At 52.3% G+C, this 70,729-nt stretch overlaps 2 protein-coding genes across 2 annotated transcripts; both read right to left on the bottom strand.

Moving 5' to 3' along the window:
* Positions 1-21,879: 21,879 nt before the first annotated feature.
* On the bottom strand, positions 21,880-29,194 carry TMEM238L (transmembrane protein 238 like). Its single transcript, XM_080826813.1, has 2 exons — positions 28,679-29,194; positions 21,880-22,801 (listed from the first exon to the last, which is right to left on the bottom strand). The coding sequence occupies exon 1, from the start codon at positions 29,036-29,038 to the stop codon at positions 28,799-28,801; it is 240 nt and encodes a 79-aa protein (XP_080682939.1). The 5' UTR covers positions 29,039-29,194; the 3' UTR covers positions 21,880-22,801; positions 28,679-28,798.
* A 19,474-nt stretch (positions 29,195-48,668) lies between these two features.
* Positions 48,669-49,253, bottom strand: PIRT (phosphoinositide interacting regulator of transient receptor potential channels; the record flags this gene model as incomplete). The annotated part of the gene is made up of 1 exon (XM_080826560.1): positions 48,669-49,253. Exon 1 carries the CDS (start codon positions 49,080-49,082, stop codon positions 48,669-48,671), a length of 414 nt encoding a protein of 137 aa, XP_080682686.1. The 5' UTR covers positions 49,083-49,253.
* Between the last annotated feature and the right edge of the window lie 21,476 nt (positions 49,254-70,729).

Genomic DNA, 70,729 nt, shown 5'->3' with positions numbered 1-70,729 from the left:
GAGCTTCACTCATTAAAGACAGCTTTAATGCCTCTCCCACGGACAGAGTGATGCAGACGGTGCCTAAAGAACAGAGATGCCTGCGTCAACACTGAGTAAAGAGAGGAAAGCGATGCAGACACAAACAACATAACGAACAGTGTCTAGTGTTGTTTCCCATCTCGAGGCATCTGTGTTCCATTGACACAGAGGGATGAGAGTCTCTTTGGCAACCCTCCTGTTGATTCCCTCCTGGGACTTAAGACCACCATCGATTCAAGCATCACAAGACATGTTCTGCTAGAACACGAATGTTGGGATCATGAAGACCTGGGATCAGATCGAGGCCTGGTCACTCACTGGCTGTGGGTATGAGACCCTGGGTAGGGTCTGGAGCTTGCTCCCTTGTAACAGACAGTGACCTTGAGTGTCATGAAATGAGTTCCTAGTTCAGTATCTGGAACATGGAACATGGAAAGTGCTTATTGCATAACCCCATGGTGTCCTGGGCACGTGCAATCCCACTCAGGCATGACGAGCAGCCTTTGCTCCCGAACAGCCCCCGAGAGCCTGAAACCCAGGAGAGGAGACCAGCTTTGAGCCCCTGGCCAGCGTTTTATGCTGGTTACTGAGATAGATCATTTTCTTCTGATCATTGTACAGATGAGGAAGCTGAGGCACAGAGAAGTTGGTAGCTTGCCCACGGTCCCTCAGCTAGAAGGTGGAAGAAGCTGAGTTAGAGCCCTGCACTTAGTTGCCTAGTCCTGCTGCCTTCCCAGTCTTCCAGCTTCCATGCCCCGCCCCCGCCCCCACCAGCTCAGCAGAGGGACCGTGGCCTGGTGACCCCATCTCCAAGGCTCTTGCTGTCACTCTTCTCAGCGAGGGTACCAAGCCCTGTGTTTCTGACCTGAGGCCCGCGGGGAGCACTGGCTGGATGCTGAGGGGAAGGGGATGGCTTTCCACCTGTAACCCTTCTTCAGAGCACCCGCTGGGGCCCCCACCAGTTGACAGAAAGAGTCCCCAGAGGGCCTGACACTTTCCAGCATCCCGGAACTGTCCCCGAGGAGCCCTGACGGTGACTTCGTGGTCTTGAGAAATGTACTTAACCTCTCCATGCCTCAGCTGGCGTCTGGGAAGAGATTCAATTGCGTGGTAATGAGGCTGAGTCCTGCAAGGCCTGCCTCGTAATCACCAGCTGGAAAATGCAACCATGTAAGAAGCAGGCGGGCCACCCGGCCACGACCTCATTAACCTAATCCTGTTAGACTCCTCCGCTTCCCTTGGCTCTGCAGCCGTGCTGCCGGGAAGGGCACCTTCCGGAGCAGAGGGCTCTTGGCCCAGGAATGCTACATCTGGGCGAGCTGCGCCGTGTCACACATGGGGCCTGGCTGTCGTGGGGGTGATGCAGAAGTCCTCAGGGCTGTGTCTAGAGAGGGGTGGGGAGACAGCTGTGTGCCGGCCACATGGTGCCGTGTCCCCCTCTGTGGGAGCTCGGCCTCCAGCCCCAACCTCCGCAGCACGCCTGGCTGGGCCCCTCCAGGGCTCTGGAGTGAGGCACTGTACCTGCAGGACATCATTTAATCCTCTAATAGCAGCCCTATACTTTCCACGTTTTACAGGCTAGGGGGACTGAGGCTCAGAGTAGCCAGGCAGCTTTCCTAGAGGCACACAGCAGCAGACCTGCCTTTGATCCAGCTTGGGCCACCCCCAAATTCCACACTTTTGGAATAGTTATGGAGACGTCGGGGTACATCTAGAATAGATTCCTGCAATGTGTCTGTGCTTATGGGTTAGAACTTGTAGCATGTGTCAGGGGATTGCTGGAGATTTGAAGCCCTCATTTATCAGAGACAGAAGGATCTTCCCAGCGCTGAGTGCTTAGTGGGTATCTGGGAAGAGCTATTGGTGTCCTGGGGACCTGGCTCTGTGGGACAGTTCGAACAGAGCTGTCTCAATCACATTGCCTCTTCCTGTGTGTCAGAGTGTCTATCCCCCAGAATGGCCACAGTACTCTTTCCAGTTCCACAGATGCTTCTAGAAATCTTGTCACTCCCCCTAGGGAGGAGGCAGAGTCCATTTTTGCTCCTCTTGAAACCCTGTCAAGGACTAGACCGTGGGGGACAGATGCAATGTGGCCTCCAACACCGGTTCTAAAAGGCAACAGAGCTGCCACCTGGCTCTTTCTCCGTTGGGCTGCCATGGTGTGAGGAAGCCTGGGCCACGGGGACAGGCCTCACGTCGGTGTCCTGCTGGACAGCTCCCATGCAGGTCCCACGCTCTGCCTCTAGGCCGCCCCAGCAGACACGCAACTGGGCCCATACAAGCCCATCTCTGCTGAGCCCTGCCCAGTTTTGCAGACTGGTGAGCAAAACCGACCAGGGGACAGCGTTTAAGTCACTACCTTTTTAGCGGCTATGGGGCCACGGTAACTGGCGCCTTCTGGGTTCACTGCTTTCCAGGACAGCCTGTCCTGGAACCATCGAGGTCCACCAGGCCTGGGCCTAGCTCTGGGCCGCGTCAGCCCCGGGGGTCCACTTGTATGAATGGCCTTTTCCCCGGGGTGAGGGGCGGTGGTGGTCCTCTTCTCTTTCCCCCACAAAGGCCCAGTATGGGCTAGCTGCCTCCCCGCCCCCAGATCCTAAGTTCTTGGAATATTTTTCTTCACATCGAATAAAACTTGCATGTTTCTCTATCTGCCCATTTGCTCTAATTCTATTATCTGGGTCCCTGCAGAGCTCATCTCGTTTCAGTTGGTGTTTGGATGGTGACGACAGCACCCCCTCCCCCTCGTTCCATTGGTCTTCCTGAACCTCATAGTTCCTACGGCCTTTCCTCCTAGAGAGGAAAGTTCCTAGACTCTTCATTCACTCTCCTGGCTGTCTTTATCTTTCAGGAGGTCTCGGTGGCAGTCTGACTCCACACACTGGCCACCTTGCCCCAGGTAGGGTCTGGCCTGTGGCGGACGTGCGCTGGGCAGGGTCCGCGGTGCTATGTCCCCAGCTCTCTTGAAAGGTCAGTTTAATCCGGGGTGAACCAGGCCTCTGACCAGGCCTCTGGGCAGGAAATCCTTGCTGCCCAGGAGACACAGACCCACTGCTGGGCCCGCAAAGGCCAGGCCTGCGTTTGCCTACAGGCTATGACTCTGCCTCCATTCAAAACATTGTCTTCACTGCCGGAGGCCCCGTCCCCCTGAAGCGGTTACTCCCCACCCCTTGTTCCCCCGGCCACCCACAGTCTGCTTTCTGTCTCCGTGGATTTGCCTTTTCTGAATACTTCGTATCAATGCAGTGTGCAATACGGGACCCTTTGTGCCTGGCTTCCGTCACTTGCACACGTGTTCCAAGGTTCATCCACGTTGTAGCATCTCACTCTACCCCTGGTCCAGTCCCACATGCTGGGCCCAGTCAGTGGGCGGTCCTGCTTGTCTCCCTTCTGCCCTGGGTGATCTTAGAACTGTTCAGATCGTGGACACTGTGGGCCAGCAAACATGGGACACTGTCGGGAGGACCAGGTCCAAATCCATCCTTCTATACATGGTGAGAAAGATGTGTGGGGAGTGATTTTTCTCTTCTCAGATTCTCTCTTGCTTCTTCTTCCTCTTCACTCTGGACTCATCTCTTCACTGTTTCTTGAATTCCTTGGTCCTGTAGCCACCACAAGACCTTTGCATATACTCCTCTTATCTTCTCCCAGATACCTACACACTGCTGCTCTTGTGCCCCTTCCTACCTTTACTCAGACATCACCTTCTTTCTCACTTATCTTAAATTCCCACACTTCATCCTGTCCTTTTCTGACTTTACTCCTAAGCCTTAACTGCTAGGTGATATGCATGTGTATTGTTTTCTTTTCTTTTTTTTTTCTTCCTGTCTGTCCATCCAACAAGAATGGAACCTTCTGGAAGGTGGGGATCTTGTGTGTTTGGTTCACTGCTATATATCCAGAGCCTGGCCCACAGCAAGTGCTTCTTAAAGAACAGTTGAATGAGTGAATGAATGCTCTGTGTCACACACAGAGGACCTGAAGCCTTGTGTGTGGGGGGTGGGTGCTGTCTCCTGGCTGTGGTGTAGAGTAGAGACTGGACCGAAACGTACAGCTGCCCCTGCTAACCCTGGTATCGCTGGCTTCCATGCAGGGGTGGCCTGACAGGTAGACAGACGTCCTACTTCAACCCAATCTTTGCCCGGTACAGAACATGTCGCATGACATACCCAAATGTAACCTAAAGTTCAGGCCATCAAGTCGCTCTGGGTTTCTGTGTGGGCAACTGGTTGGTGTGGACCCGCTGACCCGAGACCTCTCTGGATATTGGGGTCCTCGGATCAGAGAAAGCAGGCAATGGGCCAGGGTCTGGGAGATTTTCCTGAGTTCCAGTAGCTGACATGAGTGATGAATAGCATTCAGTAGGCACAAAGGTGTCCTATAATCCTGGAGTTCTAGGAACCTAGTAATCCCCTGTTTTGGTCTGGATATGAATGACTTAGAAAAGAGCACCAGTCCTGACCAAGCAAAGCATACTGTACCCTTTACATATCATCAGGCTGTCCCATGTGTGTGTCTGGATGTGTCTGAGTGTGTTGAGGAGACGGGCATCAGAAGGGCAGAGCTGGATTCTGCCTCTGTGACACTCCAGTCCCTGGTGTGTACAGTGTTTTAGTGACTCGAGCCGCAGCATGGCCTGCGTGGTCCTCCTTCATCTCCTGTGGGGCATATGCTGTGAGAGGGGGCCGTACCGAACTTGCAGCGGGGAGGTCTCGGTGCGGGCTTCGACGTGTAATCCTCTTTGACCTCGAGCAGGTTACTTTGTCTTCCCGGTTCCTCATTCCCCTTCTCAATAAGCTGGGAATCGCTGCACCTCCCTGCCCACCTGCTGCCCATGGTTTGAGGTTATTTATGAGAAAAGAGTTCTGTACGTTCTGAAAGGAAGGCCACACGAATGCAAGGAACTATTGCCAGCATTATCTGTGTCAGCCCTTTGTCGTCAAAAAAGGAGGCCAGAGGCGGGTGTGTAATTACAGCAAGGTCATAGTGAAAGAAAAGCTTCAGGGGCGTGTAGTTTTTGTTCAATTCTATGCATTACGCTTTGCAAAAGTAGCCAAATCCCGTTAAGGCCTGTGCTTGTAATTCCAGAAGCTGCCACTGGGTGACGCCTGATCCGTGGCCTGGGCGGCGAGGTCTCCTTGGAGAACCTGTCTCGCCCCCTTTAACTAAAATACAGTTATTTACTGACCTAAGGACGTATCTATCAAGACAAGAGTTTCAGTGCCCCTCTTACACGGTGCTTGCCCGATCAGGTGGTGGTTTTCATTCTGCCCAGAGACCAGGTCTTAGCCTCCTCCTCTCCGGACACTTCTGGCGACAGTAACCCAAAGCCTCCCTCTGGGGCCTGAAGTGGGCCCCGCCCACTCCCATCTCACAGCGACACTGGAGAGCTTTGCCGGCGGGCAGTGAGCCAGGCAGAGGCCTGCTTGGCTGGGGCGCAGACTTAATTAGCTCTTGAGCCGTTCTTCTGTCAATCCGGCCTTCTCTGCGCCCCCCCCAGCCTTGCATTTAAGGGTGGGGAGAATCGGATTTTCTTCCCCCCAGGGGGCCATTCTTTGCAAGTCAGTTTAGCTTTCTTTCCTCTCTGTGATCTGGAGTTGTAAGGCGGGTAATTGTAGGAGCTGACTGACATATTTTTTTCTTCCTGCAATTAAGGACTAGAGACGTTGGGATGGAAGCTAAATCATTCATTCCCGCCGGCTTTGAAACTGAGCCCTGGGTACGAATTACTTTGCATGAAATCACCCCGTACTTTCATGCAGCCGACCCAGCAACACTCATCAGGTTGCTGGTTGTTGGAAACACACAGTTGTGGCTATTACGGCTCCGTGCATATAAACCTACAAAATACTTGGAACACCACACAAGAGACAATTCACGGTAATTGCTCCTGGGGAGGGGTCTAATGTTTGAGCTGGTCCATGTTCTTTTTTTTTTTTTAAAGATTTTATTTATTTATTTGACAGACAGAAATCACAAGTAGGCAGAGAGGCAGGCAGAGAGAGAGGAGGAAGCAGGCTTCCCGCTGAGCAGAGAGCCGGATACGGGGCTCGATCCCAGGACCTGGGATCATGACCTGAGCCGAAGGCAGAGGCTTAACCCACTGAGCCACCCAGGCGCCCCATGAGCTGGTCCATGTTCTTATGTAAAATCTTCTGGGGCAGGGGATTCTTCAGCTGATTCAGGACCCAAAGAACCAAAGCAGAGGGAGAGGATGTCCCAAGCCCATCTCGCTAACAGTCCGAGTCCCGGTGGTCCTTTCCTTGGGCTTATGGAGCTCGGGGGCACAGAGAGTGGGTTTTCAAGGTGAGGTGCTCAGATAGAGCCCGGGGAACGAGGTCACTTGGAAAATCGCCCAATGCTGTCAAAGCCACGTCTCCGCTGGCCCCAGCGGGAGGATTAGCTTGAGTGGTGACCGAGTGTAGGCTGGGGAAGGCGACTGGTCCCTGTGGAGGCTGGGAGCCTCTGCCGCTTCTGGTCTCTAGAACCAAGTGCTTCTGTGGTCTTCTGTCTCTCTCCCGATGCTGGCCTCCTCCAACTGCATTACCTCCCCTTTGGTGGGCGCCTTCCCCAGGATCGTGACCCAGCTCCCTGCCAATCCCCTCTTACAATACCTTCCTCTCTTCCCGTCTTCCTAGAACCTCCTTTTAAATTGCCGGGAAACCCTTCCTTTCCCCAGAGGCAAGACTTTCCTTCTCTCTCCTTCTGGGTCTTGCGCTGTAGACCATGGTGACCCGTTAGACCTGATCCTCAGTCAACCAAAGACCGCATTTTCCTCCTTCTAAGGCAGGCCGGTGGGGACCTCCCCACCCTCTCAGCAGACAAAGATAGGTAGCAAAAGCAAAAAACAGTTGAAGTTGCACTGATAGCTCTCTGCCTTTAAATAAAAGCACATTTGAATAAAACAGAAGTGTTTTTGTTTTGTTTGAAAGGTAGGCTCCACGCCCAAGAAGGAGCCTAACGCAGGGCTTGAACTCACGACCCTGAGATCAAGACCTGAGCTGAGATCAGAAGTGGGATGCTTACCCAACTGAGCCCCCCAGGCGCCCCTAAATAGAACAGAGGTTTTAAATGAAGATACACCAGCTCTGCCTTCTATTCCAACCCCAGCGAGCAGCTTTCTGGAACAAGTGAGCAGGGTCATTAGGGTTTTACACACACTGTTCCCTCTGCCTGGAGCACACCCCTCTTCACTGTCCCTTCCGTTCTCTGACGTCTGTGTTCTTACAGGGCTCCCCCTCTTCATCCTACAAAAGCATAGTTCTCTGGCCAAGTAATTCGTTAGCCCGTGTCTGACTAGCTGTTGCAGTAACGGCCACCACCTTATCCACACCTCCCCGCCCAGCTCAGGCATGTGACATGCTGTGACCGGTGGGAGGGTGACAGATGAGATATGAGCCGAGACTCAAAGGAAAATCCTTGCACTTTGGTGTTTGGCCTCAGTTGCTGTTCTTGGAATCCAGCAACTCTGTATAACAAGCTTGGGCTAGCCTGCCCGATGATGAGAGACTCAGGCCCCCGTTGTCTCTCCTCGTTGTGTTTGTTTTAAGCCACTCACCTTGGGGTTTTGTTACACAGCTGAGGCTAACTGATGGCATCAACAGAAGGGAAAACAGCCGGGGCGCCTGGGTGGCTCAGTCGGTTAAGGGTCTGCCTTCGGCTCAGGTCATGATCGCAAGGTCCTGGGATCGAGCCCTGCATTGGGCTCCTTGCTCTGCGGGAAGCCTGCTTCCCCCCTCTGTCTGCCTGCTGCTCCCCCTGCTTAGGTTCTCTCTCTCTCTCTGTTTCTGTCAAGTAAATAAACAAAATCTTTTAAAAAGAAAGAAAGACAGCTGGTTCACTAAAGAGATGCGAAATTGGGATTTATGCAGTCAGTGGGAAAAAGAGTGCTAGCATCAAAGTGTAAGTCTGGTTAATATCCAACAGGACAATAAAAAGTAACCTTTGGAGTTATCTTCTGTCAAAGGCTCAGAGGATGATAATGTTTAGGAAATGAAAGAGAAAGTTTCCCTTCCAACAGTGTCAGGGAGTTAGGTTTCCAAAGGGCTGGATTGCCCAATACAAAATGCAACGACCATTTAAAGAAAAAACTGCAAAATCACCAAGGTTGTCAAGTTTACGTTAGGTTTCCCATGGTCAAAAGCATCAACTTTCTCAGGCCATTGTCATAATTCCAAAGGTCATGGCGTATCTTCAGATAGCAGCACGGCAAACATCAAGGATAAATGGATTTTTTTTAGGGAGTTAAAGTTTCTGGGAAATAACCAAGGTTTTATGATGTAGGGGCCCAGGGCCAGGCACGGTGATCCCGTCATTTTTACTTTAGCACCATGATTTTTCCTAGCTGTGGTATAAACTTAATCATGCTAGAATTGAAGAGCACCAGGATCCGTTTTTATTTCTGTCCTTATTTACTAGACAGAAAAAAAAAAAATCTCTCTTTTCAGTCTTATACCTGTTGACTCTTAATTTTATGCCTAAGCTCTAATGACGAATTTGTCCAACAGATACATTTCCCAAGAGGGTCACATGACCCTTCAGAGGGTTTTATAGAAAACCCTCCAGCATGGCATTAAATGGTCACGCAGTCATCTTTTTGTCTTAATTCCAAGTCATGAGTAATTTTTCCCAGCAGCTCTCTCCCTGACTCACTGACGCCACAGCTCCTGCACCCACTTATCACAGCCCGATGTCCCTGGGGGTGGGGACATGTGTCGTTCACCTTGGGGTTCCCCAAGTGGAGCTCGTGCCTTGCATAATCATTTGTGGAGTGCATGGATCATCCAATTGTTTCCTCGTAGAACCAAGGACAGTGGCTCCTGTACTTGGCAGCACAACGTTTCCAGAGCTGCTTTGCTAACGAGCAGCTTTCCAGATGATTCCTGTAGAGCGATGTGCTGGCGCTGCCTGAGCCGGGCTGGGGGGAGCCAACTGTGTACCACCTCTCAACTCTCGTTCAGGGACATCACAGTGGTGTTTGGTATGGGGCTTGGTGGGTCCGTTGATACCACGGAAACCAGCAAATGCCACAAATGGGGGTTTTGTTTTGGTTTATGAGAGCTGGTTTGCCCCCATGCCACAGTCTTATCATTTCTGGTCCAACGACTAATGTTGGAAAGTTGTTGACCTAGAGTGGGGTCAGCAAAGGACAGCCTGTGGGCCAAGTCCAACCTGCTTCCTGGCTTTGTATCACCCATAGGCTAGGAGTGGTTTGTACATTATTAAAGGATTATAGAAGAAGGAGGAGGAGGAGAAGGAGGAGGGAAAGGAGTCAGAGAAATGGCAGAGATCTTGTGTGGCCTACAAAACCTAAAATGTTCGATATCCGGCCTTTTATGGAAAAAGTTTGTAGACCCCTGACCTAGGGATGCTTCTTAACCCAGACTGCACATTGAAATATTATGGTGAGTGCTGTGAATTATGCAAGACTGATGATTCACAGATCTGATCCCTGAAGCAAAGAATACATTGTATGTTAATGAATTTTTAAAAATCACCTTAGAGAGCTTCTAATACATTCTAATGCTTGAACCCCATAACGCCTGAGGAGGGGGCTGGGGCATCTGTATATTTTTACAGCTCCCTGGGGGACTCACACTTTTCTCTCTGGGGGTGCCAGGTATCCTGGCTCCCACCCTCCCTCACTATTTCCCCAATTTGCTTTTATTCCCATGTCCCACGTGGTTCCGGCCACCCTGAGGGTTCCATCCCAGAGTGAGGGTCCCTGTAGGGTTGCCTTGGATATGAAAGGCATGTTTCACCTGGAAACAAGTGAAAAGATGGGCATGGTCTCAAGGTGAGCAAACTGTAGACGAGGGGTACAAGGGGTGTTGATAGCTGCTGAGCCCTCACCCCCTGCTTCAGAGCACGGAACATGGACCAAAGCAAGACACTGGTCCCTTCCTACTACTGATTTTAAGTTTAGTTCCATGATGATCAGAGAACATACATTGTATGGTTTCAGTTCATTTGAATTCGTTAAGATTTGTTTTATAACCCAGCATATGGTCTGTCTTCATGAGTGTTCCACATGCACTTGAAAAGAACGTTTATTCTGCCATTGTTGGGTGGGGCACTCTATCAATGTTAATTAGATTCCGTTGGTTTATGGTTCTTCTGTTCTATCAGTTCTGAGCTGACAGAAAGTTTCAACTTTATGGTTGAGACCTTGCCGAATTTCTCTCTCCTCGTTCTTTTAATTACTGAGAGAGGAGGTGAAGTCTCCTAACAAATTCTGAATGTATTCTATTTCTCCTTTCCATTCTGTAAGTTTTTGCTTTATATTTTTGGAAGCTCTGTTATTGGGTACATATATATTTATGATTGTTCTGCCTTCTGATGAATTGACCCTTTAATAATTATGTAATGTCTCTCTTCATCCCTGGTAAAACTCTTTGCTCTGAAGTCTGCTTGTTCTAATTTAATATAACTTTATAATGTATATAGCCACTGCAACTTTTGGAAGGGCATGTTTGCATGTGGTATCTTTTACCATCCATTTACTTTTAACATACCAGTATCATATTCAAAGTTATTCAAAGTGAGTTTCTTGTGGATAACATATAATTGGGTAATTAAAGACAAATCTATTGGTACAATACCTTTTTGTTTATATATTGGGCTTAGGTCTACCATTTGATTATTTGTTTTCCCTATCCCTTTTAAAAATTTGTTCCCTGGTTTCCACTTTCCTGACTTCTTCAAATGCCACTTCAATTTTTCTTTTGTGTTTTTGACTATATCTTTTTTTTTTTAAAGTAGTATTTCAAATGGTTGCTCTAGGGATTACAATGGAGATACTGTGTTTCCCTGCTCTCAGCGTATATAGAACCAGTATTGCGCTGCTTCTCATAGAATGCGGAGACCTTCTCACAATGTAGGTGCCTCTGCCCTTCCCCTTCTGTCATAGTTATCGTACATCTTACACATTAAACTTGCCATCGGGAACTTAGCGTAATTTTGGAATTAATTTTGGTTACTTAGCTCTGCCCATTTGTTGTCACACCGCTCTGAGACCTGACCAAATATAAGGCTATAAACGACATATGGAATGCAGTGAACATGTTTTTTAAATACAGGAAAAACATTTCTAGGACAGATTTTTATAGATATACACAAAGTGGGTGTTGGCAGGAGAGCGCTACCATTCTGCAGCTGGTTTTGAACACTTACAGGCAGAAATGGGGGAAGCTTGGCGAGGCAGGGAAGATGTTGCTTCAGCTGAAATGTAGGTCACAAGAGTGCCGAAATTAGATATCCAGGCAAGATGGGGAGATGAAACAGGATGGGCTGGGGAGGAAAGGTTGTTCAAGAGCCACAGACCTCTTAATTTTTCTGTTGGAGCAGAAAGACTTAGATGCTTGGGGTTGACTCCCAGCTCAGCCACTCAGAAGCCATTTGGCCCTGTGTGAGTTACCTCTCCTCTTCCAGCTGTCATTTCTCTATAAGGCAGCTGTTAGGTGATGGGAGTTTATGTGCATAAGGGAACCCACCAGTGGCACGTATGAGGTACTTCATAAATGGTGGTGGTTCTTCCTGCCACTCACTGTCTGCGCTCTCACAGACATGCAAAAGCAGCCCGATTTATTCTAAAAAAAAGATTGACCCGAGGTTCACCCTCAGAAGCCCTCAGAAACTTTCCCTTACTGGTGGTTCCCGGTCCTGGCTGCACATTAGAGTCACCGGGTTCCTTAAAATATGTCCAGGCCCCTCCCTCTGAGGTTCTGATTCCATTGATCCAAGAGTGAGAGATGATAGATGAGATAAGAAGATAGGTGGGTAGATGGACAGGTGAATGGATAGATACGTAAGACATCAGTAAGACAGCTAGATGGATGGATGGATGGGTGGATGGATGGATGGATTGGATAGATAGGTAGATGGAGAGGTAGATGATCAATAGATAGATGTAGATGGGTAAGATAGGTGGATAGGTGGATGGAAGGATAGATATTTAGACAGAATGAGTGGATCATTGAGAATTATTCAAGTAAGAACTTTTTGGCTAGGGGAGGTGCAAAGGTATAAACGTCGGTGTCTAGTAACTAAGACATCCCTCTCCCCAGGTCTCCTTGAGTGTGGTCTGTACTCTCCTAGCTGTGCTGGAGAAGCTTCCCCACACATCTTTTTACGGAGGTAATTTTCAAACATACATAAAATAGAGGCAATTGTAGAATGAAGCTCCATCACTCAGCTCCAACAACTGCCAGCATTTCATCAGTCTTGTTTCATGTATCTTGTCCCCCTCCAGCCCCTTTTTTGTGCTGGATCATTTTTAAACAAATCCTAAATATCATGTTGTAAATGATATTTACATTTACATTGTATTTCATGTAAATATCATTTACATGGTAAATGTGGTAAATTTCCCAGACCCTTCTCAAATCACCCAAGCGGGATGTGGGTAGGTGTCTGAGCCATTTGACCTTTTTGCACGGAGGATGAGGAGAGTGCCAAGAGCATAGACAGACCCAGGTGCTCAGCTGCATGATGGAGGACCCAAGGAGAAGGACTCGGGACAAAGCGAGGGGCATCATACATGCCTAGATATGCAGGAAGGCATCACATTCAGTTGGCAACATCTGCTATGGAGTCTGGAATTGGGAGTAAAATAGGGAGGTAATCCCTTAATCCCTATGCTAAATTTTGAAATATGTCTCTCCCTGTCCAACTCCTCCCTCCCACCTGCCTTCAGGGATCTGCTTTCTGTTACCATAGCATAGCCTCCACTTCTTGAGTTTTATATAGAGAGAATGATACAATGTGTACTCTTTTACACCTGAGTTCTCTCACTCAGCAGTATTATTCAGAGATGTATCCTCATTGTTGCCTGTATCAATAATTCATTCTCTTTTATTGCTGAGTATGTATGGACACACAGCAATTTGTGTATCTACTCACCTGTTGAAGTGTTGATGGATATTTGAGTTGTTTCCAATTTTTGGCCATTGTAAATAAAGATGCTACAAACATCTGTGTGCCAGTCTTTGTCTGGATGTATACTTTGTTTTCTCTTGGGTAAACAGCTAGGGCTGGAACGGCTCAATCATCCAGTCACCGGGTAGGTGTTTGTTCAAGGTAAGAAGGTGCTGAGCTCTTGTCCAGAGTGACTGTACCATTTTATTTTACATTCCCATCAACAATGCAGGAGAATACCAGCTAGTTCACATCCTTGCCAACACTTGGCAAGGTCAGTCTTTTGCATTTTAGTTACCCTAAGACATGTGTGAGGATATTTCGTTGTGGGTTTAGTTTACCTATTAATGGGTAAATGATGTTGAGCATCTTTTCACATGCTTTTCTGTCTTCCTCTTTGCTGAAGTGTCTTTTGCCCATTTTGTATTGTTTGCTTGCTTCTTGTTAAGTTTGGAGAGTATTTTATATATTTTAATTTTTAAAGATTTTATTTATTTATTTGAGAGAGAGAGAGAAAGTATGAAACGGGGGAGGAGTAGGAGAAGGACAAACAGACTCCATGCTAAGGACGGAGCCCGACGGAGGGCTCGATCTCACAATGCCAAGATCATGATCTGAGCCGAAATCAAGAGTCGGATGCTTACCAACTGGGCCACCCATACACTCCTGAGAGTATTTTATATATTTTAGATACAGGTCCTTTATGTGATATGTAATTTGGGAAGTTTTCTCATTCTCTTAACAGTGTCCTTTGTAGAACACACGTTTTTAATTTTTAAGAAGTCTAATTCCTCAATTTTTTTCTTTGGATATTTCTGACAACTTGCAACTTTTTGTCTCCCCCAAGTAAGTTCACAAAGATTTTTCTCCCCCCCCCCTTTTTTAAGAAGTCTTCTTGTTTTTGGTATCCCATTTAGTTCCGTGATCCATTTTGAGTTATTTTTTGTATAAAGTGCTAGATATGGATCATTTTTTGCAGGTGGCTATCTGGTTATTCCAATATGATTTGTTGAAATGACGAGCCTTTCCTGACTGAACTGTCTTTGTGCCTTTGTAAAAAAAAAAAAAAGATAAATAAATAAAATAAAAAATTTTGGGTCCTATTTTTGGACTCTATACTGTTATGTCGATCAAATTATCTTATTTGATGCCAACAGCATATGACCTTGATTATTCTAGCTTTGTGACAAGTCATGAAATCAGGTAATGCTAATAAGTCCTTTCCATTTCCATGTGAATACTAAAATGAATTTGTCAATTGAAAGAATAGTGTGTTGGGATTTTTTCTAGGATCATTTAACTCTATAGGTCAATTTGGGGAAAACTGACATCTTAAGAATAATAAATCTTTGACCCGTGGAGAAGGTGTATCTTTCCATTTACTTAGGCTTTCTCTAACTTCTCTCAGCAGTGTTTTGTACTTTTCAATGTGAAGAAATGTTCTCTCTCTGAAGGTTTTTAATTACTTACTCAATGTCTTTAATAGATAGAAGGCTATTGATTTTTTTGATGAGTATACATTTATAGTTTGTGTCTTTCAGGGAATTTGTCCGTTTGATTCTGTCTGTCCAACTTACTGGCATAGAATTGTTTATATTATTCATTTAATATTTTTAAAATATCTATAAAATCTGAGCATGTCACACTTCTCACTTATGATATCGATAATTTTGTCTCTTTTTTTTCCTGATCTGTTTGCTAAGAGGTTTATAAATTTTATTTATCAAATAAGCAGATTTGCTTTCATTGCTTTCTTCTCTCTCTCTCCTTTTTTTAATTAACTATACTATTTCATTGATTCCTACTCGGATCTTTACGTTTTCTACCGTTCTGCTTGATTTGCATTTATTTTGCTGGGTTTTTAAAGATGGAAGTTTAGGTTGTTAATTTGAGAACTCCTTTTCTAATATAAGAATTTAAAACTATACTTTCCTTCTAAGCACTTCTTTAGCTGAATCTCACACGTTTGGATATGCTATGTATAATTTTTTTAAAATATTTTTTAAAGATTTTATTTATTTGTCAGAGAGAGCGAGAGAGAGAATGAGCGCGCAGAGCACAGGCAGACAGAGTGGCAGGCAGAGGCTGAGGGAGAAGCAGGCTCCCTGCTGAGCAAGGAGCCCGATGTGGGACTCAATCCCAGGATGCCGGGATCATGACCTGAGCCGAAGGCAGCTGTTTAACCAACTGAGCCACCCAGGCATCCCTGCTATGTATAATTTTTATCCAATTCAAAAGTATTCAAGATACTTTCTCATTTCTCCTTTGAATGATGAACTACTTGAAAGTGTAATAATTACTTCCCAAATATTTGGGAGATTTTTCTAGCTATCCTTCTGTAATTAGTTTCTAACTGAATTCTATTGTGGTGAGAGAATATGCTTTGTATGATTTGAATGATTTAAAATGTATTGATCCTTGTTTTATGGCCCAGAATGTGGTTTGTCTTGGTAGATGTTCTGGGTTCCCTTGAGAAGAACGTATATCCTGTTGCTATTGGGTGAAATGTCCCATAAATGCCAATTAGGTCAAGTTGGTTGATAGCATTGTTCAGTAAGAGGATAAACCTGTAAACATGTAAAATACTAGCACCTGGTGAACAATTTTTTTTTTAAGATTTTATTTATTTGACAGAGATCACAAGTAGGCAGAGAGGCAGGCAGGGGGTGGGGGAAGCAGGCTCCCTGCTGAGCAGAGATCCTGATGCAGAACTTGATCCCAGGACCCTTAACCCACTGAGCCACCCAGGCGCCCCTAATGCTAGTTACTATCGAATGCGTTATCTCACTTGACAGGGATAAGATCTCGCTTTACAGATGAAGTTCCAGCCCCTATGAGAGGCTTGGTGATACCGTCATTTGGCGGTGAGTCGCAGGTCTGACAGCTAATCCAAAGCTCTTCCTACCTCAACTGAGTCTGAAAGACGGATAGAGGACCACCACCAAGGGGAGAGGGACCGCAGGTGAGTGTGTGTGTCTGTGTATTTGCATAATGAGGGGAAACCCTGCATTACACTTTGCGCGAGGGCCAAATCAGTTGTAAGCTTTCTACTTTGTGGGGATTCCCCCCAGAACGTGGTGTTTCCTATTATGCTAAGTCCCGGACTACACTCCAGATAAAAGCCCCCATTGGTGGGGTAGCATGTGTGGATGTCTCTTGAGTGACTCTTACTAGGCATCCAAGATTCAGGGAATTGGAAGTGTGTTTATGGTGGAGGGAGGGCAGGGCTCTGGGTTTATGATCTGGTTCCTTTGCTCCCTCCCTCCTTTCCACCCCCTCCCATCTGCTGTAGTACAGCACATTCAGAAACCCTTCATGTGTTAAGCTATTTATAATACAGAGTAGGGTCTATTTATGGATATGGTAAATAACGAGTGTAAAACCTCAGGCCACTGCGCTAGCTTGTTGGGTTCAGGCTTGAAGCACTTAGCGGCAGGTTCCAAGCAATCCTCTGCTTCGATGACCCTTTCTTGCTTTCACACTCGGATTCCATCCCAGCCCTCCTTTGAGGTCTCTTTGCAAGACGCCTTGGTTTATGGGAAAGCAGGGCATTTTGGGGTGTGTGTTCGGTGTACCAAGCCTATCAAACCCATTTGAAAAGCTGATCCATCAAAAGTATGGACTTTCACCGAGTCAAGGAGGCCAAGAAAAATTTAGGAATGAAGCATGGTGGCAATACTAGTATTATAGGTTTAAGGTAGAACCACGTTGATTAGCAAGTGTGTAAATAACCAAGATTCTTTCCAGTTTGAATTACTTGTGGCCCAGGGCGTGGAGGGGGCTGTGATTTATAGGCGTCCGTCCATTGTGGTGGCTGGATAGTTGGCCCCTGCCAGTTGGCTTAGACCAACTATAAATGATAGGGGATGATAAATGGATTTCACCCCGGGAGCCAGTTTCCATGGCCCCTGCAGTCCGAGTCTCGGCCGTGACATGCCCAGTGGCACAGTTGCTGACCCCGATTGATGCCTTCCATTGGGGCATGGAGGGACCAGGTTTGGCATCACTTTTGGAGTCAGCCTCCCAGCACTGCGCACAGGGCGAGAGAAAGGACAGGGCTGAGTGAGCAAAGCTACACCCAAGCCTTCCCAGCATGGGATCAAGAGCCACCCCTCTCTTGTCATAGGTTTGTACCTTTCCAAAGCCTCTGATGTATGTCACTCAGCATGCGTCTCAAACAGCCTTCTGGAGTGCATACTCCTGGCCCTAATAGTCCCATTCTCTAGGAGGGGCTCAGGAAGTTTCCCTGAGCCATGCTTGAGAGAGTCCCCATGTCCCTGGCATCCCCCTCTATCACCCGGAGAGGAGGGAGAATGGGGACGGCAGCAGGAGTAGTGGGTCAGGAGTCAGAAAACGTAGGTCCCCGTGAAGGCTGTTTTAGTGACGGGTTGTGTGGCCTTGGGTGAGTCGGTTTCATGTGCTGGAAACTGGGCTTTCTCACATGGAAACGTGGGGCTGGGACAAGAGAGGTGCTTCCTGATCGCGAGCACGGTTGCTAGGCATGCCTGGACCCGCCTGGCTACCTGCCCATTGAACTTGGCACAGATCCACATGCAGTAGGGCTGAGGAGCCTCCGGGGAGGGAATTGCTTCTCATCTGTGCCACGCGACCCTCTCGGGGTCCATACCATCGTGCAGTAAACCTACAGGTAAAATGAAACCAATTTTATTTGAAGACTCAGGGACATTTTAAACGTGGTGACTGAGCACAAACGTATTGTGAAGCAAAAGACAACTTTGTACAAATTTTAAAGAGCAAGAGAAGTTTTTAAGAAATTCCTTGTTTAGGGCAGCCCCGCCGCCCCGCTGCCCCGCCGCCACTCCCCAGGTCTGGCATCTGGCTCCTTCTCTCCCCTGCCACGTGATGCCTGGGTTGACAAGTGTCTCAGGCAACGAGCCACGCCCACCCAGTGTAGCACTAGCAAACCTTTGACATCCAGGGAGAAGGGGGTCCATCCCTCAATCTGCCTCCAGCCCCACTGTCCCATGGATCTGTCTCTGAGCAGGGCTCCGTACACGGAAATGAGAGAAACCCCTTCTCTAGCACCTTGAACTGCCCTGTGGCCCAAACAGCTTGGCTTTGATCTTGCTGTGACCGAGGGTAATAGCGGCCTGCCCACCCCCACTCTGCCAGGGACCACTATTGCCCTGGTGTCCTGTTCATTGGTGAAGAGTCAGGACCAACTCCAGTATTTGCAGGAGGTGGAGGTCTGGTGTGGGAGGGCCAGTCATGCTGGGAAAGTCGGGGTGCAGGATGGGGCAGATGAGCAGATGCCCTGCTCACAGACCTCACCTGGTTTTGTACTGGCCTTGTTTGTGAGTCCAGGAGATGCCCTTTGGGGACCCCCAGAAAGAGGGGGGAATGTGCAGTTTGTGGAAGGGGCAAAGTGGGCTGAGTATGGGGGGAGACTGGCAGGAGAGTCTAAGCCACTTTACTCTTCTCGTTCTACCTTTTGTCTACACGGGCACTTGAGGTCTGCAAACTCTGGTTTCATTTGTCCCTCCCCAGGTCCCTAGGGGCTCCTGGCAGTTGTAATGGATTGTTTTAAATGTTTCAAAACTCTAATGGAAATCATAATACATCTGTTTTCTGCTTTTTGCATGCCCAGTTGTAGATGTGTTTGATTAATAAATCATGGGGAAATGAATTAATTATTCCTTAATGATCAGTCTCCTTGGCAGACAGCAGATTTCAAGACAAGGGAGATGGGGGGTGGTGGATAATAATAAAGAAGGGTCTTGATGTTGAGTAGGTTGAGAAGGAATAGATCAGAGGCTCCTTAGGGTGCTTTCCAAGCCCACAGACCTTCCGGGAAAAGGCTGCCCGGTGTAGAGCTGCCGGAGACTGGGGGTTCCAGTGGTGTAGAGGGAGTGATGGAGGACGGGGGTGGGGGAGACAGTCCCTGCCCATTCAGGGAGTCAGTAGGTCGAGAGCAAGATTTGGTATGTGTGTGAGTCGCCTGAGGGAGACCCTGATCTTTCTTCCGGGGCTGCTATGTCCAAGGCAGAGATTCAAAAACACCGGAAAAAACCCAGCGTCCAGAGGCTTCTCAGAATACAGCCGTTCAGCCCAGCGGGACTCCAACTGCAGTTTGCATCAGAGTCCCAGGGAGGACTTTTTGCAACGCAGACAAAATGGGCCCAATCCCCAGGGTTCCTGGTTCAGAAGGTCTGGGGTGAGACCGAATGTCAAACCGGGTCCCAGGTGCTGCTGCTGCCGCTGGTCCCAGGACCCCACTTTGAGAAATGCTCTCCCCCCACTTGCTCTCTTCTCCATGGCTCTTCTTCTCTGTCACCTTTCCCCACCCCAGCCTTTCTCCCACTGTCTCACTCCCTCCAGGCCTCTCCCCTCCTCCCCTGGCCTCTCCTCCTGCCTCCTCCCTCCTTTGTTCCTACACCAGCTACCCCCAGCCTCCCCCACCCGACTTTCTTCCTGAGCCATGGGGAACTTGAGTCTCTTGAAAATGAAAATGGGTACGAGGCCAGAGGAACAGCCAGTCCATCGCCCTGGCTGGTAAGGGACACTAGTCGCAGGTGATTGGGGACAGGATGGGCTGGCCAGGACACCAAGTTCCCCACAGCTGATAGAGCTGCCTGGGGCTGGCACAGCCCGGGGCCAGGACACTGTGTGATGGGGCAAGGTCTGCTCTCCAGTACCCGGGGAGACGGAGGAGATGGGGACACCTGGGGACAACTGGAGGGCGGCCTCCAGGCTCCCCGTTCAGCATCAGGGATCCTCCCAGTGACAGTTCTCAGACTTGAGCACAGGTGCATCAGAATGCCCCCGGGAGGGCTTGGTGAACGTGGTTGCCCTCACTCTGTAGGTCTGGAATAGGAACCCCTGGCTTGAGGCAGGTGAACCGGGATGAGCTGGTCCCCCAGCCAGGGCCGGACACTTTGCTCTTCTAACAATTTCCCAGGCGATGCGGACACTGCTAGTCCCAGGGCTGCACTTGGAGAATGGCTGTGTCATTGTTCCCAGGTGGCCATGGCGATGTGGGCCTGGCGTCCCAGACCACGAGAGGCGCTGAGCAGGGACCAGAGCTCAGATGCCAGTGGGCTCTCGTTGGGGAGGTAGACGTGCACTTGGGAGCTGGGGTCCCGGGTCTGCGATGGATGGGGGCCAGGAGGGCGGGCCAGAAAGGCGGGGTCGGGATGAGAGGACATCAGGCCGAGGCTGTGTGTGCTGGGCACGTGACCCTGGGTACACCCTCCAGAGGGCCTCTGCCCTTGGCCTTGGGCTGGAATGGAAGCTGGTGAAAAGGAAAAGGGCTGCCTAGTGGCTGGGGCTAACGTGGGAGCAGTCGGCTTGGAGAAGGAGGAGAAACGAAGAAGCAAAGACACGGAGACGCTTGTCACCTGGATGCTTGTATTTGCGGAGCAGACTGAGGCCCAAGGTGCATCGAAGCTGTTAAGCCTGTGGGATCTGTACTCACACAACCCAAGTCTACACCAGATGCTTCCAAGTGATAAGACATGGTCCCCAACATCACACACGGCCTCCCCTCTTCCCCGGCCCTCTCCCAACCTTGCCTCATCTGTCTTATGACTGGTTTTTCTCAAGAACAAGCAGAGGTTACAGCAGAACAAGCCAGCACACGTATAATCAGCATCTGTTACCAGGCTGAGGCTGTTTGTCTAAGGTTCTCGAATTGTCAGGAGTCCAACATGGACAGCTCTGCGTCTTGATTTCTACCAAGGAGAAGTGATGTTCTCAAAGGTATCTGCCCATTCGGGAGGATGTGGGGTTCTCCGAAGGCCAGTGCCGCATCTCCTCTGATCCTTGTGACTAGGATGTCATTATCATCACGGCCTCACAGGTGAGGATGACCTAGAAGGTCGCTCAGCCCATCGGGGACTGAGCCAACTGAGTCCAAGTCATGGAAAAAGCCCAGCTGCCTTCCCAGGGGACAGACAGGAGGAGGGGCCACGGAGACGGTTCCGGAGAGCCCTGCAGGAGAACTTTTGGGAAGATGAGCCCGGCTCCAGGTGGCCCCCGCCCACTGAAACTCGGCTCCTCCTGCTTCCTCCTCCCTCTCTGCCCAGCCTTGCCTTGCGGGATGGGCACTCAGAGCTCAGGGCTCTGGCATCTGAGGACACGTGGAGCAGGATGGAGGCCTGGGAGGTCGGGATCACATTCCTGGGCACGCAGCACAGTCACGTCAAGGCCCGGGGCGCAATGGCTCGTGACTCACGCTCACACGAGTGTGTCTCACCTCCTCCGGCCACTGCCCAGCTGGCTTGCCTGCTTGCTTGCTTGCCCTGCCCAGGGCTCAGCAGGGCTCTGGGGAAGCCGGTCAGAGGTTTATGGAGGGGAAAGAGGGCTTGACTGGCAGCCCAGACCCCTGGGCGCCAGGGCTCCTGTCCCACATCGGTAACATGGGGCCCTTCTTTCTATACTAACGTTCACGCCTCAAGGAAGAGGAAGCCTTCCTCACGGCGTGGGAGCCGCCAAGAAGTGTCCGGTTGGGAAAAGTCAATAGTATTACACGTGTGGGTGGTCAAGGAGCCTTCTGGAGTAGGAGGGGAATCTTCCTTCTTCATGGCTTATCTGGAATGTTCATCCGTGATGTCTGTTGGGTTTCTGAGCCCAGCCTAAGTTCTGAGAGGCTGGGATGGAGGCTGAGCACGAAACTTCCAGAAGATTCCACAGTGTCAGTGTAGGCCCCGTCCTGTCTCCATCCACTGGTCTCTGTGTTTCTTTCAAGGAGGTGCTGTGCCCAGCGTTGAGTTCCGGGACTTGCATGGAAGCAGGTTCAGCTCTTGAGACAAGGATGCTGTAAAGCTGGGACTTTGAGAATTCCTAGAGACCGTGTAGGTTCAGAAATACGTCGTGTCATGGTGAAGCCAGAGGCCAAATCTACTTCTGTATCTAGAGAACTACCTCGCACCCCAGAACATCTGAGGCGGCTTATAGAGAACACTTAAACTTTTTTTTTTTTTTGAGGTTAAATATAAATAAAAAGTACAAAATTAGACCAGGGGAAATATAAGTTATCGAGGCAGGCCAAGCACTGGGGACAAGCGCACACACGTCTGCTTAGCCTCTGGAAGCAAGCTGAAAGGTGACCGTCACAGGTAACCAGGGCCAGGCTGCGTTTGATTGGATACAGTCGAGCTAAGATAAACATAGGGTCCCGCTCGTGGGATCCAGAAGTATAACACGCGGACAGCACGCAGGAGCTCACTCACCTCCAGAAAATCACCGGGGGAGGGCTTCGGTTGACTAAAAGCTCGATAGGAGCTCCCAGCAGTGTGGCCGCGCAAACGGGCGGGGCCGCACGAATCATAAACAGTGACCAGCCCCGAGGAGGGCAGCCGCCGGCCCACGGCTTCCCCTGTGCTTTGCTTTTGCAACTAGCATGTTGCAGTACGCCCCGGGGGCGCTCCGGACCGTACCAAGAGATGGGCGAGGCAGAGCCCTGCAGGGGCTCGCACGGCCTGTCCCCAGGGCGGGAGAGGGAAAGCAGCAGTAACACAGCGTGGTGTGTGCCTGCAGGAGAACCCATGTGGACTTGCCCGACTGTCAGTCTTTAATGGGACATTGACAAGAGGAGCAGCAGGGGGCGGGGCTACTCGGGGCATCAAAGACCCCAACAAGCTTGCTTCCATCAGAATGCCCAGGGCAAGGACTTCTCAGGCTGTCCTAGAGCAGCTGGTATGGTGCAGGGATGGTGCAGGAGCGCTGGACCCTTGACGGAGAGCGGAACCTTCCCGATGCCCAGTCTTCATGCCACTCGTGGGCATCCTAGCGGGTGCTTCGGAAGCCTCTGCCTCGCAGCCTCTGCTTCCTCCTGGATACGAGGAAAGGATGTGCGGCCAAGAGTGGCACCTTCCCGCTCTGATGCTCCTCCATCCGACGGGACCTGTGTTGAATAAATGAGGATGAAATGGGTCAGCCCGAGATTTGAATACGTCATTTCAAACCCGTATGCGGTGCTTGGAGCCCACGGGACTTAGGTGTGAATTCTAGCCCTGCCTCTTTTTTTTTTTTTTTTTTTTTTTTTTTTTTAAAGATTTTTTTTATTTATTTATTTGACAGACAGAGATCACAAGTAGGCAGAGAGGCAGGCAGAGAGACAGGAGGGGAAGCAGGCTCCCTGCTGAGCAGAGAGCCCGACGTGGGGCTCGATCTCAGGACCCTGTGATCATGACCTGAGCCGAAAGCAGAGGCTTTAACCCACTGAGCCACCCAGGCGCCCCTAGCCCTGCCTCTTGAGAGCGCTGTCTCTGCGGGCTAGTTGTGAACTGCTCTGAGACTCAGTTTGCTCCGTCTGTGAAATGGGCGCTTGAATCCCTGAGGTGAGAGCATTGCATGTAAATACCGAGATACTCATCCCTCCCCTCACCCTTCCCGCAGGCAGAGTTAACAGCTGTCCCGGGGCTCCGGATGTCCACCCCCACGTCCACCTGGAGTGGACAGACTCCATCTCCTCTGAGTCCTCGCCTCCCCTTACCATCCTGCTCGATGTTCTGGATCCCCATCTCTGAGAGAAATCTTACCGCCAGCCAGGGAGGCCAGCGCAGCCTTACTCCTGTCATATCTCCCCCAGATACACTGAAGACGGATCTGCGCTGGTCCCTTCGAACATCTCAGCCGCCACTGGTCCCATTTTGTCCCCACCATGTAGTGGCAAAAGCTCATGGCCAAGTCCAATCAACTCTCCTCGGGCTACAGCCATCTTGACGGGTCTCAGGCATTCCACGGTCAGGCTCCTACTCTTGGCGACCTGTCCTCCTTCATCCTCCCTGTCACTGGCAAGTGTCACTCCCTTATTGCTACTGGGGACTACTCTGTGGGCTTCCCAACCCGCCTTCCTTCTCCCGCTCCCCCAAAAGCGGGCATGGCTCGGGGTTCTGAGTTTGGCTCCTGTGGGGAATAACCATGGCCAAGTCAGAGGTTCTGTAAGATGCTGGAGAGGAAAGACTAGGCGTTGCAGGCCATATGGCCTTTGCCGGAATGACTGGGCTCTGTCGTCACGGCGCACGAGTGACTGTGCCTGGCTGTGTTGCAGGGCAGCTCAGCTTACAAAGTGGGAGAAGGGCCAGATTTGGCTCGAAGCTGGAGTGTGCCCTCCCCCACCTGGTGGAAAGCGTATGGACCATATGGGCAGGCAGACCCCGTTTCACAATCCGCGTCCCCCCTCGCTGGTTCCATTATGTCGGACAAATTACTTAGACTCTGGCCGTTGATATCCTCATCAGTAAGGGGGATTAATCATTGATAATAATTGATAATCAGTATCAATTATTGATAGTAATCCTGATGCTTTCGGCGGTGCTGTTGGTGGGGGAGTGGGGTCCCGTGTGGTGCCTCCTTCAGAGAAGCTTAGGCTCCCGTCCTCCTCCCTTCCTTCTAGTCCCCGCTCCCCCACACCCTGTTTTCCTCCCCTTCCCCCTGCCTCCACAGTCTGTACAATCCCAGCCACACTCCGTCTCTCACCCCTACCTCCAACTCCATCCCTGATCTCCCTTCTGAGTTTAAAATCTGCCCATTCCGCCCCAACTGGGCAGTTCTGCTCGAAGGCACAATTTAGGTCTCAACCCCTGCATGCGCGCAAAGGAAAACGCATCATCACATGATCGTGAGCAAACCTGTGCCCACCCCCGAACCCCCCCCCCCGCCCCCACTCCCCGCACTCACGGCAGGGCTCTCTGAAAACTCTGACACCTCTCTCGGCTGCAGGAGACCAGGAGGGACCATCCGCTTGTGCTGTCTCTGTCTCCTCTGCTTTCCATGGCCCTCCGTTCCTGTCCCTGTCTCACTACCCGCCTGCTGAGCTTCCCGAGTGGTCTCCCCGCCCCCCACTCCCTGCACCTGCTACCCCCAGGCAGAGCCCCACCCCATCCCCTCTGCAGTCCCTGAAGTCTCCGCCCCAGTCTCTGAAGCCACACACGGCCCCCCTCCCCTCCCCACCAGCAGGATCTCCTCTTCCTCAACTGGGCCCTCGGAGCCCGGTGCGAGACGGCGCTTATCTCCGGCGCGCATTTTCCGTGTACTTTCCCGGAGTGTTGTGTACTTGCCTTATCGCTCCCTCTAGATTAAACGTTCCTCTAGGGATTCGAGAAATGCTGGGCCCTCCACACAGCCCCAGCACCGCGTCTGCACGTGGCCTGGGTCAGCCGAGCTGGCGTGCTCACCCCGAGCTGACCTGCCAACCCCACCGGCCCCTCTGTGGGCACAGGGGGTGTCCGCACGTGGGGAGAAAGTCGATGGTGAGAAACAGGTTTCATTTTCCCGGGCTCGGGGGTGTGAGCCTTCTCTGCCTTTGGGACTTTGGTCGCTGCAGAGGTGGTGAATGGGTGTGTGTTTCTGTGAGTGTGTATTTCTGGCAGGTGCGTGACAGGTGTGAGGATGTGTGTGTGTGTGTGTGTGTGTGTGTGTGTGTGTTTGGGAGGGGGCTGTAGCCGGACACCCTCTAGTAAAAGGATCAGCGTCCTCACCTGATTTTGCCTGGGGGCTTGTCTCTATCTACAAGAGAGACCCAGCAGGGGGAACAAGGAGCAAACAGATCTTGCGAAAATATAGTGACCGACTGATAAAATCAGATGGTGGGTTGTCTCGCTTGGTACACAAGGCACTCATTCTGAAACTCCCCGGGGGGCCTGACCCAAGTTCTGTACCTGACCTCGTGCCAGGGATGCTACCCACTTAGCTTGGGGAGGGACGGGGGTGTTCTAGCAAACTTACCGTCCTGAGACTGAAGGACGAGCTTGGAAGGATGGGATCGGGCCCTGAATTAAGGGGGGGCGGGTCCATGCTCTTTCCTTTGACTCCGCTCTGAGAATCGGAGAACTGGCAGAACCAGTTAGAAGCTGCGCATTAATTGTGGATGTGGTTGGAGATCATGCCCAGGCCAAAGGTCATAAAATGTAAGGGGATTGAGATGATTCATTTTCAGAAATACAGCTGAGCATCAGAACTCCCGTGTTCACAGGAAGCCTTCCGTGAAAGTTCAGTTGATCAAACTTGTGGGAAAATCCCACTATTCTGGGAGGGTATGTGTGTGTCGTGGGGTGGGTAGGGCTGCTGGATTCCTACCTGCTCCCACCCCAACCGCTGAGGGGCCCTTCCCAGAGCCTGGCTAGAACCTTCCAAGGGGACCAAATCTCCTGCTCTACAGAGAAGGAATGTGACTTGCCCAAGGTCATCTGGGGGGTGGGGAGCCCCCCCCAAAATTGGGTAGGTCCCAGCCCACACTGATTTGTCACTCTGGGCCAGACTCAGACATTGCAGGAGACGAAGGAACCCAGGGAGGCTGGCTCTGAGGGTCCCATTGAACATGGAGTTTGGGAACTGAAAAGGTGAAAGTGATATTTGCATGACTGTATTTAATGGAGAAGACAGTGGATCTCGAGCTTCTGAATCCCCCTTGATCCTGGACAAAACGCTGGGTTCTGGGGGGAGCCTCCTTTCTCTCACACCTACTGAAAATTGTTAATGCCATACCCTGTCTTAAGATGTGATCATAACGCTTTAAGGATATCTGTCTTGGAGGACGGTCTTACCCCTCTGGAAGGCGCCAGACAACTGCACCGTGAGAGAGTGTCGGTGGAGTGTCCCTTGTCCCACTTAATTGTCACTCTTGGGTTCCGTACACACATTAACCCACTTGATCTGTGCAACATCTTTACGAGGTAGGAGCTGATCTGATCATCATCTCTGAAGTAGGTGAAGTAGATGGTCATTAGCACCATCTCCATTTTACAGGTTTGGAAAGTAGGGCATGGGGACGGGAGGTAGCTCGCTCCGGGATGCATAGTTAGCAAGGAACAAAGCTGGATTCAAACCAGTCTGGGTCTTGGCCCACGCTCATCACCACTGGGCTATTGAACTTCTTTCTACTCAATGAGGGAAGACTATAAAGGGCAAGGAGCCTCACACAAGGGACCCCCTGTTGTTTGGGTAAGCGGCTTAGCTCCCCGAGCTTGACCTGGTCATCATCACCCTCGTGACCATCATCATTATCATCACCATCATCTGTGCCATGGCCAGAGTAGTCTTTTGGAAACATAGATCCAAAAACTTGGTAAGCTCCCACCCTTGCTTACATCTCTTTAATAACTTCTTACTGTTCTGAAGATAATGATCAAATTCCTACCCCAGGACCTTTGCTCAAGCCATTGCCTCTTCCTGAAAGACTCCACTTTCTGGGTCACCTTCTCAGTTGACTGCTCCCAGGAAGTGATGGTCCCTCTTCTTCCTAGTCCTCACCTGACTCTTATCGTGCCTCTGTGAGTGAGACGATTTGATTACTCTCTATGTCTCACTAGACGGGAAACCCCTCAAGGGTAGAGACCTGTGCACCTTATCCTTCACCGCATCCCTAGTGCCTTGCCTGGTGCCTGGTGTGCCTTCGGAATGAGCCAATAAGTTGGGGGTTCCTTCTTGATTTGAGGTATGAGCCGACTCCCTCACTACCAGTTTCAGGTGTACCAAGTACCAAGTACTCTCGGTGGAGACTCTGGGTCAGTTTATGCATCCGGTATTATCTGTTTGGTAAGGACATGTGACCTTTGTAAAAACCACATCGTGTGTAAAGAGCCTTCTCCTTCCATTCCCTCTTTTTTGGCCACGGCAACAACAAAGGCGGGTACTATTATCCCTGTTTCACAGATGAGAAGACTGAGGCTTGGAGCAGGTTGCAATCTGGCCAGTGTCACCCAGCGAACCAGTGGTGCCACTTGGAGCAGGACCCAGGCCCTCAGACTTCCCATCGCCTTTCCTTTCGTCTGCCGGGACCAGATTTTACCCCCCACCTCCGGAAACCTTGTCAAACTGCTGCTCTGATCGCTTCATTCCAAGGGTCAGATGGAATCCCCCAGAAGAGACACGGGGATCACTACCTCCTCCTTCCAACCCAGCCATGACCTTTATCCTCTCAGCCAGTGCTGGAAAGGGAGTGCCGGTTTCTGGCCACCATGGGGGAGGGGGGAGGAGATGACAGTCGTCAGCCCTAGCGGGGCTCCTGCCTCAGTCTCCTGGGAAAAGCTGCCCATAATGCAGGGCTGTGGAGCCCAGACCAGCTCTATCCTGGGTGCTTCACGTCCCTGTGAAAAATCTTACAATTATCCGCGTCCTTGGGTGCATGCAGTCAACCAAGCTGCTGGCCTGGCTGGGTGGGGCAGCTGGGCCGATGGAAAGGTCCGCCATGGTCTCCTGACTTCATGGTCTCTTGACTCCCAGGCCGGCCGTGGCTGGGGTGGTGAGGAGGGGGCTGGTGGCGTGGAGTGTGTGCGAGGAGGGTGGGGTGGGGGCAGTGCTGGAGAGGAGTCAGGTGGCGCTGGGAGGGCATGTGGAGGCAGGTCCCCCCTCTGTGGTGCATGTCCCCTCCGCAGGTGCAGGGCGGAAGCAAGGGAGAAGGGCTTCTCTGGACGGTTCTCCGTATAGTCTCGCCTGCACGACCTCCCTCCTCGCGAGGGCACAGCCAACCATCGGGGAGCTGTCCATCCTCTCCCAGGGCTCAAGTCTTCCCCCTCACTCTCAAGCTGGATTCTTCCCAACAGAGAATCAGGATGGGCTCCTTTCTCCCCAAGTTCAGTGCGGAAGGGGCAACTCCCCATTCTGCCCGGCAGGACCACTCCTGGCATATTGGATGTGGAGGGGCCCGTGGAGACCCTCTTTCCAATCTCCATAAGTTTGAAGGGCCCCCAGGGAGGGGACACCTGTGGCCAGTACAGGTGCAACTGAAACCCAGATGGACAGAACCCCTACTCCACCGGGCAGGCCTCGGGGCACTCACCTCGTCCCTGCTGGGGCGCTCCGTGTGGGAGTGGCAGGGTGTCCCCGTGCCTCCGACAGCCCCAGGTACAGAGTCAGGCAGCCGTAGAGCCTGCGTCCCTCCTCCTCTGCCACGGCCAGACTACAAGATCAGTTTCTCAAGAGGTTCCTCGATGTTGAAGGAGTACCAGCTGATCCAGAGCACGAGGCTGAAAGCCAGGATCAGCGCCCCTGTGTAGACCAAGAAGTCCCAGTAGTCGAGGGAGGCGAAGATACCCAGCAGCAGAAGGACCAGACCCACCGCGTCGAGCAGGAGGGCCAGGACGAGGAAGATGGCACAGCGCCCCGGGTTGCATCTGGCCCATCGCCTCCCCAGGAGCATTGCCCGGGAGCTGCAGGAGGAGCCCCGCTGCACTCCCGGGGCTGATTTGCATGGGCGGGCGGTGGTTCTGCCTCCCGCGGCCCTCGCTGGCTGGCTCGTGGCTGGGTGTGAGTGAACGAGGGAGCCGTCAGGCTGTCTGGATGCACAAGGAAGTCCACGTGGGTCTGCCCTTATGAGCACCGCGGCCCTGGGGCAGGGTGTTCCTTAACTGCTTCATGACTCAGGACCAACCCAAACAGCCTGACATCACTGGTAATGGGACTGTTCATGGCTGGGCCAACCCAGTTACGACGTGGCAGGGGAGGAGTTGGGTGCCCCCCCCAAGGGATTTTCGGTGCCAGCGAGGGGCCGTCTGGCGCCTTGTCCTTGGACTCTCGAGTCCTGGGCACGTCCCTGCAGGTTTCTCCATCTCCTGCGGTGGGGCGGGGTTTTCGTCCCCCTCACTGCTCTGCCCAGCTCTTCCTGGTGCAGAAGGGAGGATTTTAAGCAAAGGATAGGGAAGGGAGTTTGTTGACATAAATAGATTTTGAAATTGTGCCCTGAGAATTGGTCAGTGTTAGAGACCGAACAGACAGCTGGGGCAGGTGGGGGTGTCTTGTGGATTTCTGCGCTCTGATGACCCGGGGACCCAGCTTCCTGCACGGGGAGGCTCACCCCAGAGATTAAAGTGACCGAGAAGACAGACATGGGGGGAAGGGGGGGTGACACTCTGGCCTCTGGCTGCGGAAGACTGGGCGTGGACCGACAGGTTGCTTCAGGCACAAGTCAAGGAAGGTCTACCTGGTTCTCTGCTCTTTTCCAGACCCTTGGACTTGACGTTTGCCTCCTGTCTCAGGGACTCTGCTCACATCCCTGAGGGCTTATGTATAACACGGTGGTCTTGTCCCTGTGGCCGCTCACAGGGTATGTCCCCAGTTCGCTGTGGGATCTTGACCTGCGCACCAAGCCTCTCTGGGACTTGGTTTCCCCATACAAGTGAGAGGAGCAGTCTCCACTCGTTCACCTTCCCGGGTGGGTGAGAATAAACAGGTGGCTCCAACTTTGTTTCCTAGTGCAAAATAGGCCAGAATGGGTGAGAAACTTTCAGGAAGAAAGTCCTGGGGGGGGGGGCATTATGTATAATAGATTTTATTTATTTGTTTGAGAGAGAGAGAGAGAGAAAGAGAGAGCACATGTGAGGGGGGGGAGGGGAGAGGGAGAAGGAGAATCCTCAATCAGACTCCACGCTCAGCGCAGAGCCCGATGAAGGGCTCGATCCCATGATCCTGAGATCATGACCTGAGCCAAAACCAAGAGTCGGATGCTCAACGGACTGAGTCACCCAGGTACATGTGTGTTATAGACTTCAGGATCCGAAATACCCAGAGACTTGACTCAAGCCAAGGAGCCAATCTGGAGCATCTCCAAGTGAGAAGCCGCCGAGGCCAATCTCCCAGGCAGTGTTGGCTTCCTTTCCTGGGTATATATCCTCCGAAGCAGTTAGCTATTGATACAGGAGCACCTCCCAGGGCTGGAGAAGCTGACGCCCCCCTCCCCCTCCATCCCCTGCCACCCGCTTTGACGAGGAGAGCGTCCTGGGAAGAAGAGCTGCCGGACAGCCGTGGCCCCACAGTGGCTGTGTAGGGCCAGAGGGGATGTGTCCAGGCCTGACTGCCAACGGGCTCCCAGGTGCCTTTGCAGAGTGCTGCATGCCTGTGAACAATCTGACTGTGAACGTCGGAGCGGTTGATCACCGCACTCCCCTCCGACGTCAGAGGACAGGTCTGAAAGAAGCCAGCTTGGCCTCACTCGGCCCGGACCCCACTCTGCATCCCAGAAAAACATGCATTCTTCGGGTACTAGCCCTTCTTTTTATTTCTACTATTTTCACATGCACGTGCACGCACACACACACACACACACACGTGTGCGCACACGCTTCCAGCTGAAGAAACCCTGACACATTCACCAGCAAAAGGAACGAAATCCAAACCAGAGCTCCTCACCACCCACTTGGCACTCACCCTCCAGAGGCACAAATACCCCTTTCCCGTCTTCTGGAAACGGGCAACGTTGCACACCCGGTTCTGCAGCCTGCCTTCCCTCCTTGCACCGTGTGGCCATTCTTCCGTCGGGCGAGCGTGGGCCCCGGAAGAACCCTGATGCCCCCAGCCCATGGTCCTTCCGGCTCCCGTTTCCCAGGGCCCCATTTCCTGCGTGTGATGTTTACACAGCTGGGACAGACGCGGGGTGGTGGGTGGAAAGCCAGGTGAGACGGGAGCCCTGGAGTGGGACCGCTGGAAGAGGAGATGGGGACGGGAGGAACCGGCAGAGCGTGGCTGGCCAGGGGGACACAGAGAGTGCCAGGGGGAGCCCAGGCCAGGGACAGGTGGCGAGCAGGAACCTTTAGTTGACTGGACACGGCACAGCTTGAGGGGCTCAGTTGGAACAAGGACGCCAGCCCCTTCTCCTCCCACACAGAGCTTTCCCGACCTCTCCCCTCATCACATGTGGGAAATCACCATGTGACATTCCCGGGGCTGCTCTGACAGAGAACCCCAAACTGGGAGCTCCAGCCCCAGAAACGGCGGCCAGAAGTCTGAGATCTTGGTGAGAGCAGGGTGGGTTCCTTCTGAGGGCTGGGAGGGAGACTCCATTCCCTGCCCTCCCGCTTGCTTCTGGGGGGCTTTCCTGGCAATCTCGGGTATCCCCTGCCTGGTGGATACATCGCCTTCCCTTTCGAGCATCATTCTCCTGTGTGCCTATCTCTGTGTCCAAATGTCCCCTTTCTGTAAGGACCCCAATTATATAGGACGAAGGGTGCATTCTACTGCAGTTTGACCCCCTCTTAGCTAATTGCATCTGTGACAACCCTGTTTCCAAACTAGGTCATATTCTGGGGGATTAGGGGTTAGGATGTCAACACATGAATTCAGGGGGGACATAATCCAATCATTGACAAGAGCTAATAAGCTTGTTTGTTTGTTTTTTGACATCCTTTGACTTTAGCTGTAGTGTAGATAACAATTGAGACTTGAAAACAGGACTTTCCAAAAAACAGACGTAATTACGAAGTCAGCACCCTATTAGAGGTGGCCCACCATGCCGCCAGGCAACCAGGAGGAACGAGATGGTTCTGACTGTTCCTATGTCGTTGGGAGAGAAGCTGAGGAGGCCCCGCTAGGCTCTGGCTGGCTGCCCCCCTTGTCCACTAAAGCAAGGAGCTCGTCCTCCACCAATGGGTAACCCTGAGTGACCCCAACACACTTAGAAGCCTCAACCGAAGTGGGATTTAAATTAGACCAGAGCGACTGATCACCTACTCTGTGTCAGGCAGCTGGGGATAGGATCTGGTACAGAACCTGACACCATAGAGTTAACAGTCTAAGGAGGGAAGACATGATGAATAATAATTAAAGAATACGTAAGTGCTTTCATGTCTGGAGGTGATACGGTCAATGTAAAGAATTACAAGAACACGGGTTAACAATCGGTTAGACGTTGGACTTTTGGTCTTGGCTCAGGTCACGATCTCAGCGTCCTGAGATCAAGCCCTGTATGGTGCTCCGTGCTCTGTGGGGAGTCTGCTTCTCTCCACCTCCTTGGCCCCTCCCCCCCCAAAATAAAATAAATAAAATCTTAACAAGAATTACAAAAATGGGGAAACGTAGGACAGCGGCATGTGTGATGCCTTCTGAATCACGAGCACGGCGTGGAGGGCACAGCCGGAAACCCAGCCCCTTGGTGCCTCCACTTCTAAGACTTCTCTGGCTGCCGGGGCTGCCACTGCCCCTGGGGCTCAGAGGGGAGAGTCTTCCTGCTGCCGCCTCACAGATCGGCCTCGTCTTGGGCGACTGGCATCTTGTGACTTCCATGGAAAGCCATGATCTGTCATCCTCCTGTGATGTCACCAGGATGACAGACAATGTCTCTGTGACCTGGATTCTAAAGGGCAGTCTGAGACCGAGAGACCAGGACAGTCCAGCCAGGTGTGCAGCTGACCCAGAGTCACAGTTCCCGGGCTTGACTCCACGAATGACCAAGACCCAGTCACCGGCTGAGTTGTCAGGGGTCAGATGTTGGGCGGGTGTAGCCTCACACCAGCCTGTGCTACTCACTAGCTGTGTGACCTTGGGCAAGTCACTTGCCCTCTCTGTGCCTTCATCTCCTCATTGCCAAATAATCCCTGTTTCTCAGGGTTACTGGAAAGATTGCATGAGTTTGTAGATGTAAAGGGCTTAGCACCAGCACACTGTAACAGAAGTGTTACTGTTGTGGCCGTCACTGCTGTCTTTACGTTCTTCCCCAATGCATTCTGGGGAAAACCCCAGATTGGAAGGGATCCACCATCGACCCTCTTGCACGAGCATCTCTTCCTTTTATCGATTTTGGCTTTGTCTGGTTGCAGTTCCCTGCCCTCCTGAGTCCCCTGACACCCACTGAGTCCAGTGTGGACACGCCGAGCCCTCTCTCCAGCCTTGACGGGCAAAGAGCCAGTGGTGGTGGGTCCCTTCTTCCCATGAAATGCTCTTCCAGTCCCCAGACTCTCCTCTTTATCTGCACCGTTCTCAATTCTGTCGACTTCCCCTACTCCCAGAATCCGGTGTCTATCATTTATGTGCCACGTCCAGGATTCAACTACAGCTGGGGTCTGCTTCTGTTATAGCTTATATTAATTTGTTAATGTATTGTTATAGCAACTTGTTAAATTTTTTGGATTTTTTTTTTTAACTTCAATTCATTACTGTCAGCCTCAGTGGAAAACTGTCACTCACAACAGACAAGGTATTCTAGAATGCATACACTGAAAACAAAACAATGTGATTAAACTAGACCAGAGATCCTCAAACATTTTAGACTTTGTGGGCTATAAGGTCTCTGTTACAACCACTCAGTTCTGCCGTTGTAGCAGAAGAGCCATAAACAATATATAAATGAATGTTGGGGCTGTGTTCTAATAAAACTTTATTTATAAAACCAGGCAGTGGGCCGAGCTTATCAACTCCTGCAAAACCGAGGTCACTGAAACCTGACACCTGGACTTTTTTTGGTTAAATAAAGGCCTGAGATTCACATGTTTCAGAGGGGATAAATGCAGTGTTTTCTCAGGCTGGAGCCTAGGGTCAGTGTTTTCAGAACTATATTCCCACTTGCCTTAGGCGTGTGTGACACCGCTCACAGCTCTTCATTCTTCCTCTGTTGGGCTACAAACTTGGACTTTAGAGACTTCCCCGGAGTGTACTGCCTGGGCTTCTAGAATCCATTTACCCGCTACTCACAGGCTCAGCTCTCTCCCTGGGCCTTCCTATTCTATTCCCCACCAGGTTGGCCTAAACCCTCATCATACCCATCCAGAGCTCAAGAGCGTCCCCCCACTGCCACCTCCCCCTTGCTCATGACCTTCACTCTTGGCAGGCTGATGATGTAGCCCCCTATTTAGCAGAGAATCGTGTTTCCGTGTATTTGTGTTACACCTTTGTGTACATCGGGTGGGCCCGTGTCCACATTCGGGATCTGATTGTCTCCCCAGCAGCCCTGTGCCTGCCCCAGAGTTGAGAGCAGTCAGGAGAGTCACCTACATTCACCCGATAAGCAAGGAACAGCTATAGCTACAACCCGGTCCTGTTGGCTGGGATACACGAAATCCCTCTTTCCTGCTCCAAGTTCATTTCTTTCTTACTCCTGTCCAATTTTTATAATTTATTTTGAGGAATTTCATTGTGGCAAAATATACACAGCATACATTTAGCATTTTAACTATTTTTAAAAAGATTTTTATTTGTGTATTTGAGAGAGAGAGAGAGAGAGCTGGGGGCAGAGGGAGAGGGACAAGCAGACTCCACACTGAGTGTGAGCCTGATTCAAGACTCGGTCTCGCGACCCCGAGATCATGATGTGGGCTGAAACCGAGTCAGACACTTAAGCGACTAAGCCACCCAGTCACCCAGCATTTTATTTTATTTTATTTTTCTTAAGATTTTAATTATTTGACAGAGAGAGATGGCGAGAGAGGGAACACAAGCAGGGGGAGTAGGAGAGGGAGAAGCACGCTTCCCACTGTGCGGGGAGCCCGATGCGGGGCTCAATCCCAGGACCCCAGGATTATGACCTGAGCAGAAGGCAGATGCTTAACTGACTGAGCCACCCAGGCGCCCATATTTTAACTTTTTTAAGCTCTACAGTCTGGTGGCATTCAATACATTCACACTATTATGTGTCTCCAGAACTTTCTCATGTCCCCAGATGCAACTCTGTCCCCATGAAACACTAACTCTCCATTCCCCTGTGGCCCTAGCCCCTGGTCACCACCATTCTACTTTCTGTCTCCATCAATTTGCCTCCTCTGAGTATGTGTTATGTGTGGGGTCAGGCCCTGTTTAACCTGCTTGGCTCTGGCTTATTTCACTCTGCATGGCGTCCTCAAGTTTCGTCCATATTATAGCGTGTGCCAGAAGCTCGTTCCTTTTGAAGACTGGACAGTATCCTACATACATCATGTTTTGTTTATCCGTCCATCCGTCTTTGGATGCTTGGGTTGCCTCCACTTTTCGGCTGTTGTGAATAATGCTGCTGTGAACATGGGTGTACAAATACCCATACAATGAATCCTTGCTTTCAGTTCTTTCGGGTATATACCTCAGAGTGAAGTTAACATGTGGGTAATATGTGACTGTCTCGAACTATTTGAGAACCTGCCATATTGTGCTCGCCAGTGGCTGTACCGTCTTCCGTTCCCACCAATGGCACACAAGGGCTCTGATCTCCCAACACTTGTTTTCTGTTTTGTCTGGGTTTTGTTTTTTTGATAATAGCCATCCTAATGGGTGAGGGGTGGGTTCCTATTTGGCTTGCTGGTGGCTTTTATAATAGTACCTGGTACATTTATGGAGGTCACTTGTCCAGTTCTCCATCGTCCTCACTCGGCTGGGCATCCCTTCCAGCCCGGGAGCCGCTCTGCCTTCTCTTTGTAACTAACATTTGTAACTACCCCCCAGCGTTTACTGACTAGACTCATGTCATAACACTGGGATTCGGAAAAGCTCAGTGTCTTACCAGAGTTGCTCCAGCTCTGCCCAGATCCATCCCAAGTTCCCAGGTCTCTTTCCTCCCTGTCCTCCCTGTGTCTGAGGAAGCAACGCTCCCATAGCTCTCCCTTTCCAGAATCCTATCTTTCTGTCTCAATTCTTCAGGCCGTGACTTGCCTGCCTTGGGAACAGTTAGCTGCAAAGCCTGTTTGCAGGGTGCTGGGGTTAAGCTGCATAGGACTCAGCTGCCCAGGATCCCTTCCTCTCCCAGCCACGGACCAAGCTCCAGGGTCTCTGCCTGGGGGGGCCGTGCCCAGGTCCTGTACCCACTTTGAACCTGCCCCTCCACTCGTGGGCTCTGCTGAGAGCCAAGCTCAGCTCTCTTGGGCTGCTGAAGAAACTTTAGGTGCAGAGTCGGCTCTAAGCGACCAAGAGAAAGATAGTGCCTGCCTTCGAGGAGCTTAAGGTGGAGAGCGGGGTGGAAGGGGTAGGGGTATGGGGAAGCAGGTGCCCACCAGTCCTGTCAATTAATGTATAAATATGGCAGAGATCAATGGTCCAAGGTCAAGGACTCCCTTCCTATGAGAGCGTGAGAAAGAAGACGTGGACCAAGGCTTCATGGAGGAACTGATGTTTGAGCTGAGAGCCAAAGGATGAGTAAGCGAGGGTCACTGAGGAGGGGTGAAGAGGAGGTGACAGCGTTCCAGGAGAGGCAGGAGCATCTACAGTAGCAATCTAGTGGCAGGTGGCACTTGGTGGGGCTGGGACAGGAGGAGGAAGAGTGGTTAAAAACCACATTAACATCTTCCTCCCAAGAGCGTCAGGGAGCCGTTGGCGAGTCCTAAGCAGAAGGCAAAACGATCTATATTTTTAAAAAGATTTTATTTATTTATTTGAGAGAGCGAGCAAGCACAGAGGGAGAGTGAGAGGGAGAATCAGACTCCCCACTGAGCAGGAGCCCGAGGTGGGTCTCAGTCCCAGGACCCTGACCTCATGATATGGGCCAAAGGCAGACGGTCAACCCACTAAGCCCCCCAGGCGTCCCTGACCCATATTTTTGAAAGAGCATTCTCGCCGCTGTGCAGAGAGCCGTACGGAGGGGACCAAGAATGGGCACCTGGCAAGGGGTAAGCGGATTGCAGGAGACCAAGGAAGAGGCGGGGCTGGTGGAAGCGGGGATGGAAATAAGTGGGTCCACCCGAGACATAACCGGGGAGCGACATCAACAGGACACGGTGATGGATTCAATGTGGGGATGTGGGAAGGCAAGGGGGTCATGGCTGGATACCAGATTTCTCTTTCACCAAACTGGATGCCCGTGGTGCTTCCTGAGATGGGATACGCTGGACGGGGGCCTGGCGGGGCTCAGCAATCATGACAGACGGGCTGGGAGCTCTGGCTCTGGGCTAGCGACATGGATTTGCAGACCTTCAGCAAGTTGGTGGCGGAGATGCAAGTGCTTGTCTTCTTGAGATAGAGCACGATAAGATAAGCAGCCCTGGGACGGGTCCCGAGCATCTCCCCATTGAATGGCTGGATGGAGTAGAGTCAGCCAGCCAAGGAGACCGGAAAAGAACACTACAGAGATAGGGGGAAACCAGGGGCTCGTTCTATCTTGAATCCAAAGGGAGAAAAATGTCTCAGAAAAGGTTAGAGCGGTCCGTTGTGTTGAATGCTGTTGAAAGATCAAGTCGGCTAACGTATCTTCCCAGGGCTCAGCCAGCGGGGGTGCTCCGCCAAAATGGCCTTGCCTTCCCCTCTCTTCTGCAATGCACCTGCTGGTTGTCCTTTTGAGCCCCTGGCTGGCACTGCAGGCATGTGGGCTCCGCCCGGGCTTTGACTCTTCTAAGCTTGGCCAGAGGAAGCTGGCCTGGGGAGCTTTTACCTGTAGGATGCATGAGAACGAGGACCCAAATGGTGCGAAGTCTACAGCGAGAACTGAGACCCAAAGACCCCGTGAAGCCTGGCTCACAGGGGTCTGGTGCTGGCCTGGAGGGAAGGTCCCTGGGGAGCTATGGGCTAATGCCCTAACTTGGTGGATTTGCAAAAAAAACAAAACCAAAAACAAACACACACTCCAGTATTTATTGTAGTTAACCTAAATTGAAATGTAAATACCCAGATGTGGCTACCATATTGGAGAGCACCATCCATTTCTTCAGAGACTTGGACTTTTCCCATTTGGAGGCCCCAGTGAGCCCTCTTGAGCTCCCTGGACCTCCAAAGAGGGTGCTGTGGCCTTAGGATCAAGAGACCCAGCTTCAAGGCTGATTCTGCCCCCTCTTAGCCGCAGGACCAGTCCAGCCCCGCACATTACATACTGCACTGGAACCCATGGGCTCTGAGAAGCTCCAGGGCTCTTCCCCAAGGATGATGTCTATGGGCAGGCAGATGGTTCCTGGGGGTAGAAGATGGGGAAGCTGAAGGAGAGAAGACTAGGGAACTGAGGGGACCAATGTCTTTGCTCAGACCCATCTGTAGGGACAACTACAGAGCGGGCTGCTGCCCACACGGCCCGGGGTCCTTCCAGGGCAGGAAGCCCAGGGCTCAGAACACTTGGCCTCCTTGGCCTTGCACTGGGATCTTTGGGACCTGCTCTCTCAAACCCACAAGGGATTGTGGAATATCTCTTCCTAGGCCCTAAGAGAACAGATTGGAGCAAGAGAGGCCTGAATGAGGACACTAGTGACCTAACCCAGGGGCACTGGGGCTGGAGAAAGAGAGGACTTGGAGGGGTTTAGGAGACCGATTGGGTGTAGGGGTGTGGCAGTGACACACACGTGGGTCTGGAGGACGCAGTGCGGGGACACGTGGTGAATTCTTCTGACACCAGTCGGCGTGAGTCCAGGGGCCATCCAGAGTGGGACGTGCTGTCTGGGGCTCGGCACAGGTGTCAACAGCAGCGGCCGACTTGGGTGGCATTCACTGAAGCTGGGGGTGACCGGCACAGCAGGATGGAGGGCTGAACAGGCACGAGGAGGAGGATCCTAGACAGGCGTGAGTCGTGAAGGAGAAGCCAGAGCAGGAGAGGGATGAGAGGAAGGAGAGGCTACAGGCCAACAGCATGGTGCCTCCTTCCCACGGGGAGGTGAGGAGGAAGGGAGAGATGGCGTCTCCAACACCCACTGGGCTTCCCTCCTCAGGGGGGCTCCCTCTGCTGGAATGTTCTCCCCACACCTTCCCCGGAGACCTCCTTCTCCTCCTTCAGGCCTCCCACCCACCTGCCCGTTCCCCACCCTCTCCCTGCCCCCGGACTCCGTGGTCCGCGTCGCTCTCTGACACCAGCCTGTTCATGGCTCATGTCCTTGTTCGTGGCCCTCCGGGGTGGGGGGTTCTGTTCGGTTCACCTCCTTCTCCCTGGCTTCCCGTGCAGCATTCCCAAGGTGCTCAGGGCTCAGGGTGGAATGGATGAATGCAACAATGTTGTCTTTCACCGGCTGCATGTGAAAGGGCTTTTGTAAGCCCTCCCAGGCCCTTCCCAGGTGGCGTCTCCCATCTGGACCAGGCAGGCCTCTTCTGCAGCTACCTGTCTGGCCAAGAGGCGGCCACCCCTGCCCCAGGCTTTCTGCTCCCCAGCACCCACTTTCTGGGGAGCCCACCTCCCCCTCCCTTCCAACCTTTTGCTGGGCTGAACCTGACCGTGGCCGTCCTGGCCTTGGCTGGGGCTCGCACACTTGGCGCCTCTCATTAGTCTGGTTACGCCACACCGTCCCCCGAAAGTGAACACACCCTTGCCCCAGGACCGGCAATTACAGCGGGCTCGTTACATGGAGCTTCGCTCCCCTCTCCCAGTGGATGGGCACCAGGGGACGGCTTGGCGATCATGCTCAGAATTATTCACTTGGGGTTCTTACCTGAGTTTTATGAGGCTCTTACCCAGATTCTAAGTGCAAACGTGCACGTTGTGAATTAGTCTGGGACGAGGCTCCCTAACAATTACACTGATGCCGCTGGGAGAGCCCAGCACTCGGTTTGTGAAAGGGCTGCCTTTCTTCCTGTGAAATCAGATATCGAAGTCCTGGCTGGGAGTCTCCTTAAGGCTTCCCAAGCTCAGGCATAAATCGCTTCTAACCGAGGGTTTGGGAATCCCCGCATTGCGTCTGTAGCCCGGAATTCCCTCTTTCTGTAACAAGCATGGCAACAACATCTGCCTTTCACCGAACACCTGCTTGTGGTTGGACCCTCCTAGTACCTTATTTAATCCTGATGAGGCCCTCGGGGGGTCCTTGCCATCCTCACCCATAACTGGAAATCCGAGCTAGTAATGCAGAAGGCATGCCGTGTAGAAATTAGCTTGTGGAGTCGGGTTTTGAACCCACGCCCGTCAATGGCCAAAGCTCCGAATTTCCCATGACCATAACTGCTCCGTACCAAAGAAGTGGTCTCTTTTGTCTCAAGCTGGACCTTTTCTTTCCTAGGCAGCTCACACTTAATTATATAGACTTGTGCTCTGTCCTGACATAACGTCATTTAGGAGAACATCCAGATCTCGCCGTCATGGCCTCGTGCTGTCTGCTATATTAATAATAAGTAATATTCAGGGCTGACCATACAGGAACCTTACGGAGATTGTCCAGTTAATGCTAGTTTCATAGGCTCAGTCCTTTACTACCACCCTCTCCCTCCCACCCCTGCCTCTGCTCTCATAACAGGTGGGCTAGCTTGATAGGTTAAAGGGTAAAGGGGGGTGCCCTGGGTGAACCCCGCTCTTTTCCCGGACCGCCACCCAGATGCCCAGTCTGGGGAGGGTCCCTGCTGCCTCAGAGTCAGGAGGGCGAGAAGTCGGGACCATCAGGGTCCTACTTTGCCCTCCCTTTCCTCTCTCCTTAGAGACTTAGAGAATGCTTGGAGGGGGAGAACCAGGAGCATTGCACTGAGCTGTTTCCTTATGATAGCCTTTGTTCTGAGTACATCCATCCCGGATCTCATCATACAGTATTTGGACTTCAGAGGAAGAAAAGCACGCTTGTCCCAGCCTTGCCACCTACAGAGACAGGAACTGCATTTGGCCACAGGTAGCAGATCCAGAATGATGGTGTCTAAAGTGGGGTAAGGTGCGATGGTTCTCTCCTGTGGGAGATGGGCTTAGGATTCCGATAGCTCCCTGGAGGTCATCGGTGTTGCAGGACTGTTCTCACTTCCTGCTCTGCTGCTCTGGGCGGTGGCTTCCGTCCTCAACCTCATTTCTTGACCCCAAGACAGCAGCTGCAGCTCCAACCATCACGTCTGCCTTCGAAGAAGGAAGGGTGAAGGGAAAAGAGCTTCCGGCAGATGAAGAGCTTTTCTTGCTAACGATCTCCCTGCATATGTCAGTGGTCAGTCAGCCTTTGTCGTGAGGGAGGCAGGGGAGTATCGTGTTTTTTAGCTGGGCATGTTGCTACCTCCAATAACGTAGAGGTTTTATTACAACGGAAGATGGGGGAAAGAATATTGGCTGGCAAATAGTCGTTTCTGATATTTTCTCCAGAACACCAAATTTCTGGTCTGGGAAACTTGCCGCATGGTGGCGAATGGTGGTGCCAAAGGGGGAGCGAGATGAATCCCATTTGGAGGCAGGTTGAGTTTAAGCTGCTGGTGGTATTAAGATGAAGGTTTTTTTGTGGCAGGCAGAATACTGGCTCCCCAGAGATGTCTGTGTCCGAATCCCTGAAACTCGCCAGGAGGTCACCTTCCATGGCAAACAGGAATTTGAAAACGTGATGGAATTAAGGAGAGACTTGTGGTCCCCCCAAATTCATGGTGATGTGCTGACCCCCCAGTCCCCTCAAGACATGACTGTATTTGGAGACAGGGTCTTTAAGAGGTCATTGAATTTATATGAGGTTGTGAGTGTGGGCTTGGTTCAGCTATGACCGGTGTCTTTATGAGAAGAGGACATCGGGACACAGACACACCAGTGGAAAGACCTCGTGAGGACACAGGTGGAAGGCAGCTGTCTGCTCGCCAAGGAGAGAGCCCTCAGGAGAACCCAGCCCCACGGGCACCTTGGCCTTGGGCCTCTGGCCCCCAGAACTGAGCGAAAATAAATGTCTGTTGTGTTGGCCCCCCAAACCTCTCGTACTTGGTTATGGCGGTCCTAGCAAGCTCATCCAAGGATCTCTCCAACTGGGGAGACTATCTTGGGTTTTCCGGGTGGGCCCAATGTAACCCTAAGGATCCTTACCCATGAAAGAAGGAAACAAGAGAGTCCAAGAAGGAGAAGAGGGAGCAGCTGTTGAGGTCAGACTGATGTGATTGATGGTTCTGAAGATGGAGGAAGGGGCAGCAAGCCAAGGGGTGTGGTAGCTTCTGGAAGCTGGCTAAAGCAGGAGCACGTCTGCCCCGAGAGCCCCAGAAGGCACACAGCCCCGCTGACCTCTTGGCTTCAGACCTGTGAGATCTGTTACGGACTTGTGACTTCCAGAATGTTTAAGGCAATAAATTTGCTTGTCTTAAGTGACTAAGTATTTGATTTTTTAAAAAATATTTTATTTATTTATTTGACAGACAGAGATCACAAGTAGGCAGAGGCAGGCAGAGAGAGAGAAGGGGAAGCAGGCCCCCTGCTGAGCAGAGAGCCCGATGTGGGGCTCGATCCCAGGACCCCGGGATCATGACCTGAGCCGGAGGCGGAGGCTTCCAGGCCTCCCAGGCGCCCCTTGATTTTTTTTAAACAGCAGCAATAGGGAGCGAACACATTGTCCAGTAGGCATTGGGACATATGGGGATGGATTTGGGGACTCAGAGCACAAAGGATAATTGAAGCCTTTGTCAAGAAGAAACCGCCCAGAGACGTGTTTGAATGAGGACAGGTGACGTCTAGGGCAGAACCCACGGAGAGACCATCGCTGCAGGACAGGGCAACTCACACCGCTGTTCGTTGGATGGGAGGGACCTAGGACGGAAGAGGAGGAAGGCATTCCCGCCCCCCCACCCCCCACGAGCATGTTCTTCAAAAGCAGCACCTTTGGGACACATTCAGAGACTACGAGGGAACGGTTTTGGAAGAAGCAGTGAACACCAAGACCGTGAAACAGAGTAGCGCATGTCCTCGGGAGGGATTGGCTTTTTATGGGCTCCCCCAACCCCACTAACCAGCCAGGCACTCCCCCTGCCCTGCCGTCCCCAGGGTCCAGTCTCCTCCTTCCCACCCCCGATGTGATCACCTGGTGCACCACCATCCCAGAGCCTGGAAAGGTTGACAGGGGCCTGGCTGACCTGGGGCCCACCCTCTGTCCTCCCACTGTGCCCCTCCTTCCCTCCGGCCCTGTCATACTCCCCCACAATCAGTGACCCCTTGGCCCCCTCCTCCGAGGACAGGCCTGCTTGCTCGCCGGGTCCGAGCATGAATCCCTCACCCCATATCTGATGTCTGACATCTGACGCACGGTCCATGCTCGGGGGACTGAAATGCTGGGTTAACGGCTACTCCCGAGGGCCAGATCCAGAGACTGTGTCTGAGAAGGGATCGGAGCAAGGGAGGGCCTAGGTCCCAGGCCAGAGGAGACTCCTTGGTTCCTCCCCTTCCGGGCCTCCTTCCCCCACAGCCCTGCAGGAAAATGCCCATTATTTATAGCCACACTTCGTTAGTCCTGGAAGATGAGCCCAACTTGGTCCGCATGATTATCCGAGGGACCATGGGCAGCTGCTTCTCCTATTCTTGGCAATCACTCACTTGGGTGCTTTTGCCAGAGGGCCCTGCTGGGCAGTGGGAGATGGTCTTCATTCAGGGGAGGGGGTGACGCTTGCTGAGCCTTCTCTCTCCTTGAGGTGGGAGACCTGACCTGGACAGCCCCTCCTTCCTGTGCCTGCAGCTCCAGGGGGAAGAGAGCAGAGTCCCTCAGGGACAGCAGGTCCCCACCAGAGACCCAAGGGGGTGGGCGGCGCGAGACCAGGGCCTGGCCCAGCTTGCGTAGCTCCCGGAGCCGTGGGCAGCAGTCTGCGTAGACAGAAAGCTCAGATGGCAACTGGCCACGCCCAGTGGTTGCCGAGAGCACAGGCTCAGGGATCCGGGTCTGGGCAGGACGTGGGACCTGGATGGTGACCACTGGTTTAGCTGGGTCAAAGAGGGACCAGGCCCACAGCTCATCAGGGACTTGTTTCTAGTCTTAAAAGAGGCAAGGAGGGTCTTTTGAGAAAGGGGGGACAAGCCCCAGCCCCTTTCCCTGCAGAAAGCCTTGGCGCTCAGCCACTTGGCTTCCTGGAAAAGTGACATTGGATCTTGACTTAGATCCTTTGATTCTAAGCACCCCTGAGGAAGGTGTCTTAAGCTTTGGCGGGGGATACGAAGTTGTCCTGTGAAGCGCTGTGAGGACAGAACAGCCAAAGTGTCAGCTGGTTCCAGATCTTCCAGCTGGCGAGCAGAGGAGCCTACCGGTGGGACAAAGACGGGAGGTACCAAGGCCACCCGCTCTGGCCACTCGAGGCCCCCCACTCCTGCCTCTGACCCTACCATGTGACTGCCCCAGCATGCCGCCTGGCTCTCAGGAGGTGCTCAGCCTGCTTGGTCCTTTCCTGGCTCTTTTGTCTCTCCTCCTGGCCCCTGGCCACCTTCCTGGTTCTGGGGCATTCTGGGCCCCTGCTTGGTTTGTCTCCACGCCTGTCTCCTGACCCCAACTGCACTCCTGCTTTATTTCCCCATCCGTGACAGTGACCCTGGGGCATCTGGAGAGCTGGATAGGGTGGGAGTAATGGGTGTGGCCGCAGGAGCTGGACCATCTGGATTTCAATCCTGGCTTGATATAGTCCTATAGCTTGGTGTCTCCATGCCTCACTTATGCCGTCTGCAAGGTGGGGATGATGGTAACAGTAGCACGTGAGAACAGGGTTTGGGGAAGGACTAAGTGAGTTAATGATTGAGTGCTGAGGTCAGTTCCTGGCATGCAGTGAGCACCCGAGAAATGTCCATCCTTTTCAGCCCAGGCCCTTCCTCTGCTCTCCAGACACCACTCCTGAGTGTCCTTGCCAACTGCTCTCCCGCTCTCCTCCTGCCCCTTCTCAGGCCCTCCCCCCACCCCAGCCCCCACGGCTTGCAGCTGGTAGGGCCCAGAAACTCCACCAGGTACGTGCTCAGGCCATCCCCTTGTGTGCATTTCATATCAGACATGTTCCAGGGTCTGGGATGTCATTTTCTAGGGATCCTGATCCCCGAGGGCTGGAGGTAGTGGCAAGGTGATGGATGTAGGGGATGGAGGGCTATGGGGTGTCATGAGTCGGTCAAACTGCTGGAACTGAATGAGGAATAAAACACTGCGTGTTTGTGCAGACCCAGAGCCGTCCTTTCTTTTCCCCTCTAAGGACAGAGCGAGCCAGGGCAGGCAGAAAGTCAAGGACATGGTGAGCCTGGTGGGGGCAGGGGGGCAGCCGAAGAGGGTCAGGCTTTAAGACCTGGAGAAGCAGAAGAGGCTGGACCAGGAGCCAGAGAAGAAAGGCTTAAGAGGCAGAAGGAGACCACGGGGATCGTGGGAGCTGCACTGCCCCCCACCATGCTTGGTTTCCTAAGTTCATGGGGACATCGACAGGCTGACCTCCAGGTAGCCGCCTGCCTTAGCCCTGCCCACTGACTCATTCTGGAAGGTTCTTTACCCTGTCTCTTTTTGGTCTCAATACTGGGCTTGTGGGGAAAGGAGGAGTCGGGAGCTTTTCTGCTCTGCCTGCTGTATTAGCCTCTCAGCGTGGGGCTCTCCACTCCTGCCAGGTACCAGAGGACCCTTGTGGGAAACCCCCCCATTCCCTCCCCCCTCCCCCGCTCCTTGGAAGGGCCTGTGGTAAGGGGGTGCATTTTAGAGGAAAGAATTAGTGGATATGATCTTGGAACTCCTGGTGGATGGAACGGGAAGAAAACACAGCAGACACCGGAGGATAGAATATGATTCAACATTACATCCATCTTTGGGACTCAGAGTAAATCAAAGTCTCCCAAACAGAATAACTATGGGGCAGAATAATACAGTCCAGTTCACAGAACACGGGGATGCTGGTCCTGTCCTCCAATCCACAGGCGCCAAAGGAGTTGTGGTGGTGAAGCTTTTTATTTTTTTTTTCTCCCAGAAATGTGGCATCTGGTCTGGGCTAAATTTACAGGGCAGGCCCATTCATACCCCAGTCTCCTGTGTGGCAACGGTCTTTGGCAAAAGTCCCTCTGCGTGATGCTGGCATGTTCCTTGGTCCACACGCATATGGGGGAATCCCAGTGGGGATGAATGAGGCTTGGAGAGCTTTCCGAAATCACTGTTCTTCCTGAGATACTAGCTGAAGGGGGCAGGGTGTATGAGCAAGTATTGGTGGGAACCGCAAGGGGAATCCAGACCTTGGATACCTTCTAGAGTCATGGCTGTCCCCAAACTTCCTTCCAACAAGACATCCATGGGCCCCTCTACCACAGCTACATCCGGACCACAAGCTTGTGGGCAGATGAAGTGAGACCCAGGGCGCGTGGGTTCCCAGGGAGCTCACTGGGAGCCCACCCCATTTGCTCCCGTCCCAGAAAGCACCAGGAACGTAAGAGTGATATTATAGGGCCAGTATGGAATGTGTGTTCATGTCAGGGGAAGGGAAATGATCTATAAGCCCAACCACTTGAGGTATTAGAACTACAATTAGTGACGAAGCCCTTGTAACACCCACTGCCCGGATTGGTTTTGACCACTTTTGCGCAGGCGACAGTTTAGCTAGAAGACCCGGCTACAACTGTCTGGATGAGAGACGTGGTCATTTTGGGTGAAGTTCAAAGGCCACGGGTTCCCCCAAACTCTGGCTTCTTAGAGGGGATGGGGCAGGGGGTGAGTCCTGTCACAGGTACCCGCCTCCATGGAATTTCCCATGATGCAGAGGGAACTCGGTGAGGTTCTGACTCTGCATAGGGAACCACCAGGAAGGATGGAGATTCCTGGTGGCCTGTTAGAGAAAAAGAGAGGTTGCCATGGTGATAGGGGAGGCGGGCCCAGAAGCTCCAGGGAAGGAAGGCAGCTCAAGCCAATGGTGAGTGTAGTGCAGGATGCCCTCCGTTCACACCTTATTATCAGTGCACAGCACTGGGCCTCTGGCCTAGCCTAGGGCAGCCTCTGGGTCTGTCACCCCAGAGCCTCTGGTTGCTACTGGAAGCGCCAGGTTCTGGGAGCACTTACCCCATGGATGCTCTCTGCTTGTGGGGGGGGAGTCCCCTGGAAACTCCCTTCCAGTCCATGACCTCGAGTGTGGCCCCCAGAGAGGCGGAGAGGCTGCACTCTGGCAAGTGGGAAGCAGGAAGGAGAGGGGAAGTCGCTGTGCAGTTTCCTAATTGTGTTATGCGCCCCCTGCCCAAGCTTCTGTACGGTAATTCCTGCTGCCTGAAATGCCTTCCACCCTTATCCCCTTTGCTAGCTCTTATCTTTCCTTTTGTCCTCAGTTCAGAGGACACAGTCTCGGGCAATCCCTCTGTCCTCTCCCCAGTCTGGGTGAGATGTCCCTCTGCGTTTCCACACCTGCTGCCTTTCCCCCATAGAGTGCTCAGCACGGGTCGTCCAATGGCCCCTTGGCCTGTATGTCTCACTTTGGAAAGAAGATGAGAACACAGACCTTGTTTGGCCCGTTTCCCTCCCAGGGCCTGGCCCTGAGTCAGGCACCCAGTAACTGTTTGCTTGTTTGATGGGTAGGGACGGGGAAAGCAGATAAGATTTTCCGAAACAAATCCTATCTCTGGAAACCCACAGACCATTCAAATGCGGCATGCGACCTTGGCTTTGGTTCTCCACAAAGGTGAAGAGAGAAAAATCTTACAGAATCCCGCTGCAGTCTCTCTCTTGCTGCTCTAGAACTGGGGGTAGACGTGCAGGTGGGGGGAAGGAGGAAGTTAGGGCAACATGCACTTGTCCATGGGCTAATTGTCTAGTTTAGACGGGCGAACAGTCAACGAGAAGATGTTAGAAGGTCAAACTCTGGCACCCCAGCCCACCCCGATGGTCTCTGGCGTAAATACTGTGTAACTGGGAGTTAAACATCCCCCGCTGGCTGACGCCCAGAGCCTTCTCCAGGGGACAATGCGCCTTCTTGGAAAGCGTTTCTCCCTGGACACCCTCCACTGTTCCGTCTTTGGAATGTTTCACACTGGAGACGTGTCCCTCGAGATGCAGATCAGTATCTTGCCCACCGAGGGAGCTGGGGCTGGCCACCCCAGGGAGCCAGAAGCCAGTCTTCCCTCTCTTCTGTGAAGGACCTCCATGGTTCAGTTTGGGTTCTAGAAGGATGTAGATGGGGAATCCAGCTCGGACACTCTGATGTGTGTAAACATGAGGTTCCCCTTGGGACACAAGTTCGTCCCAGAAATTTCCCAGCATGCATAGCACTTGGCAGAGAGAGTTCGATGAGTGGCACCTAGATGCAGGAGTGCGGAATGAGCCATGAAAGGGGACGGCTGTGGCCAGCGTCAAGGGAGGCAGAGCAATATCAGAAAGACGAAATGAGATCGAGCCAGCAGTGCTCCCCAGCTGCATGTGGAACCCTGAGCTCTTTCCCAGAGGGCCGGGAAAAGGCTTCGCCTGCCTGTCTTGTGGCTAAACCCCCTCCACCACCGCCACCTCCACCAAGAAGATGGGGAATGTTGGACGTTGTCAGATCTCCTCCCGGTCGAGGCAGCAGGGTGACAGGGAGAAGAGAACGTGAGGCCACCGTCAGCGATTCAGGAAGAAGGACTTGAGAGTCTGGAAGAAAACTGACTTCTGTTTCTGCTTCTGTTTCTTCTTGATGATGGGCACCCACACCAGCCCGCACACCAGCATCATGAGTCCCAGAGACAGGAAGGCGGGCCCTATCATCTTAAGGACCTTAAGGCTGTTGACACCCAGCTTCAGGGTGTAGGCCAAGCAGGTGATGACCACGCCGAAGAGGAGGATGGCGCCGCCCACCGACATGATAATGATGGGTTTGCGGTAGATTTCCCACTTACTCCGGGGGGTGGCGGTCCACACGGACTCACTTCTGGAGCTGATGCACAGGGAGCTGGCCGTCTGGCTGGGCAGCAGGTCCTTGGATTCTGGAGACTTCTCATCGACCTCCGGGGCCTTGGGGAGAGCCTCCATTGTCATGGCTCCACGGGACTGGGCACCTGGTACCCGCAACACTTAGAAACAAGGGTGAAGCCCAAGGAGTCCCCACACGCCCTTTCTGTTCTCAGCATCCGTCTCTGGTCTGGCTCTCAGCGTAGGGCGACACTGGGTTTTGTGCTGAAGCCAAGCAGAAAGTGAGATGAGATCCACATAAATAAGAAACCACTCACTGGCATGTTTCTTTGTTTTTTCTTATGAGAGATAAATATTATAGCATTCAAATCAACTGCTTTTAGTATTTAAAACAGGGAACAGGGGTACCCCTTTAATAAAAAAAAAAAAGCAAAAGCCGTGTTTTTGCGAATGGCATCTTATTTTCAGACTCAACGACTTTCTAGCTATGTGACTTGAGTGAGTTACTTAACGTCTCTGTGCCTCAGCTTTCTTATCTATAAAATGGGGATAACAATACTACTCACGTCCAGCTGCCAGAGGCTGGATTTGAACCCGTTCTGTTCTTGCCCTCGCTCTTACCGTGTGGAGGACATCTTTCAGCCCAGCCCAGGATTTTATGTGCTTTTCAGCCAGGGACAGTCATGCTCCAGGTTCAGAGTGTGACCTTTGAATATCTAAGTGCCCCCTTGCCCTGCCCTCCGTGGCGATGACATCAGGCCAATCTCAGGCCTGTAAAGGTACGGAGTCTGGCCGGTCACCTGCTCTGATTTCTCATCTGAGCCCGTCCGTGTACCTCTCAGTCACCAGAGCCCTCTCTTCCCCTGGTACTTTCTGCATGTGGGAGGAAGGTGAGGCTGTAGAGAGCCCCGGTCCACCTCCTGGACCTCCTGGAGGTCCTCACCGACTCTCCGGCCTGAGGCATCATCTTTGACTTGTCTCCAGAAGGTCTGGCCTGGTGCACCCCAGAGATGCTGCCTCCCTTTCAGTGAGCGAGCGAGTGAATGAACAACGGAATGTCCTTTCTGCTTCCTCTCTCCCGGTGGTCCCGAGCATGAATTCAGCATTTTTTACAACACTGTTTGGACGGGTTCTTCCTGGAGGAGCCTGGTGCCTCCCTGGGTTAAGCTCTGGGACCCTGTCGGCCACGCTCTCCTCCTGTGTCCCCAGGCCACAGGCTCTCCCACTGTTCTCTGCAGGGCCGTGCCTGCCTGCCCAGAATGACTTTCCTCAAGCAACCCTCTCTCCAGCCTCTGCTCTGTCTCCCTCCTCTGAGGACCTGCCTTGGGTCCCCGGCTCCTGCTCCTTCCGTCCTCCAGGAACCCCGAGGTTCTTCCTCTGGCCCCCCTCTTCTGGCCCCACCCAAATCAGATTGCTTTCCAATAGCCAAAAATGTATCAGGGAAGGGGGGCAACTCATCCCAGTCACAGGGGGTTCCCCTGACACCCCAAATGGGGTGAGTCACACCCAAATATGGAGGGGAGGGTGCAAGTCCGGCCCCTGGGTGAAGGGTAGCCTGGGATCGAGGAGATGGCCTCCAGAGCACCCTGAAACCTGTTGGTTCTTCTTTACCAAGGCTCTCCCGTGGAAAGCTGGGTCCCGGAGTGAACGGTTTCTCCTCCAACACTTCCCACCATGTTCATTCCAAACTTGATCCCTCACTCCCACCCGCCTCCTCCCTGCAGCAGCTCGGGCCTGAACCAACCGTAATGCCCCCCCTTTCCAGAACAAGCAGTTACAGACCCGTCCCCTTTGACATGGAGGAAATGAATCGTAACATGGCCGTGCCTTCAGAAGGTGAATACTCATGCTCCTGGACACTCATCTGGAGAGAAGATACTTGGGTCTCTGCTTCCAAAGACTTCAAAAAACCGATGTGCTTTTGTAAGTACAGGGACACAGGTGTTCGTTGCTGCCCCTCGGATCCTGTGGTCTGTTTGCATAAGCCAACGGCCCTTTGTAAAATGATCTCTCCCCTCGCCCGCCCTACCATGAGCTGGGGGCAAAGGAGGGATCACGGAGCCTGGTGTGAGGTCCTGGGGGTCAGGGACTTATGCTGGTTTTTGCCACCTAATTTTTTCTGTGGATGTTCTGACATCTCCAGTAGGATTCCCCCCCCCCCCATCCCTGGGTGACCCTTTCTACCACTTGGCAGTGGAGACCCAGGGCAAAAGGACTTGTTGCCTTCGGATGCTGGAGGGGTTGTCAGGGAGAAGTAGGAATGCGGAGATTCTCAGTCTTGTCGGAGGTGGGTTGGATGGAAAAGGACCCGCAAGCGAGAGCTCCCGTCTGGGTGGGAGGTGGCCTCTGCCTCCCATGCAGGAACTATGCTGCTGGAGGCGGAGACAATGGCCAGGGGTCCTGGAGGGGGGCGGGGAGCTGACGGGGCTGGAAGCACTGAGCACATCTGGAAGTGGGGGGGGAGCTCATGGGGTTGGAAGCACCGAGCACATCTGGAGGTGGGGGGGAGCTCATGGGGTTGGAAGCACCGAGCACATCTAGAGGTGGGGTTGGGGGGCAGCTCACAGGGCTGGAAGCACCGAGCACATGCCCTTTGGCCCTGCAGGGAAGTCACTTGTCTGTTCCCGTTTTCTAAGCGCAGAGACGGGCACCGTGAGAGTTAGGAGCACGGCCAGGGCCCCCCGAATGTCCTACGCAGCTCTGCTAGGATTCCCACCAAGGTCTTTGGACTTAAAAGCTCTGCGCACCAGATCGGGCTGGTCTGAATGAGGCCTGAGCGCCCATCAACTAGGAGACTCTGAGTTTTTCACTCTGGGGCTTCATCCGCTCGCCCCCCCACGTAACTTCTCATGGAATACGGAGGCATGTTGGGAAGCAGTTCTGTGCGATAGAGAAACACGAGCACGGAGGTCGGTTTTTCATACTCGGTTTTTCAATTACTCAATTTAAAGGACAATCTCATTCTGAGACACTGGTCTGTCTGTCTGTCTGTCTTTCTTTTTTTCTTTTTTGGCTTTGAAATATTCCTGATTTTATGAAATGACTGTGATGGAAAGAGGATCATCGGTTTTGTTAGTATCTGTCCCTGGGAGGGGAGAAGTTGGTCACCTGATGTAGATGTCTGCCTGTCTCTCATCTGTCTATCTAAACTGTGATGGCTCATGAAATGTCTAAGAACGGGAACCTTTCATTTAGTTGGCTTACTTAGGAGGCGATGTGGGTCTTGGCACAGTCACGGGACAGGCAGGGCTTCCGAGAAAAATCACTCCTTTGTGATGCCGGCAAGTCCGAGGGCTTATCTGTGGTATCTGTGTGTGATGACGGGAAGATCTAAGTTCCTGACATCAGAGGGACCACCGCTTGAAGCGAGTCTACCTGAGCTGTGGGACCCTGGGCCGCTCTGTGACCACCGGAGGCTAGTGCCCCACAACTAAAATAGGAGAATACAACATCTGCCCCACTGGGCTGTGAGGACCGTCACCTTCCACAAACACTGCAGCCTTATGTGACATAGGTGTTCCAGACGGGGCCATGATGATGATGATGATAATAATAATAATAATAATTATTATTATTATTATTATTGTTATTATTTTTGTTCCTGTTTTCTCATCTGTAAAATGAGGAATTTGGGGTAAGGGGCTTCTAAAATCATCCTAGATCAGTCCACCGGTGGTGACCCAGACCTCAATTCTGAGACTCCGGGCTGCCTGACAATCCCCAAGTCAGGGTGCTATGAGTTTTATAACACTTTATTCAAGTCCTAAAATATTCTCTATTTTTTTTCCAGTATCAGGGTTTCTCAGCAGCAGTACTATTGGGGCAGGCTCACTCTGTTATACCGAGGCTGTCCTGTGCATTGTAGGAGATTGTGTTAATGGCCTTGACCTTTGCCCACCAGATGCCAGTAACACCACCACCTCCTCCGGTCATGATAATCACAAAATGTCTCCGGCAATTGCCATATGTCCCCTGTGTGTGGCGGGGGAGGGGGAGATCAATCTGGTCGCGACCGACCGCAGCCCCACACCAGCTTGTCCTTCCTGCCTGGCTTGCAGCTGCCCGAGGGCTAAGGCCGAGCTGACTCATCCTCCATGGGGGGCCTCCCTTCTGGCCCCTGGCAGGCTATCCAAGGGCCTGGCCCCCTGCTGTAGCTGCTTGAGGGAACAGGGGACATGTGGGGAGCTGAGCCAGCCCAGTGAGAACGGTTTTCAGGTTTGGATTAAGCTCCTGGGGGCTTGATCCGTACATCTCAGAGGCTCCCTCACTCCCAGCAGTGGGTTGACTGGTCCACCCAGAACGTCAGAAAGTGACCTTATTCGGATTAGAGGCCTTGGCAAGTATAAGGAAGGCAGGGGTCTCCAGCCCAGGTCATCCTCAAGTAGACCGGTCCAATGACCGTGTCCTTATAAGAGAAAGGAGAGGAGAATGTGACCTACGGAGGGGAAACCCTGCTGAAGAGGCAGACAGAGGTTGAATCGATGCCCCTACGAGCCAAGGAGAGCCGAGGATTTCCAGCAACTGCTAGAAGCTAGGAGGGAGGCATGGCCCAGTTCTCCCTCAGAGCTTCTAGAAGGAACCAGCTCTAAGGACTCCTTGATTTTTGGACTCTGCCCTCCCAAACCATTAGAGAATAAACTTCTTTGTCTTCAATGACTGCGTCTGTGGTAATTTGTTACAGCGAAACCGAACACGCCCGCCGTTCTTTAACGTACTGAGGCCCGGAGGCTGGGCCTGTGGAGGAGACGGCGGAAGGAAGGAAGGAGGTCGGGCCTCCTGGACGCCCCAAGATTTGAATATGGGCTCAGCCCTGAGGGCAGCCATTTGAGAAGAGAGTGATGGGTCCCTCGCCCCCAGAGGCCACGTTGGAGCGTCCGGAGGCAGACTTAGTGGATGGAGACTGTAGCTCACAGCTGGGGTTGGGCAAGCCGCGGGCTGGCGCCAAGATGGTGCCCCGGTCTGGGACCCCACAGCCACGAGAAGGAAAGAGGGACAGCCCTGAGCCTGAACGGGCACTGATCTCCAAACACGACACCGACCATGAGTGGCCAGGCAAACTGGCATTTACATAAAACCCCCATTTACATAAAATGAGAATCCATTTACATCAAATTCAAAATCTGTGCTACTCCAATGAGGAGAGTGGTTGCCTTTGGTGGGGGTTTGGGTGGGGACACGTTGGACACTCCTGGGGGGCTCTAATGTTCTGTTTCTCGATCTGCTACAGCTGGTCCGTGGGTGTGTCCCATTCATGCCGGAGACTCTGACTGCTTTTCTGTGTGGAGGTTAAATGGCAATAAAATGTTTAAACAAAGGTAATTGAAAGGTCTAACTAAACGCAACACGGTCCCTTTTTTGGGATTCTGACTAGAACAGACCGACTGGACAAAGACATCTGGGGATAATTTTAAGGAAGTCAGAATTTGGATTGGGGATTAGATGACACCAAGAATTTAAAATTTGTATTTGGAATGATAACGATCCTGGGGACACAAATGAAAATGTCTTCAAGACACGGAGCTAAGGCTTGAAACAACATACAGGGAAGAAATGCCGTGATGCCGTGATTCACATGAAAACCTCAGACTCCGGCCGGAGGCAGGTTGACAAGATGCTCAGTGACAGTAAATCCGGGTGGTGGATACACGGACGTTCACTATGATTACGATCTCTACTTTTATGTACGCCTGCAAATGCTTATAATAATGGGAAACGGAATATACAGACAATGGCCAGACCATGTCTAAAGCCAGAACTCTGAGGGGCACCCGGTGGGCTCAGCCAGTGGCACTAAGCTCTTGATGAACTCCAGGTTGAAGTTTCGAGCCCCATGTGGGGAGTGGAGACTACTTAAAAAAAGAGAACTCGGACACACACACACACACACACACACACCCCAGTCTGCAGGAAACAGCCCAGGAAGCCAGCCTGCTGTGTATAAGTCTGACTTTTAGGGAATCAGAGCACCGTCTCCTGCAACCAGGCTAGAAATCCAAACAGTAACCAAGGACAGCTGCCTTTTGACCAAGCAATTCTATGGGGAAAAAGAAAGTCCTTTCGACAGATGTCGATGGGGCGACTGATGTTCTACTGGAAAAAAATGAAACCTGACCCCCGCCTCACGGCATCCACCCAAGAATTAATTTAGATGGATCACAGGCATAACCTGGACATAAAAGCAAGAACGAGGACGATTTTAGGAGGAAACAGAGAGGAATACCGTTGTGACCCAGAGGCAGGCGAACTTCCTCAGGACAGAGTAGGCAGTAAGTAAGCATGAAAACAAAAGCAATTAAGTAAGATTTCGTCTTCATTGGAAACTCCTGCTCATTAAAGGCTCCTAAGAAGAGATGAACAGGCAAACTATAAGCTGGGAGAAAAGATTTTGCAAAATACGTGTTTGTCAAAGGATTTGTATCTGGAACATACGAAGAACTACATCTGATGGGTAAAAACCATTCGCCAGCCTAATTTTTTAAAATGAGGTTTAGACAGACCATCCCAAAGGAAGTTGAAAGCACAGACAAGATGCTTGACAGGGATACTCAACAGGGAGATGCACACGAAGACCACAAGGAAATGCAGTTGGACGCCCTCTAGAATGGGCAACGTTTAAAAATCTCACAAACAGGGCGCCTGGGTGGTCAGTCGGTGAAGCGTCTGCCTTCGGCTCAGGTCATGATCCCAGGGTCCTGGAATCGAGTCCCGCGTCGGGCTCTCTGCTCAGTGGGGCATCTGCTTCTCCTTCTCCTTCTGCCCCTCCTACCCCACTCATGCTCTCTTTCTCTTTCTCTCAAATAAATAAATAAAATCTTAAAAAAAAACAAAACTCACAAGACAAATGGTGACCCGTACATTACTGGCAGAATATAAAATGGCACAAACGCTTTGGGAACAGGCTTGTTAGTTTCTTACAAAATTAAGCAGGCGCCCACCCTTCACCCCCAGAGTTGTCCTCCCAGCTCCTTATTTGTCCAGGAGACACGAAAGCCTGTGTCCACAAGTGACTTATTTAAGAATATGCATCTAGCAGCTCTCCCGACAACAGCCCAGGCCAGAAACTCACCCAACGACAGATCGTAGATTCACACAACAGAATACTAAAGCCAGGGAGAGGGCTGAACGATGTAAGGGAACAAGGTTCTCATGGACACACAGCCTGGATGTCTCCCAGACATACCAGGTGAATGTATCAAAGAGTAACATTATTGTATATTTCCATTTATAGGGCCTTCTAGAAGCTTCTAAGAAGTAATCTAAGGTGACAGAACTCAAAACAGTTTTGTAGGGAAGGGAATTATGGGAAGGAAATAAGGGCTTTCCCCGGGGTGGATGGAAGTGTTCCATCCGTGGTATTTTTGCTGTGGGTTACATGGGAGGGGGGTTGTCTGTCTGTCCATATAGCCCGCTAAGACTTGTGCATTTCCCTGTGTGTAAACTATATGCCACAGGAAAGTGACTGAAAAACCCTAATGATTGGTGGGTTGGGTGGAGAGCAGGTGAAACCACAGCTCCCCCAAGAAAGGCAGGATGTCGCTAGTGGAACACGGGGATCCGTTGTTGGGGTGTGGGCAGGAAACACGTTACCTGGAAAATCAGAGGTGCGGGCTGGGGCAAAGTGACCCCAGGACAGGGAGGACACGTTGTTACAGGGAGGTCTGCAAAGTGAGGGAGTCACCCGGGAAAGACCGTGGAGCTGATTCCGATGAGGGGGACATTTGGAAAGGAAGAGGTGCTTCTTGGAGAAACTGGGATTGGGACAGGAAATGCAGGTGAGAGATGGAGAGACACAGGGATTTCACCTTGTCCACCTCGTCTCTGGAAACCTCCCACCCCGTGAAGGAGAACACAGACATCCCGCAAGCCGAGGATGTGGCGAGGGTGGGGGGCCTGGACGGAGCAAAGACTGGGTCTGGTGGCCTGAATGATCCCCTCCAGAAGGGACGGGCCCCCAGGACCGTCCCTTAATCTTATTAGTGCTGGTCCGCTCACCCACCGCGTGTCTGCCTTTGAGCCCTTATTTGGAGACGCCGCCTACGTGTGTCACTTCAGTGCTTGGCTCCTGACCTTGCATTTCCCCCCAGGGGGGGCTACGCAGTGCTCAGCAAGCAGTGCTCACCAGCACGGCCCCACTTTCCAAACCACTCCTGTGCGCCGGCCTCCGCGCCCAGGATGCAAGAAAGCCAGTCTCCCGCTCTGCAGAGGAGCTCAGGGGCGCGCGTTTCCTCCCTCCCTGCCCATCGTGGCTTCCTCAGTGGCGTCTCCGACAAATGAGGTGAGGAGATGTCTCAGATGCCAGGGGAGAGAAGCTGCCCGAAGGCCTGGGCATTTTGTCACGCGATCACATATCCGTCCCCCAACGTAGAAATGGTTTGGGGCCGTGCGTGTGGCTTATGCAAGGTGCCGGGTGAGTGAGGGTCCAAGATGATAAAGACCAAACGCTTCCCCTCCAGTGTCTGAAATATACCACTTAGGGCCACTTCCTCCACCCAGAGCACCCCTCTTCCTGCTGGTGGCTCTAGGAGGGGGGCCCCATTGTCCTCACTCCCATTTTACAGATAAGGAAACTGAGGTCCAGAGCTGCCTGGCCCCAAACCCTGGTCTGTTATACACAGCACGGTGCTTTCTCAGGCGTAGCACCCGCCTCTCCCTGGTGCTGCTGTCTTCCCTGCCCTCCCCCCACCCACCTCCTGTTCACCTTCACCTCGGCGCCCCTACGGGCCTTTGCTGGTGGCGTTCTCCTCTGGATGTGCCAAAACTTGGTCACTATTACCAGGTTCCAGACGTAAGCAATAAAATGACAGGTAAATTGCAACAAATGCTTTTTTTTTTTTTTTTTTTGGCGCAAGAATGTGCCAACGACTGCATACACAGGACATACACCAAAAATATTTGTTGTTATGACAGATTTGATTTCTCTTTTAGCCAGGCAGCCTCTGCGCTCTCCAGCAAGCCCCATAAGAGACCCCTCCATGCTGGGGCCTGGGGTTATCTGTCGGTTCCCAAGTGTCTCCTCCCTGATAGGAGCTGGGCTATTCTGGGAATTGCAACGGACCCAAAGCAGAGCTCGGGGAGGGGAGGGGGCTCACACTGCCTTGCTGGAGGCTGGGCCCAGAGAGCCGGCTCGTCCCGTGGGAGCATCGGGGAGGGCGGGCTGGCAATACAAGCATTGGAAATAACACGATGGATTATTTCTGAGAAAGACCCGCGTGCACGGGTTTTTTGTGACATTCCCGAGCCCTGGAAGGTCTTGTTCTCTCTCTCCCCCCCCCCCGGAGTCGCCCCCTCACCACCCCGGTTCCAGACACTGCCCTCCTTTGAACAAGACATGCGGTGGGTGACCCCATTCCTCTGATAAGGTGAGTGGGGCCCAGTGTCTGAGCTGATAAAGTGGAGGCCAGAGCGTTTCTGAATACGCTGCCACTGTCACCGCCACTCGGCCACCCCGTCTGTCACCTGCTCACGGCACTTCTAGGAAGGGAAGTTCCCCAGAGGCCATGCTCCACCCAGACAGTGCCGCGCACTCCCCTCCTCCCGCCACCCAGCCAGCACCTAGACCCTGCCCAGCTCAGGTGATGGCGTCTGCTTTTCCACAGACGATTGGTCTGCCCTACGTGTTTCAGTCCGCGCTCTGTGCCTGCCTAGTTTCCCCTTGCTGAGACGACGCCTGCCCCAGCCAGCCCGCGGTCCCTCGTTTCCCTGGCACCTGCCCTCGGTGTCTGCCACGTCTGCACGCAGCCGGGAGCAGCAGACGCTGAGGTCTGATCTGGGATTCCCAGGAGGACATTCTGGGTGTGAGTCCCCACGCCCCACCCCCACCCCTGCCGCCGCCCATGCACACTGGGAACGGGAGGGCTGCCTGGTGCTTTGCTGTCCAGCCTTTTCGTTCCTGCCTCTGCCCAGGTTTGAGACTGAGGTCCCTGCCCAGCCCTCCCCACCCCTCCCAGTGGCCGAGGGTGAAGTCTAGATGCTCTACACCTAGGGCTGAAGCCCCCCTCTGCGTACAGCTTCCCCTCTCCCGGGCCCTCAGCAGGGCAGCCCCCTCCTCGCCTGCCACTGGGCTGTCACGGTTCTCCCTGGGCAGTCCCCTCCAGCCTGCTGGCGGCCGGTTCTCCCCATCCCGAGGCTCCGTCCGGCATATTTGCGTTCCAATTCCAGTTCAGAGACTCAGCACGCCGCGAAGCAAAGTTAAAAATCAGCCTGTTTCTCCAGGGAAATGGGAGGGCAGAGGGGACCGATCCCCTCCTTACTTACTGTCCTCAGTGTCCCAGGGGAGAGGACGGTGAACCTGGGAATCACACGCGGCTTGCACGGGAGGCGGAACCCGGCAACGAGTTTCTGTTCAAGTTCTGCATCCCAGCCAGAGAAAGCCTCCCTGGCCCCATCGAGGAGCTGATGTGCCTCTGATCCCAGCCACTGAGCGGGCTCCAGTGGGGATGAGCTCACCAGGATATGGGCTAATGGGTTAACCCTTTGCGGGCTGCTGGCACAGGCACTCTCGTGATGTGGCTTTGTCTCAGCTCGGCTCTGCCACTGTTGGATAAACCTTGTGAAAAATTAATGAGGCTTCTCTGCAGTCTGTCATCGAGTTTGAGTGGAGACCTGCATTAGGCTGGTGTCTTGGCAGGGCTGATTCTCCTGGCCCTGGCTCAGACATCAGGCAAGCTGGGCTTTGTGGGTTGGTGGAGTGAGTGATGGCGATGGTGGAGGTGGATGGCCAAAAGCTGGCTTTCCCAGAGGCTCTGCGGGCTCCGTCCAGCGCAGGCCGTGACAATGAGATCCAGGAGCCGCGGTCCTTCTGGGTGATGGAGAGGGCAGGTGGAGGCTTACTTAACGTCCTCTGTTCTGAGATGGTGGGGGTGCCTCTGGGAACTTTCCAGAGCCTGTGGGTGGGCATCTCGGGTGACAAAAGGGCAGGAGCACAGCGGGGTCCTGCCCCACCCCAGGCCCAGGTGTCTCTGGACAGGAGGCAGATGTTCACCCTTGCCCTGCCCGGCTTCCCCTGTTATGCCCCTGTGACTTTGCGTGTGACTGTAATGAGAACGGAATGATGGCCCACTGGCATGGCGGGGAAGGGTCTCTACCTCTCTCACAAGTGGCTTGTAAGGCGTTGGGTTGTGTGTCCCCAAGGTGCCCCAAGGGGTACCCGGAAGCCAACAAAACTGCCTGAAATCCTGCCAACCACACTGGCCATGGGGTCGGGGGGAGTCCTTGCCACTGGTCCCAGTCCACGGAGCGGGGGGGGGGGCTTCCTCCTTGGTCTATCAGGGAGACTCTCCCAGGGATGCAGAAGACCAAAGCTGTGGGTACAGCTTGATCTCTGTACCCACAAACGAACGGGAAATCCCCAGACTGGGAAGAGTCTGGAGAATCCGACTGGGAGAGATGGCAGGAGGGGTGGCCGGGAAAGGCGGGCACTCTCTGCTCGGGGGGGACAGGGGATGGTGTCCGCGGGAACTCCAGCGGGAGGCTTTCCAGGATGTTCTGCTCTGCCATTATCGCCTCGGCCTCGGCGCTCTCCAGTCCGGGAGGAAACCCTGGCGTGAATTACCCTGCCGTGCACATAATCCGATCAGTCTTGTTTCCCTCCGTCCAGGCTCCCGTGCTTGCTGCGTGGGCCGCGGGGTGTGGCACGTGGCGGGTGGCATCCGCGTGGCCGTGGGGGAGACCGGCCCTTGCCGAGGACTTCGTCCACGTCAGCGCTAGTCCACGTTCTTGGCCGGTGTCATAATCCACTGACTGCCCCGTGGAACCCTCTGACGTAGCTCTGGGAGGCGTGCTGCTATCCCGGTACTGGGCTTTGCCCAAAGGACTTCTCTGAGCCTTGACTTCTCCACTTGGCGAGTGGACATGATCATTAGGACCTCAGAAAGCTTGTGTGGGGGTTGAAGAAGCAAACACACACAGCAAGGGCTTAATGAAGGCAGCTCTGTGATATACAGAGTGTATGCATGCGTGAGATACACGTATATGTACACGCGCGTGTGTGTGTAGGTACACGTAGAAGCAATGTACATATATTAGCATATATGCAGATGGGGGGGATTGGCTCCAGGGGAAAATGTCTGGGGTTGAAGCTGCGCTGTGTTCAGGCTCAGCCCTCGTGGGACAGAAGAGGGGGCGTGGGAAGCCAGCGTGGTCCCTGGGCAGCTGACTCCAGCCCCCCCGGGAGGAAGGGCTACTGGGAGAGTTGGGCTGCAGAAGGGGCAGAATGAAAGCCCAGCGTTGCCTGGGGGACGGCTCTTAGCCCTCTGACCTCCATCCTGGAGCTCCCAGCCGCTGCGGCTCAGCTCTGCTCCCCCTTGCCGGCTAGTCCCATGTTCCAGGATATGACTTATGGGGTGACTGACCGACCACCCAGGTCTGCCCGGAACGGAGGGGTCTCTGGGACACAGCACGGGACTCCTGGGGCTCAACCAGGTCAGTGCCAAGTCAAGCAGGAAGAGCTGAGTACCCCGATAAAGGCATTTGGAGCCTCTGTGCCTCTGCACGCGGGCTGTCCTCTTCTGGAATGTTCCTTCTGCCCATCTCCGTGGAGCCACCCCATGGGAGGCGCTCCTGGGGCTGGTGCCAGCAACGGAGGTGAGCAGGCAGGGGTCCCACGATGGGCTGCGGGGCTACAAGTCTAGTGAAGGGGTGTCTGTGTTGATACCCGTCTTTTACGCTCTCTGCTTCTGTGTCTTTTTGCCGGATCTTAAGAACCATTCATGGCAACTTCCTATCTTAAGAAAACCCAGCAACCAAAAAAAGAAAAAAACAAAACAGAACACCAACACTTTTGGAGAATAAGTTTGCACCGCAGTGATGTTTCTGACCCAGACCTTGCCTGTGGGGTGATATAGATACCAGGTGAGGGCCCCCCCGCCCCCCCAGGACCCCCCTGTCCCCATGCTCTATGGGACCCTCGGCTCTTTCTAAGACAGTTGAGAGGCCTTTTGCTTTCCAGGGTCCGGGAAAATCATGCAAAGCAACTACTCAGAATCAGGCAGCCCCGGGAAGAGCCACCACCTTCCACCGGCCCCAACTCCCTGGCCAGTCTTTGTCTCTTTTCCCATCAAAGGCACCGTGGCCAAGGAGATGGGACTCGATGGCCCTGAGTCTCTCCTGGTCTGGCCCCTCTGTCCTCTTGAGCAACTCAGTTATGTCAAACTGTCTCCTGGTCCCTCCTGCCTGGTCGGGCACCGGCACAGAGCCTGGGGCTGAGACTACGGCTGACCTTCTCCTCTAGCCGCTCCCTTCTCAGCTTCTCTCTTTCTTCTTGTCTCTTCTCACACTTTTCCCTTGTGTCTACCTATCCGTTGCCTCCTGTCTGACAGTTCTCAAGATGTCCTTATTTCCTGGGGGACGTGGAGGGGAGACACCCAGGGAGACACTACTGCCCTTTTCTTTGTCTGTACCTATTAACGCGGCAGCTCGGCCAGGTCCTGTGCGGGAAATCGGGCACGCCCTCCGCAGTGGGAATTTTATAATGTGGGGAGGGAGCGGTGGGGGTGGGGACCTGAAGCCAGTGGGAGTGGAGCCAAGGAGGAAGACATATCTTGAGGGGGATGGATCGGTGGTATCAAGAGCCACCAGGAGGTCCAGTCCCAGTGGCTCCAAGGCCAGTGGTCACCTGCTCCGGGGGCCAGACCTGGGGCGGGGGCGTGGTCAGAGGCCAGAAGCCACCTGCTCCTTGGGTGCGGCTGCCATCTAGTGGCAAGTGTAGGTAGTGTCGCTGTCCGAAGTTCAGTGACTTCTTGGCTCTCCTCGGTCCCTGGCAACCTGTCAGTGGTCTGCATTTAACCCGGGACCTGAAGCTGGAGAAGTCGGCTTCCCGACGTTTGCTGATAAAAGCGACTTCACAAAAATAGTCATCACCATCCCAACATGTCAGAGGGTTCAGGCTTGCTGGCTCTTGAGTAATTTAGAAGATTCATGTATTCATCACGTCATCAAACACTTACCGAGTGTCTCTTAGATGCCAGGCACATTTCAGGCTGGGCACTGCAAATAAAGAGACGGCCTCGGTGAACTGTGCAATTGAAGTGGCAAAAGACAGGCAACTCGGCCAACATTTCCGATCCAGGAGGAGAAGCCCTTTGATGCAGGAAAGTCTGTGCTGTGCTTTGAGAACACAGCGGGAGCTCATCTTAGCACAGACTGGCCTGGGGTGGCACAGACAGACGGGGGGAGAGGCTTCTTGAAGGAGAAGATGGCTAAGATGAGTCTTGAAGCACATACAGTACAGGACTCAGAGAAAAGAATGATGGAGGGGATGTAGGTTCTGGTGGAGGGCGTGGGCTGGGGCAGTTGTCGGCGGAGAAGGTCGTGCTGGAGAGGATCCCGATTCAGGAGGCAAAGGTGGTGATTGTGGCATGGATTGGGAGACAGAGGGAACAGACGGTGGCACAGCATCCACGTTTCAGGTCCTTCTCCTATGAATTCTCCAGCATTCTGCTGTAAACGCCACGAATCCAGTTAAAATCTTACAGTACGTTATCTAACAGAGTATTCCCTTCGTAATACTGTTACTACGGAATTTTGGAGCTGGGAAGGATGTCAAAGAAATTATATCTGATATGGTTAAGCAACACTTCTGTTGATATTTATACTGCATCCCGGTTTCTCTGCTAAAATAGTGGTACCTTTCTGTGCCTTGGGGGATTGGGATGGCATCTTGACCAAGTCTGACAGGGGCGTGTATAACAGCCTGCCCAAGGGGCTCCCTGTCTTAGCTGGCTCCCTCTTCTGACCTCATCACCACAGGAAGAATCCGATGTAATTGTTCCTTTATCTCCTTCCTTCCTTCCCTCCCTTCCTCCCACCTTCCTTCCTTCTCTCCTTCCTTCTTTCCTTTTAAATTCAACAAACAGGGACGCCTGGGTGGCTCAGTTGGTTAAGCGGCTGCCTTCGGCTCAGGTCATGATCCCAGCACCCTGGGATCGAGTCCCACATCGGGCCCCTTGCTCGGCAGGGAGCCTGCTTCGCCTTCTGCCTCTGCCTGCCACTCTGTCTGCCTGTGCTCTCTCTCCCTCTCTCTCTAATAAATAAAATCTTAAAAAAAATTTTTTTTAAATTCAACAAACAGCTTTAACTAGTTGCTATGTGCCAGGCTAGGCGTCTTGGTGACTCAAAGGTGTGTAAGATTCTGGCCCTGCCCTCAGGGGCCTGACCGTCCAGTAGGAGAGACAGACAGGTAGACAGGCGTAGACAACTGTCAACAGATAACCCGTACCCAGGCAATGGGAGGGTCTGGCCCTTGCCCTCCTCTTTCAGAAGTCCCCTCGCTCTAGGCTATTTGGAGAGAGGGGCTCCTGAGTCGGCCGGTCCTTTGCGTACCATCGCCCTTGGCTGCTGTCTGGCCGTGCCTACCTTTGTCCTGGTCCCCCTCAGTCCTCTGCATGCAGCCGCCACCACAAAGCTCCACCACCCCAGGGCGCGTGCGCGGTACCGATCCCTACTCCAAATCTGAGAGAGAGAGCACAGGATTTCCAGGCGGCGAACCACTTAATTATTTTTTTTCTGACTCAGAACACTTTCCTTGAGCACAGCTGGGTTGACACAGAAGGTTAAACCCTTCCCAGGGATACCTGCACTGCAGGATTCCAGGATAAGACTGGCTCTTTTCTTCCGGCGGGCATACAAGTTTTATGACTTTTAACACAGGGAGGGAGTCGGGTAAGCACCACCGTAATCAGGAGAAAGAACCCAAGGGGTTCCCGCAGGCTATCCCCGGGTAGCGCCTCTCCTTCCGCTGGTAGTCGTTGATGCGTTGTTTGTCTCTGCAATCTTGTCTTTCCCAGCAATAGCAGGTAAGTGCAGTCGTGCACTGTGGAAAGTTCTGGGGCTGGCTTCTTTCATTCAGTGTCAGGACTTCAGCATTTACTGGGGCTGTGGCTTGTACCACTTTGTCCCTGTTAGGGCCGAGTAGGATCGCTTTGGGTAGAATGGGTCCATTTATTCACCCACCCACCTGCGAAGGCTGTCTGAGTTGTTTCCGTGTTTGACTAGAGCTGTTAGAAACACTCGTTTCTAGGGTGGTGGTGGTGGTTGTTGTTGTTGTTGTTGTTGTTGTTTTGGTTAATGTAAGTTTTCCTTTCCCCGGGAATGGGCCTTCCGGGTCATAGTGTAAATGCACAATTAACGTTGTAGATGCTAGGCTGTTTTCCAGGGGAGTCGCACCATTTGGATTCCCACCAGCAATGTATGGGAGTCCCCATTTCTCTGCCTGCCCATCAGCTTGGCATTGTCAGGGTTTTTGTTTTTCCTTTTATTTTAGCCAACCAAACAGACGTGTCGTGTTATCTCATCTCTATTCCACACCCCCTCCTGACGAATGACGTTGAATGTCTCTTCCTATGCTAGTTTGTCATCCTTATGCCCTCACCGGTGACGTACCCGCTGATGTCTTTTGCCCGTTTCTAAATTGGATCGTCTGGCTTCCCGTTGTTGAGTTTTGAGATGTCTTGATACACTCTGGATACAAGTCCTTCATTAGGGGATATGTGATTTGCAAGTATTTTCTCCCAGGGTGTAGCCAATCTTCTCCTTCTCTCGAGGAAGTGTCTGTGCTTAGGTCGTGGATGATGGCCCTGCACGGTTTTCCATCGGCCACCAGCTAATGTGCACTTCCCTCGACAGAGCGTGGAGGGCCATCTCTGACCTGCACCTAATCCACTAGTGTGGGCTTGGACCTCCGTCCACTCATGGAAGCCAGAACCATCACCGGCCTCTCCTTTGTTTTTAAATAACAACATGACTTCTCTCTTGAGCCACCACTGTGCCTGAGGGGACAGAAACTTAGTATGAGTCGATCCAATTTTGCTTTCTACTTTTTGGGGCGTTGTTCTGAGTTTGGGGGATGCCAGAGCCTGGAAAGGGGCATCTGATCTTCAAGTCATCTCTGGACGCTGCTTCTGAGCTAGGCACTGCTAAGCCTCTGCTGCTTTAACCTTCATGGCCTTCATGTGAAAACTCACCTCTACTTCTCCTTCACTCTGGAGTCCTCAGAAATCTTCTTGCTTCCCCAATGCTTGGGGACAGGGGCAAAAAATTGCCCAGAAGCCGTCTGAGGTGGTATTTCTCTGGATCGATGAATGGCCATCTCTTGTGAGCATCTGGTCTCCGTCCTGCCTCTTTCCTGGAGCTCCATATGGAGGACGGACTTCAATCTATCCTGCTGTATTTCCTCCCAAATAGGGCTGAGGTCTTCCTCAATATGGGCCTCGGGCCAGGCAGTGGGGTGCAGGGTCCCTGTCTCTGGAAATCATGTGTATGTTTTCTTCCCTTATCCCCTGTTATGGGCTGAATTGCGTCTCCCTGCCCCGCTCCCCCAACCCCAAATTCATATGTGGAACCCCTAACCTCCAATGTGATTGTATCAGAGATAGGGCCTTTAAGGGGGTGAGGGTTAAATTTGGTCATAAGGGTAGGAACCCAACTCAGTAGGACTGGTAAGAAGAGGAAGAGACCCAGAAGCACCTGCACACAGGGGAAGGGAGGACATGGAGAGAAGGCAGCCATCTGCAAGTCAAGGAGAGAAGTTTCCAGAAGAAACCATTCCTGGCAACACCTTGATCTTGGACTTCCATCCTTCAGAGCCGTGAGAAAGTAAATTTCTGTTGTTTAAGCCCCCCAGTCGTGGTACCTGGTTTTGGTACCTCTGCCTCTCCCTTCAGGGAATCCTTTTCCATCGTTGGGTGTGGGACGATGGGGTAATGCATATGGTGGGGGGTGGTGGAGAACATTTTCTCTTTCAAGGCTTTTTTCTTGACTCTGTCACTTGTGTGGCATGTCCTTTTACTCTTGTCTGTGCACCTCCTGGCTTTTCGGTAGCAGCGCCCAAGATGATTAGCCAAGGTGGGTTCTAGCCAGGAACAGCAGTGAACACACCACATGGGATGGGTCACATCAGCAGAGGGGAATATTCCAGTAACTCCTGATCCTTGTTACTCTGAGGTTAATACAGAATTATATTTGTTCAGAAGGGAACAGTGTTAAGCTCTTTTTTTTTTTTTTTAAAGATTTTATTTATTTATTTGACAGAGAGAGATCACAAGTAGGCAGAGAGGCAGGCAGAGAGAGAGGAGGAAACAGGCTCCCTGCTGAGCAGAGAGCCGGATGCGGGACTCGATCCCAGGACTCTGAGATCATGACCTGAGCCGAAGGCAGCGGCTTAACCCACTGAGCCACCCAGGCGCCCTGTTAAGCTCTTTTGAAAAAGCTGTGGGCCAGGTCCTCAGCCATGGAAATGTCTTAGGTCTTGGTGAGTCTCCAAAGCATCATGGGTGGGAGGACCAGTCAGGGATGACAGAGGAGCTTGGCCAGGGATGAAGTGACACTCGGTGTCAGGCAGAGCCCAGAGCCTTGCAGAGAAGTGGAGCGGGTGGCAGATCACGCTGGCCCCGAGCCGGTTTACCTGTGGGCTTCTTGAATGAAATTATCTGTGTCCTTATTGTTCAATCCACTCAAAAGGGCATTTCTGCAATTCTCAGTGGAAAGAAATGTGCTCATCCTGTCCCAGAGCCCTGGAGAGGGTAGGGCAGGGCCGGGCGTCACTGAGCCACCAAACAACAACACCACGAAAATATTCTATTAACTCCTTCCCTCAGGACAATGATCTTCTTTCTAAATACCGAGTAGCGGTCTCTCTTTGCTGGTTTTTCCCCAAACAAAGATCTGCACTATGATTTCTTGCAGATTCCACCACCAGAAACAAACAGGAGTGGTAGATTGTACAAGCAGGTTCTATCACTAAAAATTTATAAAGCACCTTCATTAGACCCCTGCTGTGTCTCTAAGTATAGACTGGGATGGGGGGAGGAGGTGCATAATTATACCGAACAAGGGAACTTCCCTTCCATCTGAGTGGCCTACAAGAAAGGTTTCCTGAAGATGGGGCAGTTAAATATCTTAGATATGACGCAATTTTCCCTCTAAGCCCAACCTAAGAATGTGTATTTCATCCAATGTTGTGCTTTATTGCACTAATTGTCCACGTGTGTTCCTCCTCCCGTAGCCAGTTTATCTCCTCAAGGACACGGGTGGTGAGAGATCCTGCCCCCACTTTCCTCACCTGGAGCCCATGAATTCATTCAAAGGACGCTTCTTCACTACCTGCTCTATCTAGTCCAGGCTCCAGGATGGCTCTCCTGCATGGTAGACCAGAAAGACACGCAACCCCTGCTCCCCGTGAGCTCTCAGAAGAGCGGTAGGTGTTGGATAGGGAATTACTTCATTGTGATAAAGACTAAAAAGGGGAAGTACAGGAGCCATAAGCCTATGCCATGAAGGAGCCTGACCTCATTTAGGGGATCAAGGAAGTCCCCCAGAATCTGGAACATTTCAATAGAGACCTGAGGGCTGAGGGGACATCGTAGACCAAGACCTAACCTGGAGGAGCCTGACTCATCTGGAAGGTAGTTAGCAGGAGAGCTAATAGGGCAGAGAAATAGGGACAGTGACTCATGATGAGGCTGGAATTGCGAGCTGGCCCAGACCTGGCCGGACCTTGTAGGCTGCCATAAAGCTGTAACAGAGTCTTGACAAACGCTAGCTTCCATGGATGAGTGAAGGACGTGTCGAAAGATGGGCTTCCTCGGGTAGCCCTGTGTGGGTTTCGGCATAGCAGTACAGTGGTAGTGACGTTCTTGGGAGGGGAAGGTAGGAGGTATTCCTAGGTGAGCCTGGGGAAGAGGTAGGTTCGGGCAAGGGTAGATTGTAGGATTTTTGACAGGTTTGGGGGAATACCCCAGGGTAGAGATAGACTGAGTGTGCTCCAGCGTTTGGTGCCTCTGGGAGTGATAACGGGGTAAGTGTGGGTCCCTAAAGCTCCAGTTCCCTCTTTCCTTTCCCAAGATAGTGATCTCAAAGTCAGGCTTCCAACCTAGTGGAAACCCTCAAACGAAGCTGGTGAAAGAGGATTCCAAGTCCAGTGAGGTCAAGAGTTGCCCCACAATATCTTTGACACGTCGGGTGCCAGATGTCTTGTTGAAGGACACAGGGTGCCCTCTATTTCCAGCAAGGAGTTCCCAATCGTGGGGACGAGGGCTTAGGGACTCTGGGATCAGGCTATCTCTCTACTTCTGTGTAGCTTAAGCAGCATCAGGAGCAGACCTCCCTCTGCCCACAGGCAAGTAGACCGTCCTTATATTCATCCATTAGGGGAATTGTCTCCAGACTACCCCTGTAGCAAAGACTTCTAGGGTCTACCCACTCACCCCTCTTCCTTTGTAACAACTGCAATTGCATCAGGGCAGAAATATTTCTGTGTTTGCTAGAGCAGTCTGGACTGGGATAAGAGCTAGTTTCCAAAGTTCAGTGGCTCAATGTAATCAAAGCTTCTTTGATGCTCTCAAAATATTTGACAGTGACTTAGCTTGTCAAGGCAACATTTTTCTACGTGGTTACTCAGGGACCTGGGCTCCTTCCAAACTGTGGCCGTGCTGTCTCTCTGGGCCATGTCATTAGTGTCTCCAGTGAGGGGGCAGGAGGAGAATAGGCAGTCTGGAAGGGGAAAATGTTTGGAAGAGCCTGTGCAGGCTTGTTGGCCAGACCTAGAATGGTGTGTGTGTGTGTGTATATATATATAATATATATATATATGTGTGTGTGTATATATACATATATACATATGTATTTATGTATATATGTATAGATATACACACATATGTATATACATATACATACATATACATATATATACATATGTATACACACACACACACATATATATATATATATATACACATACACACACACACACACACACACACACACACCATTCTAGGTGTATATATATATACCACCTCCTTTTATATTCCACTGGATAGCACATGGCCGCATCTGACTGCAAGAGACAAAGGGACATGTCATATGGCCACATGTTCGAGTAGACTTTGGTGGAAAATCAGCAATCTCTACCACAGAGCTGACCAAAATCTGTATTTCATTGTCTCCCTCTGTATTAGTTAACTACTGCTATGTAACAAAGCAGGCCTAGGCTTAGCAGAGTAGCACCATAAAAAGTTATTATTTCCCATAGTTTCCATGAGTCAAGAATTTAGGAACAGCTTAGCTGGATGTCTCTGGCTCAGGGCTACTCATGAAGTCACGGTCAACACGTTGACCAGGGCAATGCCTAAGTTGTGGCAAGGTGTCAGCAAGTGACCTGAAGGCTGGCCTGAGGCTGGAGGATATGCTTCCAAAGTGCCTCCACTCCTCACTCTAAAGGACCAGGGCAGTTAATGCTGGTTCTTGGTGGGAGACCTCATTTCCTCTACATGTGAGCCCCTCCTTATGGTCCCCTGCATGTCCTCACGCCATGGTGAATTGCTTCCCATCTTCTTCAAGGATGGGCACGCTTGGCTCATTTACCTTTCCCCTGCATCTTTCTGACGGTCTGGACCATGAGCATGACTGTCATTGGTCCAGTGGCCATCTGGGGGCAACAAGGAATTCTTGAAGGGTTGGGAACAGGTGCAAAAGGACTCAGACACTAATGACATTGTGGATTCACTACGGTATCCTGTACTTCCTACTTCTGGACTAAATCATGGTGGGGGAGAAAGGACTTATTATTTGATTTAATAATATTTGGAAATGTGGGAAGGGGTCCCTGTTACGTATAGCCAGACACCGTTCCTAACTGAGGCGACATCTATGTGCCAGCTACTGACCTGGGCATCAGAAAAATAAATCTGAATGAGAAAAAGGTCCCTGTCCTCTGGTTCAACAGGAGTAAATGGAGGACAGCATAGGACAGAAAAAGGACCCTTTCTCATACAAACCAACAA

The sequence above is a fragment of the Martes martes genome, assembly GCF_963455335.1.
Source record: "Martes martes genome assembly, chromosome: 16".
Taxonomy (NCBI): Eukaryota; Metazoa; Chordata; class Mammalia; order Carnivora; family Mustelidae; genus Martes; species Martes martes.
Note: the sequence above shows the minus strand (reverse complement) of the source record. Positions and strands in the feature narration are given on the sequence as shown.

Excerpts from the sequence above, each read along its gene's own strand:
- TMEM238L (XM_080826813.1), bottom strand. The coding sequence starts at position 29,038 with ATGCTCCTGGGGAGGCGATGGGCCAGATGCAACCCGGGGCGCTGTGCC.